Genomic DNA, 70,184 nt, shown 5'->3' on the forward strand with positions numbered 1-70,184 from the left:
TGCAATCCTATACACACTCACCTGGGACCTAATGCTATTGAACTTAAAGGGACTTACTTCTGTGTAGGCATGCATAGGATTGTGCTGAAAGGAGTGTTAACAAGCCTGTGTGGTGTAGTGGCTAAAGTGTCGAACTGGGAGTTGGGAGATGCGGGTTCTAGTCCCCACTCAGCCATGGAAACCCACTGAGTGACTTTGGGCCAGTCACAGACTCTCAGCCCAACCCACCTCACAGGATTGTTGTTGTGAGGATAGAAATGGAGAGTTGGAGGATTATGTACATCGCTTTGAGTTCCTTAGAGGAAGAAAGGTGGGATATAAATGCATAAATAAATAAATAAATAAATAAATAAATAAATAAATAAGCAAATGTATATTTTGTGGTACCACTTTGTGTTACTTAGCTTGATAGAAGTTTCAGAGAACACTTCCCATATATATTAATTCTTGATGCCCAGAACACTCAGCTGGGTTCATAAATCTATCACTGGGTGGGGTCTGTCCTTTAAAGCCGTTGTATTCTCTCTTGATCTGGTGAATCTCAGATATACCTGCTCAAGTTTGAGAAACAAGCTAAGTCACTGAGAGCGAGAAGAAATTACCCATCTCACTCCCGCACAACTGATTCTCGTTGCTTCAGCGACCGTCGGAGTGACAATTGCACTTCATGATCATGCTTAAAACATCTCTCTTCCCACATTATCTGAAACAAGAGTGTTCTCTGTGGATAGAATAGTTGCCAGCATTGTATACTCTTAGTTTCATGCTAACACTGTAGTACAGACTTTCCCAGCCTGGGGCCATCCAGGTGTGTTGGACTATAAATCCCATCACCCATGACCAATGGTCATGCTGACTGGAGATTATGGGGGTTGTAGTCCAACACATCTGGAGAGCGCCGGCTTGGCAAAGGAGTGCTGTAGAAGGATAAAGCATTGCCATTAATATCTTATCCAATGTGTTATTCCAAACCCCTGGTGAGAAATGGACTGCTAATTCAATTTTTTTGGCATTACAAATCACTAACTTAGCAGTATGAAAATAAAATCCAAAGCAGATTGATTTTTTTTTTTTTACGTGTTCCTAAGAGCCTCAAACATATTAAGATACGAGAAACACAGCAGGAACTAAGGCGAATGCTGAAGTCTGACAGTCTTTCACTAAAAATGATTAATGGTAAAAATAATGCGTCTGTGTGGGTAAATTACAGCCTGAAATGACACTAAGACATGAAGCTATTCTAAATATTTCCTCTGCTAATTAAATATTTTCATACTGCAATATAAAACTCAACATAAAGACAGACAGATTTTTTTTTTTTTAACAAATCCACCTAGGCCAGGATCCAAAAGACCATGTCGCGGAGAACTTCTGCAAGCACAAAATCATACTAGAGGCCTCCTTTTGGACTACGGTTCCCCCACCCGACTTTACAGCCTGTTCCAAAACCTTCTGGAATCTTCAGGGGTGGCCTACAGGATGTTATGAACAGCTCTAATTGGGAAAGAATTCGGGGAGGTCCTGGGACATGCACAGGAGCATTTGCACATGCCCACGGGCGTCTTTCAATCCCAGCCATTGTCAGTAGGCAAGGACGTTCAAAGAGTTCGTTTGCAAACTGAAAGTGGGAGTGTGGATCACAACCATGGGCATACATCCAAGTTTTTAGTTCGGGGCTGCAATAAGGAGGGTAGTATTCAACTGGATCACTCCCACTCTAGAGGCCTTCAAGAGGCAGCTGGACAACCATCTGTCAGGTATGCTTTAGGGTGGATTCCTGCATTGAGCATGGGGTTGGACTCAATGGCCTTATAGGCCCCTTCCAACTCTACTATTCTATGATTCTACACCCATTGCACAAGCTGGATTCAGTGCACTGGAGACTTAGCGCTTCACATAGCAGTGCACAAAACAAGCAGAAATGCTCATTGCAAGATCAGGGCAGGTTGGCAGACCTCCATTTTGTGAGCTCTGCAACCTGCCCCATTCCGGAAATGAGCATTTCTGCTCTTGTCCAGTTCCTATCTGAAGGTGCACTTGAATGGGTCCTGCTGCCGTCTCAGCAGTTTTGGATACTGCCCAAAGTCTCCACTAGGACTCTAGTTCTGCTTCTGGTTGTGAGATACTATCTATCTGTGGGCTGTAGCTGGTAATTTCATTTCTCTAGCATAAAACTGCTACCTCTTGCAGATACCCCATTTGCATCCTTGCACAAGTCTCCAATCCAGTCCTTTGTTTCTGCTTGCACAAGACAATGCACACAGTGTTGCACAACGCATTACAACTTCATTAGACTCTGGCCGTTTCTGCACCAGCCAGAAAATCTGGGCTGGTCACAGCCAATTCCCTGTGCATTCAAATGACGCACAGGGTCTCCCGGGGACAAGCAGGGATGAGCATGGCTTTTCCCAGGGATAAATAATCTCTGGGAAAATCCAATTCTTCCCGCAGTCTCGGGATTGTCCCAAGACCACAGGAGACGTGTGGGCGCCCATCCTGGCTTTGTCCCGCTTCCTCGTGAGTAAATACAAGGAGGCAGGAAACGGGCCCTGGGCACTGAGCTCTTCAGGCGCCCCATGCCCATCGGGGGGGGAGGGGGGAGCGGGAGCAGGTTTCTTTTTTAAAAAAATTACCTTTAGTTGGAGCACACGTGTGCTCATCTTCTGTTAAAAAAAAAAAAGGTGGGCGTAACATCCCTCCTTCCTCCTGAGATGTCGCGCGATCAGAATATCATGAGATCCTCCTCTCTCCCTCCCCCTACACCCATATGATGTAGGAAGGGCCTAGGTTTGGTTTGCGATACATGCTAGTTGTTCCACTACTGGTTGTGCCACTGCTAGTGGAACAGCACCAGCTCAAGTAATTTTCCTGCAAGTGTGACTTTGGATATTACCCAGTCTATCTATTTATTTATTCATTTAATTTATATACCACCTTTTCCTCCAAGGTGGTCAAGGTGATGTACATGAAGCTCTCCCCTGCCCCACCCATTTTACTCATAAAACCCTGTGAAGTGGGTTAGTCTGAAAGATAATGACTAGCCCAAAGTCACCCAGTGAGCTTGTTGGTTGAAAGGCATTGATTTAAAGCCAGGATTCCCCAGTTCTAGACCAACAGTCTAACCACTACACCACACTGGCCCTCTCAAATGTGCCTGCCAAGCCAGGACCTCAAGCAATCACTCGCCATGCAGACACGCTCGATTGCTTCTGAAACCAGAATACTTCTGGAGCAAAGAGGCTGGCTGCTGGCATCACTTTACGAACATCTTTTAACCCAAAGCCTGCCCTTTTACATTTCAATCTTATTTTGCTGCAAGTTGGGAGTCCCACAGAGCAGGACTACATTGATAAGAGCTGACTTAGTTTTCAGGGAGCCCCATTGAGTTCTGTGGGACACTATCTGTAATTTAGTACACTACTGGGTAGGAAAAAGATAACTCGATCCCAGATATTGGGACCCCCCATCCTGGGGAAATAGACAGCTTCAGTTCACACATATCTTCCCATACATCATATTGATGTTTTCTTCCCTAGTATATTCACAAGTGCGGTTCAGTCCTGAACTAGAACCCAAGAGAAGCGGGTTTTAAATTCTCACTCAACTATGAGAGAGATTCTGATTTGGACCTGAGGCAATGCGGGTACCCGCTGAATTAATCCAACCACTGAATTGGGGACTGAAATCAATCTTGTCTTCAGAGCACAACCCTAGTAGCTTGTGACACTGTAGCTTGTTTTAGCCTAAATCAACATGGCATCGCCTTTCATAGTCAGTTCCTCTTCATCAGATTATCACTTTGGTTGGATCACTGAAACTGGATCTCTGAAATGACAGACAGGGACATCAGTGCATCACATTTCATATGACAGCCAGTGTGATCCAAGGGATTGACCAGGAGGGGACATGCTCCTGGCTCAACCATCTCTACAGATGTGGACATACTAACAGAGCTACTGCAGAAGCAGACTTCTCTGTTCACTGCTAATAGCTAAGCAGGTCTGTGCGCACAGGGGAATGTGCTTCCACAGATGCTTCTGCACTAATCTGAGTGTGAGTAAGGTCTTGTGCATTCAGGGGAGGGTTGCTCAGTGGTAGAGCTCCTACTCTGCATGCAGAAAGTTCCAGGTTCGATCCCTGGCATTTCCAGGTACAGCTTGAAACTCTCCTGTCTGAAACCCTGGAGAGCTGCTGCCAGTCAGTGTTGACAGTACTGGGCTAGGTGGACCTGATCACTGTATAGCACTCTGCAAACCTTGGAGTTCTATAGGACTGATGAAAATGTATATACAAGTAGAGTCTAGTTCCTTCAATTATATCATTCATGATGTGGGGAAAAATGCTGAATGAGGTTATTCTGATTGTGGCTTTTCCCACAGGAAATCTCAACTGCTTTGCACCTCAACAGAACACACCCATACGTCCTAGTAGATTTTCCTCCATGGTGCATCTACCTGGAAGGAGCTTCTTTATAGAAGCTGAACTGTTTGTGTGCTGCTTTCTGTTTAGGTTTATATGGCTTAGAATTGCCTTGGGCCCGGAGAAACATATTTTTTGGATAGCTTTTAAAGAACACTCATGTGCTTTGAACTTTTCCTTCCACAGGCAAATCCTAAATTAATATACACCAGTAATGATAGTTTGCAGGAGCTAGTGCACTTTGTTTTGACACATACATTTCCTGAGTAGGTATATTAGTATTAATAAACAGTTTAAAGCTGTAATTCGATGCCCATTAAGTTGGGCGTAAGCTCCATTCAATACCATGGGCCTTATTTCTGAGTATACATGAATAAGCTTAAACTGTGTTAAACAAAATGAGCAAGACCACTTTTCAAGGCACGTTCAGCAGAAAATACCCCCAAGGGTAATTGCCTCACCCCATTATTTAAGACGATTCTAGAGTGGCCCAGTGTAGATGTTTGCCTTGTAAGGTGAAATATTGTGATAGATTCTGTGTTTATACTACCTAAGACAGGCCATCAATGACTAAATAATTATTTGTAGATTGCTGTTTTCATTGCAAACCATGCCCAAAGTGGTTCACAACATCAGAGTGGAACCCTGCAGAATTAAATATAACATTTCAAGATAATTTGGGGGAAAGGAATCCAAGGAGAGGTAAATGTTTACTTTTGGGAGGGGGTCATGCCAGCTACCTTGAAAATGGTGGTGGAGCACCCCTTCCTCAAGCGGCCCACCCTAGACCCAGAATTGTGTAATAACTACCACACAGTTGCATATATTCCCTTTTGGGGCATGAGAGGGTGACAGCCACTTATCTAGTTCAGGGCCTTAGCTAGTCCGGGTGAAATCCTGGGGCGAACCCTGGGATCATCCCTGTGCATCCACATGACGCACAGGGGATCCCAGGATCAGGGAGGGATGATCCCTCCCTTGCCCTGGGATCTCGCCCTCCACTTTGGGCCCACTTTTTCCGCTGTCCCGGGCTGAACGTGTGGCCCGTTGCCACGGCTTGACCCAGCTCCATGCGGTTACTTGCGCAGAGCAGGGAGCTGCACATGGAGAGCAGCGCTCCTCAGGAGTGTTGTGCCCATCGGGGGTAGGGTGGGGGGAGCAGGGAAATTAAGTTAAAATTTTAAAAACCTTACCTTTGCAAATGACCATTCATGCGCTCCATCTTATTTAAAAAATAAAAAATGGCGGGCGTGACACCTCTCCTCCTGAGGTCGTCGCGCCTTACATGTAAATGGAGGAGGGATCTCGCATTAATCACAATGCGAGATCTTCCCTCTTCCATCGTAGAATAGAAGGTAGGTCTAGCTATGGCCCAGGAGTGGGAAACTTCTGGCTTCCAGCTGTTTGGACCTACAACTCTCATGATCCCTCACCATTGGCTCTGTTGGCTAGTGCTGAGGGGAGTTACAGGCCCAAACATCTGATGGGCCACAAGTTGCCTATCCCTGATCAAGATCCACTTCAAGGTGACTTCAGGGCTATTTTTGGCATCATTTTTGGTTGCTTTGAAGCAACTGACACTGACCTACCCTGCATGGCTACTGCAATGATGATTTTGGACCCTGAAATGCTATATACATTCTTATTGTTAGTATGACATTTCTCATGCAAGTATATCCTGCTTGCAGTATCCCTGCATAATACTCCTGTTGCAAGAATACAAACATATATTTCACTTCTCATTTTTCATCTTGCCAAAGAACTCTTTTCCTGGCGGGCAGCCCCTCTTATATTTTCTCCAGGATCCATATTACAGAAGTGGTGGCTGCCCACTTTCTGCTGTAGTGGAACAAAATTCCTTCAAATGCCATCTTGGTGGAGATTTTGGCCATTTCTACACCTATCTTTTTTTCCTGGATTGCCCCAGGATAATCCCTGTGCATCTAAATGACACACAGGGGATCCAGAGAACAGACAGGGACGATCCCTACATTTTCCTGGGATAATCCTTAGGTGTAGAAAGGGCCATCGCTTTTGTCACTCAAGAACTGCAGAAAGAAAAGAAAGAAAGAAGGACTCAGTTCTAAAAACCAAGCAAAAAAGGACCAGACAACAGACCAAGGATTTGGGCAGTAGTAGGTGGAGGTAGGGATGTACAGATTGTGTCAGAATCCATTCTGACTGTGTTTCGCAGGTTGTCACTCAGGCATCTTTCATTCCGACACTTGCGCATCGATGGAATCAGATTTTTTGTATGAGGATTTCATTCATTTGCAAACATCCGTTTGCAGTATTGTGCATGTGCGTGAATGTGCATTACTGCAAATGCGCACTGGCTCAGGTGGGCATTTCTGCAAAAAAAAAAAGTTTCTTTAAAAAATGGTTTGCAACTCTCCAGAACCTGCACAACTCTGAAAAAGCCACTCTGCTTCAAATCTGCAGTTCGATTCAGAGAAATCCTGTCTCATTTGAATGTGTTGCAGATTTCTCCACATCCCTATGTGGAGGAGGAAGACTTCAGTAGACCTGGGTTGGTGGAGAGCCCTGTGTAGCTTGCTGGGATCTAGTAGCTATCAGCTGAGGGTTGCAGCTCATTGACATATGCAGATGGAAGCACATGAACAGGAGACGCCAGCTTTTGCTAACCAATGGAGTTAAGTGAATGCTAAAATAGGCCCTGAGTAACACTGCCCACATGCTGATATGAGCATCAAGATGGGAGCACATTACACCACTTTCAAATCTCTGCATTGCCTGCCAGTGAGCTAATGGGCCCAATTCAAGGTATTAATAATTCAGTACAATGCCCCAAATGGTCAGGGCACTTGAAGGTAATTGAAGGACTAACTTCCTCTGTACTGACCAGCCTAGGATTTAAAATTGTCCAGGGAGGCTTTTCTTGTGGTGCCTCTGAAGAATATGCCATTTGAAGCAGAGGTTTCCACCCCTGTGGAAACTCCCTGCCAGTAGAGATCCAGCTGCCCCCCATGCTGTTGTCATTCAGGCACCAGTTGAAGATATTTTCATTTGCACAAGCTTTTGGGGGTGAAGACAAGTTTTCTCTGTTTTGTGGTATGGTAGTGATTTTTATTGCATTTTCTTGTGCATTTGTACTTTAATGGTATTCATGCATTAAATTATTTTTATATGGGTTGTTAGCCACCCTGGGCTCCTTGAAAGGAAGGGCAGGGTATAGATATAAATAAATAAGGGCAGTTCTGGGAGAGATTACATACCACAGGAGCCCCAGATATCCAGGTAAAGAAAGAAAAGTTTCATTTTAAATTAGAATCCAAGACTATCCCACAAATCTTATTGGTTGGTGGTTCAGGACAGATAAAAGGAGGTACATCTTCACAGAGCACATTATGAAACTATGGAATTCACTTCTGCAAGATGTAGTAACGACCAGCAATTTGGATGGCTTTAAAAGAGAAATGGACAAATTCATGGGGTGGGTGGGGGATTGCTAGACCGGATGGTTCAATTTTACCTCCAGCATCAGAGGCAGTACACCTCTAAATATCACTTGCTGGGGAACATGAGTGGGAGGGTGCCGTTGCACTCCTGTCCTGTTTGTGGGCTTCTCAGAAGTAGCTGGTTAACCACCATGGAAACAGAATACTGAACTAGATAAGTGTTTGGTCTGATCCAACACAGTTTTTCTTATGGTTTTATGTACCCTGAGTAAGTGTACTCATTTCTCCTCTCCTGCCAGACAAAGGCCCTTTCTACACCTAAGGGTTATCCCAGGAAAATGGAGGGATCAAGTCTGCCTGCTCCCGGGATCCCCTGTGTGGCATTTGGATGCACAGGAATGATCCCGGGATATAGGGCTGGTGAAGACAAGCCCAAAGACACTCCCCACAATTGATGTGAAGATGGACCTTTGCTCTGGTCCAGCAGAGCCCTTGTTATGTTCTCTGTAGCTCACTGTATTCTACAATAATGGTAAAGGCCTGCCTTCTTTTACCCCTGAACTTTCCGTTAAAGTAGCTTCCCATTCAAACCAAGGCACTTTGTCTAAGGATGAACATACACTTTGGGAAGTCAAGGCAGGCTCGAATTTGTTACTTCCACGCAACGGCAAGGCAGAACTTAACCTCACCCTGCTTCCAGGTGCTGGTGCAGGCAGACTTCCATGAATACCTAACTAGCAAATAATTGTGCTCTGCAGAGAGGGTAACTGCTAAGGAACCACTCCCAGCCATTCATCATTTGCTTTTGATTTATATCCATGAAAGGAGACAAACAGTCCTGTTCTTTCTGAATATATTGCTTTTGAAAACAGTAAGAAGAACACAGCTGTTGATGAAAGGAGTATTTGTCTACCACAATTTACATTTATTTCATTCATAGAGGCCTTTCCTCCTCTTCTGTTTTGTCTTTCTTTACTTTCAGCTGCACTGCCAAGTGTGTCAGGATCTCATATTTTTATTCTATTCTTCTGTTCTGTTCTGTTCAGGTACCTTCCCTACTGTATTCAAATTTAGAAGAGAGTAAACCAGAGGAATTGTTCCTGTCTTTGTGTTTTCAATCCAGTCCAAACAACTTTTTCAGAGTCGTTTTCTCACAGGTAGGGAAGGGGTTCATTCCATTTGCTTTTTAATGCAAACTTGCCTAATATCAAAAGTCCCCAAATTTTGCAATGCAGTTTTTCAGTTTTTTTAAAAAAAGTGCATATAAAATGTGTATATTAGGAAAAAGAACAAAAGTATATTATATCTGGGCATATCACTTGCAAAAAAATGAATGCATTAGGCAAAAACGTGTACAGTAATGCATATGGCAGAATAAATATGCATGAAAATATGTATGGATTTTTCTGCAAACTTTTAGAAAACTAAATGTTCAATCTGAGGTGGAAACAAGATGAGCCAAATTGATGACAGAAAAAATGAGACATGGAGAGAAACTGAGATTGACAGATTAAACCATCCTTATTGACACACGTCCAGTGACCACTGGAGGCTTTGCACTAATGGAAAGCACTTCCATGGATGGAAAACAGGACACCAATTTTTGACCTCCCTCCTACCTACTACTACAGCACTCCTTGCTGTATCCCATAGTGCTGCAGTGGTTCTCCCAACCCTCAAGAGCAGCTTGAAAGTGGAGGGAATGGGGCTATCAGAGCAAACCAGTAAAAATCAGGTGCCCAGCATTGTGCTACGTGCTTTCTATTTCTTGCACAACCACCATTAGATACAAACCACTCTGTTTGCATAGTACAGGCTCATAAAATTGGGAGTGGCTGCAAAAGACAACTTAGGGAGCCGAAGAAGTAGAGGAAACCCCACAGAAAAAGTAGAGGAAAATGCAGCAAATTTGACTAAAGGCCTTAGCTAGACCTACCTGTTAGCATGCAACGGAGGAGGGAAGATCTCGCGATATGTTTATTACGAGATCCCTCCTCTGTTTACATGTGACGCATGGCAACCTCAGAAGGAGAAGCATCAGGCCCGCCATTTTTTCATTAAAGGGCCAGCAGCGCATGAACGCTCATGCGCAAAAGGTAAGTAATTATTTTAATTTAAATTATTTCCCCCGCTTCCCCCACCCTACGCTCGATGGCCGCAGTGCTCCTGAGGAGTGCTGCACCCCATGCGTGGCTCCCAGCTCCTCGCGAGGAATCATGAGGAGCTGGGTCAACCTGCGGCACCCAGCCAAAACTGGGGCTAAAGGGAAGGGCGAGATCCCAGGGCAAGGGAGCAAGGGAGAGATCATCCCTCCCTGATCCCGGGATCCCCTGTGTGTCATGTGGACACACAGGAACAACCCCAGAGATCACCCCAGGATTTTGCTCCATCTAACTATGGTCTAAAAGAGACATCCCTCTTGATCCGAGGAAAATTGTAATGAGCAAAACCTATCCATTGGTAAATTAGATTAGGCAAAACTTCATGCCACCAAATGTACAATCTATTTGCAGCACTTAATGATTCAAAAGTAGGGATGTGTGAGGAAATCATTCTGACAAGTTTGTTTGTTTTTACAGATTTACCCAATACGCAAATTCCTCCTGGATCCAATTTGTAGTTGAAAATCCGTAAACTTGTAATGGTTTCCACAAAGCAAAACAAAATGTGTTTGACAATATTTGGGAAATAGGCAAAGGAAAAGATGTACAATGTACACACTTTAATCAATGGGTGTTTGCATCCTAAATTGAGTACATAAAAATGTGCACAAAAATGCCTACATTATGAAAAACGTGTACAAATTTCTGTACTGATTTTTATTTTAAAATTGCAAGTTCCTGAGGAAATGGGGACAGAATTGGCCTGGCCCTCATTAAGCCAATAGTCTCAGTGGGACTGAGATTGACGGATCCACCCCTATTCAAAGGAATGGGAATGAGGTGGTGGTGCAAGTATCAATGCTTTGTGTGGATGGGAAAATATCTGTGACCCATCATGGGCCTCCACTGACACTCCACAGTAAATAATATCACAGGATCTCCTTAATGGAGATGGCTATTACAAGTGGATGAGGGGAAATAAAGAGATAAAACATGTAAGTATGGTATCAAATTGGGCCACATTTATTCAATTAGATCTGCAAAGGACTAACCGGGCAGGCAGCTAAACACAGCCAGCTAAACTCTGCCAGCAACTAGCTGGGCTGTTATCGGGCAAAAATATTCCATTCCTGTCATGTGGCATCTGCCAGATCACCACTGATAGGACTGCCTCTTTTGGGGAGAGAAGGCCTTCCCATGTCACCCCCTCCTGGGCCGTAAAACACCAGGTGGGTGAGGTAAGTTGGCCTCACAGGTAACCCTTATCCCCCCACTGGGACAATAAAACCCTCAACAGGAGGCCCTCAGGACTCACCTGTAACCGTCACGGTGCCTCAGAATGCACACCATTCCTGAATTCCCTCACTGTGCCTACTTTAACTAAAATTGCGACCAGTCGACATAACAAAACAAGAAACTTCCAAATAAACCTAGGACACTCCTGTCTTACTTAAAGTGTGGAGTCAGCGAAAAGACTCCCAGCTGGCCAATGAGACTAAGAACCAAATATTCCTACTTGGCCCCCAAAAGGACGACTAGCAGAAGCCCACACTGCATCGAGGGAGGGAGGGAGGCGGGATTCGAAGAGGCTGTGGGCAGGGCCCCAATGACTACTGTAATCCTGTGAACCCCTCCCACAGCTGGTGGCACCACTTTACCTCCACCAGTGGGGGCAAGCCAAGTGTCCCGTTCTCCCCCCCCCCAAACACAATGCCCACCCCTCTCGGCTAGGCAAACCAGGCATATGGGGTGGCACTTCTAGCCACTCATTTTGCTACTCACGTGTGGTAAATTTCTTCCTGCCACTTGGCAGAATGATACAGATGGCCAGCCTAACCCTGAGTGATAGACTAACCTAGGATGAGTTCCATCTGAGCAAATATGGATGGCCAACCATTTCACCAAGTGGTTTTGAACACACCCTATTATGTTACCACTTGGTAAATGGTGATCTGCATTTGTATTTAACCATGCAGTTAAGCTCTTTGAAAGAATAGGATTCTTCACTACCCTGTAGTCCAGCATGTCACATTTTATTAAACCAACCCCTGATTTCCAGTGAATTTAGTTTCTTCACTCCGCATGCCCATTTCTTGAATCAGTCTCTAGCCATCCTCAATCATTGTGAAATAAGAAACCGCTCTTGAACTTCCTTGTGCTTTTATAGCCTGTGGAACAAATGTTCTGGGACAGTTAACTAGTAAGCCTTTGAACTCCTGCCTGGCTAGCGGTCAGTTCACATTTGCTCAAGGATTTATTCCATCCTGCCAGTTCACCTTAAGCAAAGAGAGAATGGGGGAATTCAAAGTATTGTTTGTTTAGGTAGCAGTATCTTTGCAGAGGTCAGTATGCATTGAAACCAAAACCTGCAAATAGAAGCAGATAATAAGCAGTCTTCAGTGGGAAGGAGAAAGGTAGCAGGAGCATTACCCTGGGCATAAAGGACCACAGCAAAAGCCAGCCCAGTTGAAAAAAGAGCCAGGTCTTCAACTCTGGCAAAAGTAAAGAGCAATATCCAAGTAACATACTGAGGGGAAAAGGACAGACTCAATCCAGCTGTAATTGTATGCAATAATTAGTAGCTTTGGTTTTAGAACAGGGGTCCCCATCCTTCTTGGGCCAGTGGGTACATTTGGAATTTTGAGAAAGTATTGTGGGCACTCTCGCAAGATGGCTGCCACGGGGGGCATGCCCATTCGTAAAATAGCTGCCATGGTGGGCATGGGTGATTAAAAACCATTCATTTCATAGAAGGCAACTGGTGAGGCTAAGTGAACCTAAGTCCAAGGCGGGGAGGGGGGGGCTGCACTACAAAACACAATACTGCTCTTTTGAACCCAAATGAAGATGGCGCTGGAAGGCAGCACTTCACTTTGTAGCAGGCTGGACTCTCAATTTTAAAAAAAAACCCATTAACAAATATCAAGAAATAAAATAAAAACAGGGGGCAGAGAGCTGCACAAGTGCCAAGAGGGGTGTCCATGGACATTACATTATTATTTTTATTTTTTTATTTATTTTAGCACTTTTCTCCCACCCTTTGGCCAAAAAGGCTCTCAAGGCGGCTTGCAAAAACATTTCTTAAAACAGTCCCTGCCCAGAGGCTTACAATCTAAAAAACATGACACAAAATGAAAGAGGATTGGGAGGGCGGAGGGGGAACAAATATTAGAAATTTAAGATGTCTCCCATGTCAAAAGTTGCATGAACATCACAAAGTAAGCATGGAAGGGCATCCAGATGTACACAGCCAGCGTCCACCTTGACTGTGCGCACGGAAGTCAGGGTTTGTTTGTTTGTTTGTTTTTGTGGGCAGGGATCTTGTTTACTGAATTGGGACAGCTCTGTGAAATGATGCTCTAGACATTGCAGCATTCATAACATTAGCAATTGTGTGGATTAATTATCAAGACTAAATAGCAGCCATGAGGGGAAATCTACATGGGGACCCTGGCAGGGGCAGAAGGGCTTTGCCTCTCCCCCACTGTCACCTTGATCCAGATCAGGGGTGCCCACACCTGCTACTTGCTCTTTAAAAACCCCAAATTCACGCGGTTGCTCATTGCTCATTCCGTGAATGGAGTCGTGTCTCAGTTGGCCCTCAGTGAGAACACACTGGGAGAAGGAGCCAATAGGTCTGTAGGTCTCACGGTAACAAATTGTTGCTCACTTCTTATTTGAATTTGAAATCTAGCCTGTTTTTGTTGGATGAATTTGAACTTTGTCTCTTTTTTTCCCTTATCTGCACAAAGCATTTGTACCTGGGGCCAAAGTACTGTGATTAATTTTACATGGGGCTGCTTTGAACAGTGTCCAGAAGCTGCAGCAGGTTCTATCCAAAGCATGTAATACTGTTGTATAGGCAGTATCTAGAGCCACCTTCCCCAACCTGGAGCCCTCAGATGTGTTGGACAGCTATGTGGGTGGAGAACACTGGTGTAGATAGGATACTAGTGCTGAAGCAGGTAGATCGGTGCCTGGTTTGTGCCCAACAAGTCTTCAAGGTGCCAACTGCTAGCATAAAGCCCTAAACCAGGGGCACAGAACCTGAGGGCCCAATTCCAATTCACAGACGCTCTCAGTTAAAGCTGCAGGAACTATACTAGAGTGACCAGATACAGAAAAGGGCAGGGCTCCTGCAGCTTTAACTTTTGTGATGAAGAGAGAATTTCACCAGGTGCTGCATGCATAGAAAGGACACCTGCTGAAATGTCCTTTTCTAGACAACTGTTAAAGATACAGGAGCCCTGTCCTCCTTTCTATATGGTCACCCTAACTATGAAAGCAGTATGAAAGTGGCTTATAAAAGGCAGGAGCCACACCAAGCAGGATAGAGTGGCATGAAAGCGGTATATGGTACGTGTCAATAGGCCCAAACAGTTGTCAGTGCACTTCAGTACCACTATAAAGCAGTAGCGTGGCTCCTGCCTTTTATACACTTCTTTCATACCACTTTCATAGTGCGATATCCTGCTTGCTGAAGATTAGGCCTTATTGAGTCCTCTCTCCAGAGGCCTCAGCACTTGAGATTTTCCCAGGAGACTCTGCTCTGAGTTCACTCAGTTGGAGTGCAGGGAGGCCTTTCTCTGTTACATGGAACAGCCTAGTCTGTGCTTGCTGCTTTCAAGGGGTTTGGTGATGAAGACCAATCTCATCTGCCAAGTTTTCGGGAAGGCTTCCTAGGGTTGCCTTTCAATCGAATGTGTGTTGCCCTGTGGTCATTCGATAGTGATTTATGCTAGCATAGCCTTAAATGCCATACTGTGCAACATTTATAGAGACATACAAAATAAATAAATAGGATATAAATCTCTCTTAAGAAACCTTCCAGTGACAAGGTCAGAAGCACTTTTGGGGTGGGTCCAGATCTGCCTTCAGCGAGAGAAAGGGCTCCACTCACGGGATGTCCCACCACCCAATTTTAGGAGGATTCTTCCTCCCCCAACACACCACAGTTCACCCTATTCAGCAGGATCTACTGACTATCTGAGTAGCATTTTCAGGGGACTGGAGGGGATGCCATGGGAAGGAGGGAAGTCCACTTCCACCGGCGCGGTTGATCCATTGTAAATCTGGATCCAACCTTTGATATATGGGGGAAATCACCCCTGAAGCCAAATATATGCTAAAAATTAAGTTGTCAGTCAAAGTGACTCTATATAATGGCAGTCTCAAATATCTGGCTCACTGACTATACAGCCATCAAGCTATTGAAAGGAATGGGTTGCCACTGTATCTCTTTTGTCTTCAATGGCTGCAATAAAACTTTCAGCACTCAAGGCATGAAGATCATCATGAGAGATTTTACAAGCCTCTATACTGTTCCAGAAGAATGAAAACAGAACACCAGTGCAATTGCCTTCATAAAACGTTTAGAATTGGTGGGTCCCCCGAACCATGCCTATGTGGAAATTCCACGTTTGTAGACTTGACTCAGTTTGCAGAACATCTTTTCTGGATTGCAGCCTCCAGCATTCTCTGCAGCTTGAAAATGGAATGGGTTTTTCAAAAGCCTTCGTCTCATTCCAACAAGATGTTATACTTCCTAAGTCAAAGGCAACATTTAGAACTCAGAAGTACATCTCTTAAACTTTAAAATGCGGGAGAACCAATGTGGGATAGTGTCCAATTTGGACATTCTGGCTCAGGCAGTCACTCTTAGCCTAGGATCACTTCACAGGATTTTGTAATAAGAATGAAATCAGGATAATTATGCTAATCAGCTTCAGCTCTTTCAATACTGTAGCAAACAAATATAAATTCATTAATAGCTGGTATTAATTTCATTGCAGTTACGTATATCTCTATTTTTGTGATGGAACTAAAGAAGGCATACACAGGCCTTCACTAGACGAGGGGTTATCCCAGGCTGATACCCGGGATCGCCCCTGTGCGTCCAGATGACACACAGGAGATCCCAGGCTCAGGCAGGAATCAACCCTCCCTGGCCCCGGGATAATGGGCACCACTTTTGTCCAGGTATTTCCTGCGGTCTTATAGCCTGTTCCGCGGCTTTTCCCGGCTCCGCGCAATTATTCGCATGTAGCCGGGAGAAGCTGCACATGGGGTATTTTTTAAAAACAACAACTTATCATTCATCACAGCAGCGCTCCTGAGCTGCTGGCCCTTGGGGATGGGAAATGGCGGGCGTGACGGGTCTTTTCCTTACCTCGTCATGACTCGCGTCTAGCCTAGGGTGAGATCCCGCAATAGCTGCATCGCAGGAACTCCCCTCGTCAATCCCGAACTTTAAGGTAGGTCTAGCAAAGGCCGTAGTCTTCCCTGGCAGTCTCCCATCCAGGCACTGACTCGACCCAAACTTGCTCAGGTTTAGGAGATGGCGGCATTCATGATGCCCTCAGATCATGGCCTCCTTTCCATAATGCAAAAGGCCCTTTCCTCCCTTTACATAAAAAGACTAGTTGGGCCCAAATAAGTCACTGAAATCAGTTCAGTAGGATTTGGCTGGCAATGACAGCAACATTTAGGCAAGTACAACATCTGCCGCAAGAGTAGACAGATACAGATGAGCTCAACACACGCTGCAAAGAGTTGGGTTGACTAAGCAGCCAGCATGAAACACATTATAAACACGCCACTGAAAGCCACGGCGTTCTTCTGTTTGAGTCACCTGTTCCAAGCCCTCTCCTCTCTATTATGTATGTATCATCACTCAGCAGGGATAGTGGCTTTCCAAATGCCTTTCAAAAAGGTACTGCCAAAATGCTAACCAAGTATCTTCCCAATTAAGGACATTATAAATAAGCACCTTCAAAGCCTGTTTTTCCAGTGAGTGGCCTTTGATCAAGCAAACTGTACCTTTCACTGAACAGACTAGCCCTTTAAAAATATTTCAGGCTTTCTACGCACTCACCCTTCCATCAGTCTTGGTTTAATTGGCCCACAGACCTGGAATTTGGTTTAGGGGCAATTCCCATGCCTATTTTTAACATGATGGTTTCATGGTGAATCAACATTTCAAGGGATTTTGCCATGGCAGAACAGGCTTGTGGTTGAGCACACCGCCTGCCACATCCCTCAACATGGTTTGAGGCCCTCCACGAGATGTGTTGGGTCACTCCAAACACCTCTGCACTGTATCAAACTCCCCCAGATTGAAAATGAAACAAGTTATGTTAATCGCACCAGATCTTCAGGATTTAGTCTCATTAAACAAGAAAGAAAGAAAGAAAGAAAGAAAGAAAGAAAGAAAGAAAGAAAGAAAGAAAGATTATCTGAAGCAGAGCTTGGCCAATGGATCCAAATGTAGTTAAAGGAGCCCACTTTCACATTTACTCCAGTCTAGCACATGGAATGTGCACCTGAAAGGAGGCATATATGCACCTGCCCTGCAAGATTAGGAACTGCACAGGGCAACAGGTCCTCTGCATGCAGTTCTGCATGCAGGATGATCTCATCCCTTTTATACATATATAGCATGTACTTGAAGATCTGGAACTAGACATACAGGAGCAGTCAGGTGGTTGTTACTGTCAGCTTTGATATATTCCAAGGATGGAAGAAGAGTGAATGCAGCTTGTGCCCGAAGAGACAATTGGGATAGTCACAATCCTGTATCCAGGTTGGGGGAGCTGATCCCCCTAAATTTCCTGTGCCCCCTTTAATTTCTTTACAAAAAAAATAATTTTAAATTTAAAAGGCCGGCGAGCCAGATGAAATCCCCCCTTACTTTTTGGGTGTCCCCCTCAAAATGTTTAGGCTGGCTACGGGCCTGGACAGTCAGACATCACTAACCACATGATCTGACAGAAAGAAGATGTTTACATGGACCAGCACCTCCACGCCTCTGCTTCATGCCCAGAGCTTAGAATTAGGGGTAGCTCAGAATTAGGGGTTTTCGAACTGCATGTTGGATGGAGCTCACCTGTTTGAGAGAGGCTGGTAGAATTGCCTGGGGTTTTAGGACATTATCTTGTCATAACAACTACTTCTACTCTGGCTGTGTTGTCCGCAATTGTATTGCAAATCACACAGATGAGAAAAGGCTCTCTATGTGTTTTAAATTGAGATGTAAAAATACTTTAATTGCATCTTCAATTCTGATATATATATATATATATATATATATATATATAAAAGAAAAGGAGTGATTTAAAGAAAATATATGAGCAAATATAATAAGAAACTCCATACAGGTGGTGGGCAGGGAGGTGGGGAGCAGTAACCCTTCCCCCCCCCATATTGTATACATTAGGATACTTTCTTGACAGAACATTTGAGGGAGAAGCAGAAGGGGTTGGCTATAGGTTTACTTTTCTGTTCTTTTTAATGTTTCAGAGTAGCATGAAAAACAAAAACAAAATCAGAAGGTTAAGAAATTGTGGGGAATATTTCAGCATTAAAAATAAACTTTTGCTTTGGGGGTGGATGGGGTGGGGACACAGCCTTAAGAGCTCATAATTTTTTTAAAAAAAACTGACACTGCTTTTGGCTTTTCTTACCAGACCTTCCTAGTACATATACTTGAACATTTAAACCTTTGTTGGAGATTGTAGTCTCCATGCTATAGGGCGATTAACTAGCCTTATACTGCAAGTTGTAACTTACCATATAGAAAAGCATATTTATCTATTGGACTTATGCAAAAAGGTCAGGACAGGTAACACTATGCTGATTATTCTACTGTTTTCCAACCTTGCACCATCTCTAACACTCATCTTGCTTCCCCTTTTGAATGTTTATTTTAATTGCAATGTTAAACTTATGTATTATACCTTGTGTGGCAAGTGGCCTTCACCTTTTATTGGAAATATGGTATTGTTTGTATAATTTGATGGTTTTCTCTCCTTTTATTGTAATTGTGGCTAAAACCTACACAGGTTGTCTAATAAACATATATATATATATATACAAGTTTAGGCAGATTTCCCCAAACTGGTGCCCTCCAAATCTTTTAGACTCCAATTCCCATCAGCCCCAGAAATGGTCAGGAATGCTGGGAGTTGTACACCAAAAACATCTGGAAGGCACCAGGTTGGGGAAGGCAGGTCTTAGGCTTTAGCAATATGCCATATGATTTTATATGGGAATGTTTCCTGTTGTTATTCAGTGATCTATAGATAAAAAGTGTGCACAGATGATTTGACATGAAAACAGTCTAATTCTTTTTGGAAAGACTGCAGCTTTAAAGAAAGGATTCCAAAATTATAGACCTGCTGTTTGGGGCAGAAAGCTATAAAGAACCAACACCGATAAACTTGATTGAAATCTTAAACTCCTCTCCCTTCTGACTGTAACATAGCCATGCTTCTGCTTCCAATATATAAATTTGTTAATTTCCCTGTTATTGAAAAGAAGAATTTGAACACACTCCAGTCCCCCCAGAAATGCTGACCTACACAACTGGAGGTCAGAATTTCTGCAATAAAGAACACTGGTCAATATACAAGTGAAGAAAAACGGAACCAGATGTGAATAATCAGACCACAGAGATTGCATTTACTCAGAAGTGCTATTTTAAAGCACACTACATGTTGATCTTCTGTTTTTGTGGCATGATACATTCTTGGCACCCAAAGAGAGCTTCAGTACATTAGGCTAGCCCTTGAAAGAAAGAAAAAAACAACTAATCTATCTGATTTGCTGATGTGGCAAAGATTTCAAGAAATCAAATGGACCAAGTCACTCCTGGTATATTTAGTCTATCCCTTCTCATCCAGTAAAATCTTCCTGGCTTCTAGGTTTTCCCCAGGAAGGATCTTTTAAACTTGTCACATATTCTGCTTTCCAGGTCAGGATGTACACTACTGCTTTAGAATGGTTTTGACAACTGTTGGGACCCAGGACACATTCTATATACCGTTTTCAAACTGCTTTCAAAGTGTTATATCCTGCTTGGTGTAGATCTGGTCCAGGATACAAACACCGGTTCAAAGCTTCTCATTGCAAGTTGACCATTGTATAATATTAATTCAGGTAACTGTCCTGGTACTTTGAAATACACAAGACTGATTCATACAAGATTTCCGAATCCACAGCCCTAGGTTCACTAAATTCTTAATGCAGCATGCAAGACAGTGAATTCATTTGTTGTTGCTGTTGTGGTTTAAAGCAAATGTTGCCAAATGTGAATTCAAAGGCCAGATCTGCACCAAGCAGGATATAACACATTGAAAAGGGTTTGATACATGGGTTTGACACATTCATGGGTTTAACACATGGGTTTGACACATTCAAGGGTTTGACACATTCATGGGCCCATGAATGTGTCATGGGCCCCAACAGTTGTCAGTGCACTTCAATACCGTTATAAAGTAGTAGTGTAGATCCTGCCAAAGGATGAGCCAAAAGAAGCAAAGAGACAGTGAAAAAATTAGAAGACTATCTCATTGGCTCCCAGTATTTTCAGTGCTGCATTGTCAATTTTTGGTGCTACCTGTGGGGGAGAATAAACATTCCTCTACTTCTTGGCCAACTCAAGATGTCACAAGCCTCATTTACACCAAGCAGGATATTGCACTATGAAAGCAGTATATAAAAGGCAGGAGCCACACCAAGCACGATGTAGCGGTAGGAAAGCAGTATAAGGTATGTGTCAATGGGCCCCAACAGTTGTCAGTGCTCTTCAATACCGCTATAAAGCAGTCGTGTGGCTCCTGCCTTTTATATACTGCTTTCATAGTGCAATATCCTGCTTGGTGTAGATGAGGCCACAGTCACACACACACACACACACACACACACACACCCCTGCAGAAAGGGTCACTAACAAGTTTATGCCTTCTACTTATGCCTCCTTTGCAGGGGTGGCATCATTTCCAGCTTTGATCATAGCTCAAGAACACAATCTTATTCATATCTACTCAGAAGTAAGTCCCACTGAATTAAATAGAGCTTACTCCCAGGTGAGCATGCATAGGATTGCAGTCTTAGCCTCTTGACCATAAGACTGCTAGCCTCTCAAAGATATGGCAACTCGATTGGACCATCAAAATCAAATTAATTTGCACTCATGTCCTTCAATTAATATATGAATTTGTTTTTATGACATACCCACTGATTGGCATATTGCATATCTTCAGTATTCCAACTTCTGAAATAATTAATGAAAAATGGCGTTTGCTTCCCAACTTAGGGCTCATCTATACCTAGAGCCCTTTCGAGATGCGGGATGGATGATTGCGAAGTTTCCTGCTTCCATAATTGTCCCTCACAGGGCACACATGAGGGAAGTTTCCCGCAAGTAAAGGAGAGCCATTGCAGGAGGACGGGTGCCCCATAACAGCGGTTCCGAATGTGGATCGGGAGAAGGGGGCAAGACTAGGCAGATGGGTATGCAGCACGGAAAATATATATATATATATATATATATATATATATATATATATGTGTGTGTGTGTGTGTGTGTGTGTGTGTGTGTGTGTGTGTGTGTAATAACTCCTCCAATATGTGCACCAGCACAAATACACAGCAACATGGGGGGGGGGGGGGAGAATAGCTGCTGTGTTGAAGATGTGCTCCTGTGTATTGACGTTCGTGTGAAAAAATACACACAGTTGGCGCCAAAACACGCTGATAACCAATAAAAAAATGTGTCCAAATGGTGTATGGCCACACCTCCAAAACTACTGGACATGCCCCTCACAGCTAATTGGCTGTTTGCCGAGCTGGGACCTCACGCAAACAGCAACAGGTTTGGGAAGGTGGGGGGGCACACCAGCCATGGATGTTGGGATTGTAGTGAGAGAGCCGGTAAAGCCACTACAAATCCAGTCAGCAATATCTCTGTAAAACTGAGGGGTCATCCCCAAAACCCTGCAGGAGTAGGTGAACGTTATGTGGCCCGGTAGGGACAACCTCGGTTTTATTCAGGAATAAAAGGCTGTTGAAGACAAGGCCTTATTTGTACTTAAAGCTTAGGTCTGGTTGATTCCAGACTTAGGCCTTAGCTAGACCTAAGGTTTATCCTGGGATCATCCCGGGGTCGTCCCTGCCTGCTCCCGGGATATCCTGTGTGTCATTTACATGAACAGGGATGACCCCAGGATAAACCTTAGGTCTAGCTAAGGCCTTAGTTTTATTTAAAGTAGATCCATTGAAATCAAATCATGACTAACTTGTCCCATTGATTTCAATGTGACTACTTAAAGCATGACTAAGGGCCTTGCTAGACCTACCTGTTAATCAGGTGAGGAGAAGGAGCAAGGCCGCACTGCAGCTAGCGTGGGCCATCGCCCCTTTCTACACATGAGTTGCGATGGGGTAAGGGAAAGCCCCGTTGCGTCGGCCATTTTAAAAAAAACTTAAAGGGGCCATGTGCACAGGAGCACACCAACGATAAGGTAAGTCTCTTTAAAAAAAAAAAAAGAGTTCCCCACTCCCCCGATTTCCCCCCACACAAGGTCTAATAACCCCCGCTCGCTCACCTGCCCCCTCACTCACCTGTCCCCCCGCTCGCCCGCCCCGCTCGCCCCTCCACCCCGCACTCGCCATGTCCACCCCCGCTCGCCATGTCCACCCCCTGCTCGCCTGTCTTCCACCCCCACTCACCTGTCCACCCCCCTGCTCGCTCGCCCCGCTCGCCATGTCCGATGCCCCCTCCACCCCCCATCCGTGATCTCCCCCCCAGCCCAATAGGCACAGCGCTCCTATGGAGCACTGTGCCCAGTGCACGGCTTCTCCCAGCTACTCGCAAATAAGCGAGCAGCTGGGAAAAGCCATGGAACTAGCTAGACCTTCCGCAGCCCCAGGCTCAGCCCCGGGCTGCAGAAAAACCGGGCCACAAGCGGATCCAGTTATTCCGGGTCAAGAGAGGGGTTATCCCGGGTCAAGGGACCCAGTTATCCCGGGTCAAGGGAGGGAGCCCAGGCCTCGCACCGGGCTAAACCCTCGTCTAGGAAGGCCTTAAGTCTGGATCCAGCCTGTTATATGTATGGGCTAAAAAATAATTGAAAACAGTGGAAGTGAGCTTTCTTTTAGTTCCTCCTCACTTTTACCTCTATAGGAGCCCTCTCCTTTCCTGTTTAAAAATGCAACTTGCAAACTGAAGTGAAATCCAATACAATAAGCACAAAACAAACCTTCAAGAATCAGCTGTTCAGCAGGGTAAAGGAAGCTGAATCCAGTTCTTCCTTCCTGCTGAACAACTGATAAGTGATATTTTAGCTTTTTAAAGGAAAAGAAACGGTTGGCTCAGGGAAGGGGAAATGCAGAGGCAAAGATCTGTTTGTGCACATGGCTTCTTATACAGCTAAGGATACACAAATATGTACAGCCCCTACCTGGTCTAGGGGGAAACTGATTACTAAAAGTGAAAGTTTAGGATTCTCAGAATTGGACTAGAATTTATCAGAAGACTCAGAGTTCCATTTTTGACCTTAAGTTGATGTATCTATAAAGCATTTTCATGCTGATCTTCACTATTTTAAGAAGCAGTTTCAGTGCTACTTGTCCATTTTACTGCAACATTTTAAAAAAAAACATTGAGCATTTAAATAACAACCCAATCTAAAAGAATTTAAACTACCTCCCAATATATATAACCAACATTTTATTTTTATAGTCTATCTTCCATTATGGCATAAGCCTTTTTCGTAAAAACCAGTGAAATATACAAATCACACAAGATGAAAATATGTACATTAAATGTACAGAACAAAGATGAGGACATAGTAGATTTACATAGTATCTGAAGAACACAAGTGAAATATTTTACATTAAATAGCATTTTAATAGCTAGGAGCATTAGACTCCTCTCTGCTCAGAGACAGGAGTCACTATAAAGAATAAGTGATTCAATGTTCTTTTCTTTTTAAAAATGGGTTATGGTTTTTGTATAATAAAAACCAAAAGTGACGTATTCAATGAACTAGTGCTTTATTTTTATTTATTTTTTAAAAAAGGTTGACATTGGTTTGCAAACACCAGGAATCAGGGAAGTAAATATTTCCTTGCACAATAAATTAAGAGCAATCATCATTTTAAAAGCTGATAATCACGCTGGCATTGATGAGACAGCTCATAGGCTTGTGAAAAATTGAAGTTTCTAGTACAGAAATACGAAGTTGGAGGCTTGGCATTCCTTCCAATCCAATCTGCTTGTATTTATTGGCCACCATAAATGTGGGATGAGGTCTTGATTGGAAGCATTGAAAGGATGCGCCAAGTTTGTGGCAAGGGAAAGAGACTTTGCTTTTTACGTTAGAACTGGGCCACCATTTGTGTAAGAAATGTGTCTGTGTGCGTGTATCTCTTTCCATTATCAGCAATAATGCCCTTGCAGGAAGAGAGATTTTAAATGTGTCATAAACTCATGCATTAAGCTTTCCAGGTTTATAACCGAAGAACACAACCATCACTGGAGGGTGTGCTTGAGAAGCTTTCACTAAATTGAGCTGGAAGATACTACACTTTCTGGGAGAGTGGGGAAGAAAATTTATTAAATTGTGACTGGCTTACCCTTCAACACTCATGCATTATGACCCCACCCCCACCCCCAAAAAAGGCTAGAATCCAACCTAAATAAAAACTCTGATGTGATCTGTTAGTGTGTGTGTGTGTGTGTGTGTGTGTGTGTGTGTGTAAATTTAAGAAATCCTCAGTCTAAACAAAGAAACAGCCCTGAACAGCCTTTATATTCTTTTTTTTAAAAAAGAAGAAATCATTGGTTTGCTGTTTGTATTGACAACATACATGCACAGAAAGGGGGGTTGAGATACCAGACACCAGCAGACCATAGTTTTTTTCCCCATATATAAGTAAACTGCTCCAGTACAGTCTGAGCAGTTTGTGCATAACTGCAATATACTTTCTAAAGCATTGTGCATTAAAACAAACAAAAGAAACACAGGATGATAAAGTGGGTTTTGCTGCCACACTGCATTCTGAACCGGAGTCACCGCTTATTATTGTATCACTAACTCAATGTTTTCCTAAATTCCACAATGCTATCAGTGGACTCCCGTTTCTGAAAGGGAACCAACAACCAGCATCAGAAATAAAGAATTGGTTTCCAAATTCATTCTTTCTTCTTTTTTCATGGACTTTGCAAACTGCACGCGCACGATGGCTGCAGTTTCCAGCACAGGCGAACTAGCACACACACACTTTAAGAAATTCCACAGATCATTCTTCAATATTCTCTTTAAGTAAGGCAGTAAAGGCTTTTGAAATGTGCATATTTTACTGGATGTGGAAATGTTCCAAATTCTGCTTCGATCGACCCTGTGCAGCCCAAGTCAGATTTGCTTCCTCTTTGTCTTGCTAGTTCTTTTGAGGCTAGAATGGCTCTTAACCCATTCCAATCACAGGGTGTCTTCTCTCTGCCGAGACTCCTGACAGAATGCATTGTGTGAGTGACGCTGACAAGAGAACTCTGCCTTCCCTTCCTAAGACCCGTTCATGTGCGGTCCTTTGTTGGCATCACCCCACAATGCATATTCGCAGGTACTCCCAAGCCTAAATAGAAATCACCGTGTTAACATTCATGGGTCTTTGGATGTTACCTAGCAGCGGAGCTGTGGCTTTCATGAATTCATGCTTCCACCCAGACTTCAACGTTGCCACGCGACTGATGGTAGGAAAGGTTCACACTAACCCTCACTGATATCCCAGTCAATGTTGCATCTGTTTGGATTCTTTTGGGTCACTAGAGCTGAGAAGAACTATCACGTACAGAGATTGGTATGTCGCCAAGTCAGTATGGGTCAGGCTCTGATCCAAAGCATGTGACATGGATACCTCATCTACTGCATATGTACTATGTCCCATGACACTATATGGGGATAGGGTGGATTTCCCTTTGACCTACTCTCTCTCTCTCTCTCTCTCTCTCTCTCTCTCTCTCTCTCTCTCTCTCTCTCTCTCTCCCTCTTTTGTAAGTCTTAATTCCAATCGTGTAAAATAAATATTCTCTCAGGTTCTCCCCATTATTGCAAAAAATATAAAACTATGCACAGTCTGAGCTGGATGCAGCAAGATTTCCCATCACTTCTCTTTGCAAAAGATTTTTTTAATATATAAACAAGAAAAGCAACCCATTGGGCTCTATAAATAAGAGTGGAGATCCTCTTGGGGCCATTTGCCCGCCCCCTGCTGGTCGAGCAGAGCAGCTCCTCCCACCCATCTCCACCTATTTGCAGACGAACTGGTCCACAATCTCTGTGCACTTCTTGCATTTCACGTAGCAGCACCAATGGAACTTGCAGTGGCAGCGCTCCGTCTGCACCGTCTTGAATTGGTCATAGCCCCGGCCACAGCACATGAGTTCACAGCCGTCCATGCCTTCCGAAGTCTTGTTGCAGAGCCGGCCCTGGGTGCCCAGGGAGCCAGTGCTCTCATTGCGCACGCAATAATCGGGACTGGGGTCAATGTACACCAGATCGTGGATGGTTGGCGGATTGAAGCGGCTGTTCACTTGCACCAGCTTGCCCCGGGGGTTGAGTTTCATGGCGGCGGCGCTGTCGTATTTCTCCTTCAAAGCGTCACCGACCTTGCGAAAGTCGGCCAGCTGCAGCCAGCAGGTCTTCAAGCTGCAAGATCCAGATACGCCGTGACATTTACAGGCCACGTCTGCCAAGCTGTACACCGTCTGTAATAGTCAGAAAGTGGGAGACCGTGAGTGCAACTCTTGCAAAGCATACCCCAGCCTAGAGCGACCAAGAGGATAGCTTCAGATAAACCATTTCATTCAAGCGTTCATTCATTCCATCTCTACGCTGCCCAGTAGCCAAAGTTAAGTGTGATACACAGAGATCATGAAGAAAAGCCAATGTTTTCTGGGCAATTTGTAGAAATTCAGTAAAATTCAATTTACAGCAAGTTCTCTCTTGGCTCAGTATAGTCACTTTTCCAAGGTAAACCCATGCTCTGGCATGTTCAAAACGGTCCTTATTGTAAGGGATGATCAATATTAGACCTGTGCACAGACATGCACACCAACTTGCTTCGGAGTTTCCCAATTGGCCCTCCAGCCCGATTCAGACCCACTCCGATCCACTTCGGATCCAGATCCAAATCATAATTCAGACATCTGAATCATTCAGATTTGTATTTTCCAGGGTACCCACCAAGCAGCTGTTATTTCTGTAACATTAGAGGCATAAAGGAAGTGGCCTTTTATGGCCACCGTTGTGCGCAACATTAGATTTCTGAAAATACAGAGCCTCCATTTTCCATGAAAATGGCAGCTTGCATGGAGGAATGGGGGGGCTGCTTGGCGGGTATGGACAGCTCCAGTAAGTCCCAGGACCTCGCACAACTGGCAGGGCTTATGAATAATCCAGATAGGTCCAAAGCAATTCGGACCTTATCTAGCCTGCTTCAGATCCAGACCAATTCGGTCCGGAATTCAGATCTGGATCCGAAGCAGTGCACAGCCTGAATTAATATTGGCTTTACTTTCTTTCTTTATCTTCACGAAAGCTCCCACCTGTTCTAATGTGTCAGCTGTCGCAAAATGTGGGATGTCCTGCATACAAAAAAGGAATTTCTGACAAATTTGCCAGTCAATGGGTTATGTCTTTTTGTTTCTTTATTGTTCACCTTTCAAATAAAAATTACACAGAAGAATGAATGAGTAATAGAAGGAGAAGTTAGTCTGGCTTGTATCTTTCTGATCAGTAGGGAAACCTTCCCTGTAGGTTATCGAGTTGCTGAAAATGCATTATCTTCACCAGCCATGGGGACAATATTGAAAAGTAGCCTAGAAATTGTGAAATAAATAAATAAGCACAAATGTGATGTCTAAATTGAAACAGACTCTTTGTTTATTTTGCAATCCTCCTAATGATCTCAGCCATGGTATTGCCACCACATGGAGGCTGCTATAAATTACTCCATGGAAAGCCGTTTGCATCCAATGGCTCACCGCATGAATTGGGTAATTTTCTACACAGCTCTATAGATGTGTGTGTGTGTGTTCTTCCCCTTGGCCTTGAGAAGAGAGGGACAATAACCTAGTGGCAGACCATATGTTTTGCCTGTGAAGGGTCCCAAACGTCATCTTCAGTTAAAAGGGATCACAGGAGTTAACAGTATTGAACTACATGGATCAGTGGTCTATAGCCTTAGCTAGACCTAAGGTTTATCCTGGGATCATCCCAGGGTCGTCCCTGCCTGCTCCCGGGATCCCCTGTGTGTCATTTACATGAACAGGGATGACCCCGGGACGATCCCGGGATAAACCTTAGGTCTAGCTAAGGCCTCTGTCAACTCCTTATATCATCTCTAATTTGAAGGCCATTTGCATATAAACAGCTCACCATACACTGATGGCCACAATGTGGAATTATTAGAGCATGTTCCATGTTGTAGCTGGTAGAGCCAGCTCCAAATTTGTGGAAGCCCTGGGCTATGTGCCCTGACAGTTGCCCAAGGCTGCTGGGCATTGACAATGGCCCTGCTGAATGGAGGTGAGCCACTGATCAAACTGGTGCTCTGTAGCCTGATAGTGGTTTCTTACTCATGGACCCTCATGGCTGATGACATCTCCCAAATTCTGTAGGAGTAAAGAACCCCCTCTGAGCTCATATGCTCCCTGGTGTGCACATGGGATTCTTACCTGGTCCATGTCCACTGCTTCCTCCACTAAAATGGGTTGGCAAGGACATGCCATCAGGTAAACCCTAGAGAGCTTCGGCTATTGGGCGGTATAAAAATGTAATAAATAAATAAATAAATAAATATGCCCTGGAGCTCCTGTGCCTGTAAGACATGCTGGTGGAGAAGAACTTGCATTCTGCTAAACAGACAACGGTATCAAGAAGTGGTTTTGAAAATTCGATCGTGTATTACACCACGGGCACCTTTGGTTTACTGCATGCGGCCAGGCCTAGTTCAGATGCTTTGGTCCTTTCCACTGGCGACCCTTAAGCTGCTGAATTCCTTTCTCCTTGAGGCCAGACTGGCATGTTACCCCCCCCCTTTCCTTTGGGAGGGGAAGAGAAGCCTGTTTATTACCTTGTGCCCTTCCTGTGTTGATTCCCCAATCGATAGGTCACTGAATGATCTGCACTTTTTCTTGTTTTTATACTTGCCAGCTGTAGCTTTAAATGAACCTCGGGCACCTTAAGATAGGAAGAGCCCTGCTAGATCAGACCAAGAGTCCATTAGTCCAGCATTGTGTTCATACAGTTGCCATTTGTTACCTTAAATGCATTGCCATTTTAACTGATATTGTTTTTCACAGTTGTTCTGTTATTATTGGGAGCTTCTCTGAAGCCCACGTCATAAATAAATTAAGTAAAACAGTTTGGCCGTTGGAACATGCTTCAGGCTCACACATGCCCTCCTTGATACAACCAGTGGTGCCGCCCAATAATTTTAGACTCTAGATTTAGGACACAATCCCATGTATGTTCAGGACAGCAACGTCTATGTTCACAGGTTTAGGATGCATGGTTGATTGGAGGATGCTGGGAGCTTTGGGCCTTTATTCTGTCTAAACAGGCGTAGGATTGCAGTCTTAAGAAGGGGATCCAGGAACTGCCTTGCGGACTAATTCATGGCACAATCCTATACACGTTTAGACAGAAAAAAGCCCTACAATTCCCAGCATCCCTCAGCCAGTCATTGTTGTAAGACCTTTGTCTGTCTAAACCAATGTGGATGACTTTAAAAGGGGGTTGGATAAATTCCTGCAGGCAAAGGCTATCAATGGCTACTAGCCCTGATGCTTGTGTGCTATCTCCAGTATTCAAGGCAGTAAGCCTCTGTGCACCAGTTGCTGGGGAACATGGGCGGGAGGGTGCTGTTGCACCATGTCCTGCTTGTTCATCCCTGGCCACTGGCTGGTCGGCCACTGTGAGAACAGAGTGCTGGACTAGATGGGCCCTTGGTCTGATCCAGCATCAGGGCACTTCTGATGTTCTTATCCATAGGATTGCAGCCATAATGGTTTTCTGGAAGCTCACTTTAGACATATGTATGTGTATACTTCAGTTGTGAAGCACATAACTAACATCCCTCAAGCTCCACATTCCTCATATATATCCCCCAAAACGAAACAAAACAAAAATGCATCACCTACCCTGATTTTTAATAAAAGAAGAAAAAGAGATGTTTGTGAAAACCATAGTTTGCCCTGCTGTCCAAACTAGGCAAACTATGGTTATTGCAAAGTAAAGCTGTGTGCAAATGGCCTCTCAAATTACTCCACCATGTTTATAGATAAAGCCACTGGAGGAATAATTTCTCTGAATTTCTCCGGTGGGAGGAGAAATTCTCCCATTGACAGGCTCACCATTTGCCAAGGTTGTACCACAGCTTCTTTCTGCTTTCCTAAGAGGTTCTGGGTTTTGCACGACTGCTGAAAGTAGCAATGGCAACAACTGTGTTGGCAGCCTGGCCCCCATTTTGCTTCCTCCACAAGTCAGGGGGGTGGGGTGGGGGGCAGTGTTGTATCCAGCTCCAGAGAAGAGATGGAACTCATGCTGTGCCAAAATCTGCCCTATAATTTCCTGAAAGTTTTCTTCCCTCATTAAAGAGGCTTCCATTTTTCTGCCTCATTCTCAGGGCATTTTATAGCTTCTTTCTGAAATGATTTTGGTGGTGTTTTCGAGATTAATCACTGTCAGGTTGCCGTGTCTATATTTTTCTTCCTATTACACATCTCTCCATTCCTCTGCAGCCTCCCAGGCTTCCTGCACTTCCTGGTCTGAAAAAAGCCCCAGGGGAGGAATTAACTCATGATGTCTTCGTCTGGGCTTTAACTGAAGTGTGAGAAGCCAAGGAGGCTACAGGCTGCCAGAGAGATGATTGCACAGTGAAAGCCAGGACACTTGCGCACACTCCTCGGTCACCTCATTAAGTAAAGCGAGTACAAGAACCCTAAACCCAAACCATGATAATTTTTCCAAAATTGTAGATTCCTATACTCTGTATTAACTATAATATATCTAAACTATGTACTTATCTATCTATCTATCTATCTATCTATCTATTTATTTTTTAAGAGAAGAGAAAAACCGCCTGAAAGAAATGAGAGAAGCTTCTCAGTGATGTTGCCACGATGGCGGTCAAAGAGAACTGAGGGGAATGGGCAGGAACCCCTCTGAGCATGCACACAATGCCGTGGGGGAGGGGTCCCTGCCCCAAACACCTCAGCTCTAGAAGTTTCCAGATACTCGCTCCGCGCAGGCGCAGAGCCCATTGTGTGATGCGCAGAGACCATGAAGAAGAACCCTAAACCCAACCCATGATAATTTCTCCAAAATTTTCTTCTCCTTTGAATGTGTTTTCCATCAAATTGAACCAAAACAGTCAAAAAATGTGGGAGCAGTTTTCAGCACAGCACGACTGCAAACCATTTCTAAACCAGTGAAGTGGTTTGCTAGGAGAAACCGTGGGCTGGCAGTGGGAAAGGGCCTTCCCACTCTGACCTTTCAGCACCAGAATGCAGCAGTGATGCAGAATGCAGTGATGCAGCCAACCCCTTGCAAGCGCACTGTGGCCAAGTGGGTGGCTTATTTTTTCCAACTGGGGCAGCCAAACGTGCAAGCAGCAAGTGTGCCTTTGCAGCATGGGGCTGGCTGTGGTGTTTCCCATCTCCAGCACCACCTCCTGGGTCAGGACAGCAACACAAGAGGGCCCCTACCTCCTGTCTCACCACCCCATGAAAGGGGGCCTGCTGATGCCAACTCAGCAACCAGGATCAGAAGCCCACTTCAGAGTTAACCCCACTGAAATAAATGTTACATTCAAAAGCAAAAAAAAAGGTATGAGCCAGTCAGCTCGCGGGATTAGGGAGAAGAAGCGTGGTCTGCCTTGCGATCCTAGACATGTTTTCTCAGAAGGAAGCTCCACCGTGTTGAATGGAGCTTACTGCCTTGGAAATCAGCGTAGGACTGCAGCCTTAAAGAGAAAGCTAGGAGATATTGTGCAATTCCTCCCATTAGGGTGAAATTCTATGCATGTTTAAGGCAGGAAAAAGTCCCACAAAAGTTGTAGGACTTTTTTCTGTCTAAATATAAATAGGATTGCACCCTTACAGAGCAGTTGCAGAGGAAGAGAACACATTCCAAAAAAGGAAACCAAAAACAGCCCACATGTAACCCCCACAGTCCCAGCCAGGGTAAAATACACGACTCACATATCCAAGCTGAACTAATCTCCTGCCTTTAAAAATTGAAATAATCCATCAATAACACTTGGCCAGTCCGCTGACTGGCTTGCTGATACTAGACTTGCATCAGATTTTCTGGTTCTCTTTCTCCCACCCTCCTTCTGGAAAGATGTGCTGCTCCTACTGATTTTCCACCCTCCGTTTGGCAGCTCCTTCCCACACCAAGCTCCATGCACAGCCGAGTGACTCCATCCGCAAGAGAAAACCCCCAAACACCTCTGGGTGGGGGACAGGCCCGACACCGCAATATCCTCTTTGTAAAGCCTTGGCAACGAGACCTCGATAATTTACCCTGTATAAATAGACATGAGTCAGTGTTGACACAGCCCCAAAAATCCTGGGGTCTGACACATTAGGTGGATGCTGAATGCCACTTCCACCCAGCGTTAAATGGGGGGGGTCGGGGAGCTCAAACTCTGCCAAATGCCATTGCAGGAAGGCAGCTCAAAGGGGGTGGTAGCGAGGAACCACTCGAAGACGGCGTAGGCCACTGTGAGAAGTCATTTTTCTTCTGTCTAGCAGCAAATTGGCCTTTCCAGTGCTTTCAGATGCCTTCTTCTCACATTTAAATGCTATTAATTTTCAATTATCCTTCATCTTAATTCACCTAGAAACACAAGTGTAAAGTCTCCAGCCGACTACTTCTGGCACCATCAATTTTAGGAAAATAATGACTTTGGCTCCTTCCACTTTAGGGCAATAAAACGAAGTTTACACTCATTCATTTAAAAGATTTTAAAGATTAAAAAAGCCATAAAATCCAACTTCTACCACAGAGGAGCATGTTTTCTAATAATACAGAGGGGGTGGGAGGTTTTTTTCCTTTCTTTTTCACAACCTTACAAGGTAGAGTGAAATCAGCCCCCACGCAAAAACATTTCGCTCCAGCAAATGCGCCACTTCTTTCATCTTTTCAAAAAAGTAAAAGCAACAACCTTGGATTGGTTGGAAATATAAACTAATAAAATTCTATTCTGCAGAAAATTCACTGTGACTTGCACAATTTTACTAGAACAATCCAGTAGGGGAGGGAGGAAGGGAACCAAGCAACAGCCCTTGAATTGCCACTCAGTCTGTAAGGTCCTTCTTTTCTGCTCCTTTTCATTTAAAACAGGGGGGTGGGCGCAGCTTCCAGGTGACACTGGACTGCAACTCCCATCATCCATCATCATTGGCTAGGCGGGGGCTGACGGAAGTTGCAATCCTCCACCAACATCTGGAGGGCCACGTGTTGCCCACTCCTGATTTAAAAGTCTCTATCTCAAGAGCAGCCTTGTTCGTCTCGCAGCAGCAACAACAAAAACGAGAGATTTTTCAGAGCTCACTCAGCAGGTTTTACAAGAAACCAATTCCAAGGAAAATTCATCTTACGAAAGGCGAGCATGCACAGACTTATACATATGAATGAAAAAGGGAACTGGGGAATGGGTTTGGCATCGTGGTAAGAAAGAATGACGGAAAAAGCCCTTTTGGCCAACTTACCCTCCTCCCTGCCTCATTGTTATGGAGGTTCATCAGGATCCTAGCGCTCTCGTAAGATGCTTTCTGGTATATTCTCTCTCTCTCGCGGGCATCCACGAACTCCTTGGCAAAGCGGTAGCCATAGTCAATGTTGTCCCCACAGCCACCCCACAGCCAGTCCCGAGGTAGATCTTTCGGGCGGGCGGCCCTGCTACAGCCACAGGAAGAGAGCTCCCCCTCTCGGCAGGCACGGCTCATGGCGTTAACCACCCCAGCAGCGCTGACAGCGTACGTGAAGGCAGTCTCCCGGCTGCCTGCAAGGGGGAAAAGAACATGAAAGAGACTCGGTGTGACAGGCCAGGACATGCACATCCATATAGTTCTTCATTACGAAAGATATATTACCTTTAAATTATGAGTTTCCACACACACACGATTGATGTACTCCCAAAAAAAAGTAAACTATAGCATGTGAACTTAGTACAACATTTCACCGAGTTTGTCAGTATTAGATAAAGCTCCGATTGGAGAAATGTCACAAGAATCCTTTTGTCCGGTACACCAGTTTTTGAAAGGAGCTACTTAACATGTAATCCACCATCTTGAAGAGTCTAAGCTAATTAATCTAGAAAGAACGGATCATATCAGAGGAGAAGCTTCAGGTCTGGCCATAAGCTCTGTAAGCTGACAGAGAAAAATGGCTGGAGCCTTCTGGAGAAATGTATACAATTGCCATACATTAAAAGGTTTGAAACAGCTTTTTTTTTTAAGACGACCTTTGATGGCAGAGAAGAGAATACGTCAGCTCAAGTAAGCGAGTTACTGAATATCTTGAAGGAAAATCCATTAGTTAATGCATTACCTGGTTCCAATTTGCCCCAGAAGAATCGAGCTATACACATCTTATGCCATAGGAGCTTAATAAAATCCACAAGCTACACCCTCATATTCTCTCCAGATTTAGCCAAATCACACAATGCCCTGTAGCGATCTAAAACAGTAACTAAGGGGCTTGTCACAAAAGGTAAGGAACCCCCCCTCCTCACAATTTCAGCACTGTCATATTTTTTGCTGTGCTATGATTCTATTCCTCACACCTTCTCACAACACTATCAGATGAACAATGGAATCAGGTTAAAGCTATTTTCTAGGTGTACTCCAAAAGTTTCTAAAAGCCAAAGATTGGGGGAAGTTTTCTTTTTGTTGTTGTTGTTGCAAAAACAGAAGCCACAGAAAACCAGAGCTCTTTTAGAAACGGATCAGATGAGTGTTCATACTGAAGTACACAACTGTTTTATAGAGGAACACACCTTTCTACTTCTGAATAACCTTGTACTATATTGGTCTGTTAGGTACATTTAGAAAGCAATCATATACGTATTTAGAGAAATCCCACTGAACTCAATGGAACATATTTCTGAGTATACCTGCATAGAACAATACTGTCAGCTTTGCACCTGTGAAAACACTTAACCCAAAACAATTCTTGGTCATGTCTTAAAATTGGATTCGACTTTAATATGTATAGCACAATGTTGGAGGAACCCTGTAATTCTTTCTCTAGAGTATAATTCATAGTGACGTTCACAGGAGCTTTGCCTCTCTAATCCACGTTTGCATAGATATGGCTAACATAGATGTCTTCTATCATTTGAGGGAAATGCTGCATTTCAGTTCTGCTCCAAAGGTGTATTTTAAAAGGATCCTTTTAAGAGTGGAAAGGGGCAAAAAGGTTTAAAATGGGTGTGTTTCTAAGAGAAAAAACAGAGGGAAGCATCTTATTTGCAAGGTATGAGGAAACCTTTGGACCATGTTTATCCTCTCCTATAAAACCCATTTTGTACACTGCAGTATTACACTACTGAAGCATGTGTAAAGCAAGTCCCACCAAGTTTGACAGTACTGAAAATCTCAGTGCCGGCAAGTGTTGGTTTATCTAGGAAGTCTTCGCCCTGTGCTAGGCATAAACATGCTTTCTCTTTCTCATCAAAATCTCTTGCATTCATTTCAAAAAGAAAAGGAGGGGATCCCTTCTTACACTTTTGCAATTTGGAAGAAAGTCTTCAGAACAAATAATAAATTTTGCTCAAACTTCTCCAAGGGTAGTTTAAACTGTAATCCTGCTCACATTTTGGCTGGTTAAATTTCTTTGACTTCAGTGGGATTTTGGCTCAATTGTGAAGAGAGCAGCCTTGGTTTTCCTCAAGCTGCAGGAACTTATTCAAACATATGATAATACACAATATTACATTTACTTTGAAGAGCTTTCTCAACTTGGGGTAGAAAATCCCTAATTATAGCCAGGGCAGTAAACTTTTCCTCAATCCTAGGAGGTCCAGTGATGAATGAAGATTATTGCTTTTTAAAGTATTATTCATTGGTTTCTTGTACTTTGTTATTACTTTCTCCCTCCAGGGAAACACACACACACATATTCCATAATATTATGCATCCAACTTCCTAGGATTTTTTGAATCAAGGAAGTCATGTGTTTTATTTGAGTTAGCAATAATGCGGAGATCTGATTCACATCTGACTGAAGTTAATGCCAAAGCATGCACTGCTTTGAGGAATCAGAGTTTGAACTGTTTGGGATAATCCACCCCTAGGAGTAGATATTAGGAAAGATGCAAGACTAGATCTACACTACTGCATTGTAGTGATATTACGTTGGGGCACAATCCACAAACCGCTTTCATGGTGTTATATCCTGATTTTTATTCCACATTCATAATGTTTTGATGCAAGGTGTAGATCTGGCCTATGTTTGGGTATCCCAATGATGGATTACTTGCCATTTAAGCAGCAAAGAGGTTTATTAAAATAATTAACGTTTTGCTGTTGACTTCAATTTGGTACAGCATTAACCTGAAATGTTATATAAATTTCCAGGATTTTAGGGTGGCTACATCAAATCTGTATCACATCATAATTCCTCCAAGTGAAATCAGCAAAGAACTCTTAGAGAAACGTACAGATTCAGGGGCATGGACCAACTAGTTTATTTATTTATTATTACATTTATATCCCGCCTTTTTTCCTCTTGCGAGGAACCCAAAGCGGCTTATGTGGTCTAGTTCTATCTTTTCTCATTACAGAACTCACTGTGAGAGATTTATAGCACTGCAAGGCTGAGAGGTGTTTCAGCAAAAAGCAGGCATTTCAAGTAGAGATCTTGTCCCCCATTCAAGAGAAACAGCAGCCAATCAAATAAGTTTATTCAAGGAAACTAGGCCCAACTATGAAATGACAACACATACTTGTTCTCAATGAATACACTTTTCAGGATCTTGTAAGAGCTGGATACACACATTACACTCACTTCTATTTTCAGTTAATCTAAGTGGCCAATTACCCTGCGAAATCAAATCAAATAAATGCAGATGTGTTACGGGGAGGAAGGAGAGGCACGAAACCAATGGAGACCAGTTCAAACACTTATGGTTGCAAATTTTGCATAAAGAGTCCATGGCAATTTAGACATCAGAGAACCAGTCTTCCAGCTCTGGTCATACCTGTGCTAACATCAACTGAAGTTGATGCTTAAGGTTACTTGAGTAATTTCAGGACTTTGCTGTTCTATTTTTGTTTGCTTTTCAATAGGGGGCAGTGACAAACTAACTAGTTATTCTATGCCTCCCAGTTCCTAAAGATCTATAATGCAAGACGGCAGGAAAATGCTTCAGTCTTCAAAAGGCAAGTGTTTCCACTTAGTGCATTTAAAAAAAAGAAGGAAAAAACGTCATGGAAAAGGTTTAATCTGAGATTTTGTAAAGCTTATTTTTACATAAAATTAACTTCTAGGGTAAATGTGACTTAACAGCATCCCTTCAAGCAATGCAGAAGCCTACTCAATTCATAAATGAAGTTACCTTTAATCTAATTTTAAAGTCATTCCACTCCTTCCCTATCCCATTTCAAAAAGAGGAATTTAAAATTAGATTTAGATCTCAGCATTTTGAAATGCTACTATATGCAAGCTATGAGGGGTGGGAGGCACGGCGGCAGAGTTTTGGAGGTACAGATGTCATTACTATAATTGGGGGAAAACAGCAAGCCATCAATCAGTACAGTGATACTGCCTTTGAGCCCAATCCTGGGCTCAGAAGAATTCAGGAACCAGCCCTCTTAAAAAATTAAGTGAAGCGAGAGTTCATGCCGATGTGAGCTCTCCAGCGAGCGGGAATCATCAAAGGAAACTGGGAGAAAAGACACGCTCAGTACATAGGGACTGGTAGATCGTGATGAGATAACATGTTTAATTAACAATAATAACTGAAATGGGTACAACACCTTCATGTGTACTTCCTTTTGGTAGAAGTATACCTACTGCAAGTGCCAGCGTATTTCACTTCTAAATTGAAATCTCCTTGGAACACAGAATTATTTCGTTTAGGCTGCAGTTCCAAACCCACTCTACTGAACACAATGAGACTGACTTGGAAGTTAATATGCATAGGACTGGCCTGCGAAATAGCATATAAACATACATCTGGGGCCCTCCAGATGTTTTGGACTACAATTCCCAGCATTCCTGGAGGGCCCCAGGTTGGGGAAGACTGGTAAGGGGGAAACTAGCATATGGTTACCCTGAAGACAAACTCTGTTGTTACGCAGCTTTGGAATCCCAGACATAAAAACAACTCTGTGCGCAGCTTTTGGAATCCCAGACATAAAAACAACCCTGTGCAAGACAAACACCACTACTTATTTCCACTCTCCCTCCTTTTAAATTTAGATATGGCTTCATTTCAATCCACTCTGAGGCAAGATGAGAACTGCAATGCTACTCTTCCCTTCCCACATCACCAGCGATCCCACATGTGCTGCTGACTTCACAGAGGGGACCATCTCCGGCTAAAGGCTGTTTAACTTTCCCCCTTCTTGACAGGTTTCAATGGCGCATAAAGAACTTGGCACATTTTCCTAGCGCACAACATTACGTAAATACCACACATACAGTCTCCCAGGCACTTCCTACCTATCTGCATGACTCTGCCAAACACAGAGCTATTATCCACAGTGCTACAATTCCATCTTCTGTGGCGGAACTGATACTGGCATTCCTTTATTCCTGTCTTTGCTCCCTCGCCAATGTACTGCATGTGGTCCTGGTACAAGTGGCAGAGTTTCTTTTGTCCTTGAGAGAGCCCCGCCAGTTGGCTGCAGAGGGGCTGGGCTCCAATTATGTACACCTCTGGCATCTGAACGGGATTCATGTGGTTCATGCCCAGAGACCTGTGAAAAGACAAAAGTTACATTAACAAGGGGACAGGCTCAAACGCTGCAATGGGATGCACATTGCGCATGGATTCTGTACATGTGGAATTGAGCCCTCCAACAAATTTACTTGGAAGTAAGTCCCATTGGCGTGCTGGAAATAGCAGCCAAAATGCAGAAAGAAAAAAAGGCTTCAGCTTTGTTTAATGGTTGGAAAGCTAAAGCAAACCACATGCATGAAGTTATCGAGACAGACATCGAATTATGCAGCTATCTAAATATGATGTTTGCCCACCCTACCTCCATCCTCACAATGCCTCCCTCCCAGGCTTCAAATTTCACACTTTCCCTACAGGTTTGTTTTTTAAGAACTTGAAGGGGGGGAAACCCAAGATGATTCCCCACAACTTTTTAAAGCTAAGGGCAGACAGATGATGCTCCATATACTTTATTAAGGTTGCATCTATCGAAAGCTAGAGAATTAACCCCACCAAAATTTCATTTTGATGATCAATAAAATATAACACAGGCAAGATAATTTAGATGTGACCACACAGAACTTCCAGACAGAAAGCGCCATCATTTATAATTCACAACCATGGATGGATCTAGGTACTAAATATGATGTCTTTAAAACTCAACATGTGCCTAGGTGTGTGTGTGTGTGTGTGTGTGTATGCAAGTTTAATAATAAAGTTCTTCTTTCAACAGAGTTGTGTACACAATAAACATATTGTTCACCAAAAGTATTAAAAACACACGAGCCTAGTTTATTTTCAATGATAAAAGTTACAGCAGAGTTGTGTACACATTTACCCAGAAGCAGATCCTATTAAATTTAAAGGGGCTTACTCCCAAGCAAGTACGCATAGGATAGCACAGCTTCACTGACTTGATTCTTTCAGATGGAAACTAACAGCCTATTACTTGAAGAGATGTTCTGTGGCTCGTTTTTTTGTCATGATGTTCATGCCCTGAGATGGACATTCCCATTACAGCTTCACATTTCATTTAGCCCTAATAGAATTGTTTATTCCAAATCAGAATTCAAACAGCCAAATAAATGCAGGGGGGTGGTTGTCCAGTCCCCCAAAGAACAGGAAAAATGGGTCCACTCTGGATTCACATATCAGGGGTTCATGTTTCTAGTTTCTCCCACCCCACCTCCCATGAGCAATCTAGGCCTTGCTCATCTGGAAACGGAATAGACCCCCTCCCCCTCTTTTTTGGGCTGTAGACAATGGATCTGAATATGTCTTTTAAATGGAAGGGGGAGAAGCTTACCACCAAGAGCTGGCTTCTATCACAACTTGGATAAGCGAAGAGAAGACAGCCAGCCCCAAGAAGAGGTACTTGCAAGTCATTGCCCCCGTCCACGAAGCTCCACCTTGGACCAGCGCTCCCATGGACTTCTGGAGGGGAGGGAAGAGAGGAGAGAGAGAAAGAGAGAGAGAGAGGCTGACGGAGGGACTTTTTATGGCGTGGCGCAGACCATCTCAAAAGTTGAACAAAGCGCAGCCCGGGGCTTCTCGGCGCGGTGGGGGGGGGGGGGGAGAGGCGGCGGCGGTCCTTCTCCCCAGCGACTTCCTTGTGCGCTGGCCAAGCCGGCGTCTGCTGCTCCAAGTGGATTCCCCCGCCCAGCCGCGAATATCTCGGTAAACCCCCAAAGCAGCCTCGATCCTGAAGGGAAGCTGAGCGGCACCCAGCCCACCCGTCCTCCCCCCACCCACGCGTCAAGTTCCTCCTCCCCCCACCCACCCCCGACACACGCACACCCCAGCGAGAGCGAGAGAGCAGAACCTTCCCAGCTCCTTGGGCGCTTTCTGATCAGCCCCGCGGGGCCGGGAACAAGTGGAGCAGCCGCGGCAGTCGGTGCTCTGGGCTTCGGGGGTGACGCGGGCCGCTCCGAAAGACCACCAGGGCCTCCTTCTCTTCCCCGCCCGCCACCCCGTGTAAGTGGAGGCGATGCTTCACAGAGAACCCTCGAGACCGACCGGCCCCGGTTTGCGCTGCGCGCGACCCGCCTCCGCTCCTCAGATCCCCGAGACCTTCTCGCCGTTCCGATGGCGGGGGGTGGGGCGGTGGCAAGTAAGCCCGGCAGAGGAGGGCCGGGCTCCCGCGGCTGCCCAGCGGGAAAAGGTGGTGATGGGGAGGGCGCACGGCGACACACAGGTAACAGGTCAAGGCGAGCCAACACCTCTCTTGCTCCGGATCGCCGGAGCAGAGCTCTCCAGTGGACCGCAGACGGCGGAGGGGAATACGAGGAAGGCGGCCCCACCTGGCCCCGGGACAACGCAGCAGGGGCTGCACTCGAATCTCCAACAGTCTCGGGCAGCAGCGATCCGGCGCCAAAGGCCCCTCTCGCTTTCTCTTCCTCCGCACACGCGTAACCGGTCGCTGCTGGTCACAAGCGACGGGGAGCGAGCGGCTAACGGGATCGCGGCAGACTTTTCCTAACGGAGAGGGGGTGCGGGGGTGCTTCTTCCCTTGCTCGTCAGCGGGGAGAGGAAGGGGGTCAACACTAGAGGAAACCTACCAAACCCACCGCCCATCCCTCCCGCGCGCGCCACAAATCCTTGCTTCTCGCTTTCAATGGCGCCGTGGAAAAAATTTCGCGAGCCCGCGTGTCCCTTGAGCGGCCTTACGGCTCGGACGCCGCCGTAGCCCTCTTCCACGCGACGCGGAGCATTCAGGAGTCCGGCGACGCACCTCGAACCGCTTACTCCGAGGCGAGTTCAGGCGGGGCTTTGGGGACGGTAGCGCGCAGGAGGGCCGCTGCAGAGCCGCTGCCCGAAGCAGGCGCGCGCCCGGGAGCCTCCAGAGCCCCGCTTCAGTCTGTCCCAGGAAGCGGGCTACTCTCGAGTCAAAGCCGCGCGGGCTGAGGCTGGAAAAGACGGGCTAGTGCCCCTGCCTCTCCCAACCCCGCGGTTGCGCCTTTCCGGAGGTTTTACGCGCGGAGCCGTCATGTTTAGTACGGACTTTGACTTGGTCAGTGCGCCGCTCAAGCCGGTGTGGCAAGACACACGCGGAGCGAGCTGAAAGCCCCCCTGAAATCCGATCCGCTTTCTAGAAAAACAGCGGCGTTCCTCTATTAAGCAGCTGAAAAACCAAGTCCCATCGAGTTCAGCGCGTCAATAAGGCTTCAGCTAGTCTTATGGTTCAATACACCGTAAGCCTTCGATTCTTTTGTATGATTGACGTGTGATTTGCCCGATTTACAAGGCAGGCTGACACCCTAACAAAGAGATCCCACATTCCCCTACGTTCGCCTGAAGTTGAGTGTTTCTGCAAAGCCTTCGATTTAACCCGACTGACGACCCAATCCTAACCGTCCTGTCCAACTCGTGAGGAAGCACTTCGTCCCCAGAACAGCCTGCTTTAGGATGCCAGGCGCGCTCGGCGGAAACGAGCTGTGCGCGTCCTCCGGCTGGTTTCCCTCGACCGAAGGGCTTCGTCTCACGGATTTGCTCAAACGAGCAGGATTGGGGGTCCCGCCTCTGTAGATCGGCTCTCCCGGGTTTCCCAACACGGGGGCTTCGACGCGGGGCGCCCCCCCCCCCCACTTTGCCTTGTGCAAGGCCGCGATCGCCTTCGAAGGAAAGCGACTTTCCTTCCGGGTGGCGCCCGACCTGTCGGTGGCGGCGGATCAAAAGGGAGGCGCTAGCAAAAAAGAGAGACGAAACCGGGACGAGGTCTGATTCGAAAAAGCCGCCGGGGCTCTGTCCTGCCCTGCGGTTCAAGCTGTGAGACGCCGCGTCTGGACTTCGCCGCCTTCGCAAGAAACGTCGCGCGCTCTGGGCACCAGGGACGCGCCTAGGGCGCGCTCATCCTCACTCCCGTAGGATAGCGCTATCTCGGCTTTTAAAAAATCTTTTTTAACACCCCCGCTCCCCCTAACCGGGAGCTGATAGTCTTGCGTGCCCCACACGCGCGCGGGAAAACCAGGGCTAGTTCCGCCCCGCGGCGCGGCCTCCCCAAACCCTGCATTACACAAGGCTGCAGGAATTTGGGGGAACAGGCGGGGGTATGTGTTGCGCATCTCGTGACGGCGCCCGGTTTATTTCCCCAGCAGTCTGAAGCGCCTGGGAGGAATGCGGAGAGTTCATGCCCCATAAAGCCGTCCACGCTCCAGCAAATTTGGGGGGGGGGGAGAAAGAGAGCAGCAGAAAGTCTCCCCCACCCCTCCGCCATCAGACAAGGTGGCAAACAAGCTGGTGTGAGGCGCGAGTGTACATTCAGGCAAAGGAAAGGAAAAGATCCCACCACTACCCCTATTATGGGAGAGCCGGAACAGAGAGACGGAGGCCTTAAATCCCGGTTCTAGTTGCCCCCTCTGCCACAGGTTCCCCGTGCGGCCTTGGGAACATCCCAACCATCCTCCTTTTCCCCTCTGCCTCATGGGGTCCGAAGCGGCCTACCTAGACGTGTTAGTGCGATGGTTAAGTTGGGGGAAGCCCCCGTGAGGCGACTTGCAAGAGTTTCAAAGCGACGTCTGAACAAGGCGGCGACTCCATGGCCCCGGGTCTGAACTCCCACTTGTTCCCCTACGGCAGCGTGTCGTTAGACATGCTGCACCGGCGCAAGGCGGTGCGGGATGGGCGTGCATGAGTGCGCTTGCTGTGTGCGGTACTCAAGGATGCTGGAGCAGCAAAATGGTCCATGGAGGGGACATCCAAGGGACGGACCAGTCTTGGCCAGGCACAGATGGCGGCGGAGGTGGTCGTGGGGGGCGCCACATTTTCCATGGCCAACCATTGGATGGAATTCAAGGAAGTTTTTATTTTCTAAAGGCAATTCCCAATGGGGAGAATCATGCCAAAGCATTGACTGCTCCCAGGCACTGCCCACTACTACGCATCGCTTCAGCGGACGTTTTCTTCTAAATCCACTCTGGGCGCAGTCGAAGTTCTTCGGGAGAAGTTCCATGTAAACTCCTGTGCGAGCAGAACCAAAGCACCAGCCTAGGAGGGCCGTTCTAGGGCTTGGCTGCATCGGGGCGATCTTCTGAGAATACAAGTTTGGTTATCCTTCATCGTATACAAACTTAAGTCAACTGACTCTGAGAAGTTGGCAGGGGGGATTTGGTGTCGCTTCTTAAAACCAACTAACAAAAAATACACGCTGCCTGGTTAAGCACCGCAGCCTTTGCTTGAAGGGGAAGCCATTCCGCGTCTCCGCCAATAGGGGGCAGCCTCAGCCGCGAAAAGGAGCGCCAAGAGCAGAGTTGGAGGAGAAAAAGAGTCCATTCCTTCGTCTCTCTCTCTCTCTCTCTCTCTCTCTCTCTCTCTCTGTCTCTCTCCCGTTTTATTCATTACTTATTGGGGTTGTTCGGTTCGAGTCAGCCTGATCTAGAACGAAGAAGAGCCCACGGGGGACCGGGGGGCAAAGGAAATGCTCGGCGCCACGAGTCACTCGCTGTTATTTGAGCTCTATTTAAATGCCCAGGGACCGCTCGAACCCAGCCGCCCTGAAGTCAAATTAGGACGGAACCATTTTAAACTTCGCCGTGAGCCGGTGAAAAAGGCGGCCTCCGCCTCGAGTTTGCAGCCCTGATGAAAAGGAGCTCCTTTGCAGATCCCCCCTCCCCTCCCCATATACAGGGGGTCTGGAAAGCCTGTTAGGGCATCTGGTTTTATGGCCGCTGTTTTAATACTAGCTTTACCTTGGGTAAGTGGGCATGCAGACTGGAGCCCCCTCGGCTCTGGGGGGTTGTAAAACGCAGGAACAATTGCCGAGGCGGGCCGGCTCGACAGCTTTCGAACCAATGCCTGGCCATGAATGATCCCACCCCACCATGCCCTGGAGGAGGGCTATTTGGGGGGTGGGGGTGAAGGAGGCTAAAGAAAGGAGGCGAAGGCTTTCCCAGATTTTATGGGCTTCAATTTTCAAACAAGGAAAAAGCCACTCACACACTCAAGCACCGGGAGATGGAAGACAAAGATTGCCCCTTTCTCCCCAAATTTATATCCCAGACCTCTTGCTCAATCCTCTCCGAGCATCTCTCCCACCCCCCAAAAAAGAGAGCGATTTGTTCCTAGGTGAAACTGAACTCTAGCTGACCCCGCGACTGTAACTAATTTAGCATACAATTGACAATTAAAAACAAACACACACACACATACACCCAAACCCGCTTCAACATGGAGCCTTAAGAGCATCAAAGGCGCACCGAGGCAAGGGGGTGGGGGGAGGCGGGGAAGAGAAGAAGCCCTTTCGTTCTCTCCCTTTCCTGCACAAACGGAACCCTTTACAGATGCAAAGTGACAATATGCAGAAACGAAGAACAAAATTTCAGGAGGGTGGGGGTGGAGGAGAAGGAGAACACCATCCAGGTTTTTCACTGGCCATCAGCCAAACTCCCTTAAAGGTACAGGCCTCTCCATGGCTGCCATCCCCGGTTCTTCGAGAGCAATCGGCACGAAAGAAAAATGCAAAAAGGTGTCCTTTTAGAGGTCCACGGGTGGATTGGGCTGGGGGGGAGAGGGAGGGAGGCTGGGGAGAAGCGTACGGAGTAGGGAAACCGAACTGAAGGGACCCAGAGGCTTTCCCAGGAAATCGATCTTTGTATGTCTCACATAACGAGGAAAGTTGCAGGGGGAGGAGGGGAGAATCGAAGCGCTTTGGAGCAACAGGTTTGTCAGGCGACTGGAGCGTTTCAAAGGGGTGGGGGTGCACGCAAACGAATACCCGGGATTGAAAGAGATGAGGTCAACAGAGGAAAACCCACATTCTCTCTCTGCTTCCCTCTCACTCTCGTCAGTTTCACCTTAAACCAAATATTTTGAGAAATCCGAACCCGTCGCCCCCTTGTCTCGCCCTCCTTCTCCGATGAGCGAATTTTCAAGGTCTCTCGCTCTGGCTTTCTAGTCGATTTCACCCTGATTAAAAGTTTGGAGAGAACCCAGCCTTCGCCCCCTTTGTCGTCTCCCCCCCTCCCCGCCCCAACCTCGCTTTCCGAGCAAACGAATTTCAAGCGCCCCCCTTCCATTCTCAAGTGTTACTCACCTCCATTGTTGGGCGGGGGGGGGGGAGACGAGGGGGGGAGGTGAGAAGATAATCAGGAAACCGAGTCTAGTTGAGCAGCCAAGTAATCCAAGCGAGGCGTCCCAAGCCCGGATCTACGCGGTCTCCTCCACGGCAGAGCGCGACAGCACACGGCAAAGGGTCGCCCTGGCCGGCCGCTCCAGCGACGGAGCAGAGAAGCCTCCTTGGCAAGGTCCATCCGCGATCGCGACGAAAGGCGTGTGGCTGTCCCCGCTCGGCTCTGGGGCTCAGCCCCGGGGGTGGCAGCGCAGCCCCCGCGCGCGGGGAGCTCGGTGCGTTGCGAGCGCGCCTGCAGGCTCCCCTCGGCGCTCGGCGCGAATCTACCCGCTGCCGCGGGGCGCCCTGGGCTGTCGCACCGTGCCCAGCCTGGGTCCCTCCATTCCGAGCGAGCGAGCCACGCGAGGCGAGCTCTCCTCCGGGCTTCAGCGAGCGAGACGGCGGCTTCGGCGGCCGCCCCAATCCATGGCCAGCGGTGCCGCGTTCCCTCGAGCTCCTTCTCCTCGTCCCCCCGGTTACATGCTGTGCCGCGCGGCGCAGAGTCGCTCCCCTTCTGCTTCTCTGGCTGGCGCGGGCGCGCTTCTGCCCTCTCCGCTGCTCCGAAGTGTAAGAAAAGTTGCAGCGGCGACGGCGTCTGCAGGAGGAGGGGGGGAGCGGACGAGGGCGCCCTCGGCGAAGCGCGCATGCGCCCTGCCTCCACCTATTGCAACGCAGAGCGAGCTCCGAAGGAGCACCTCAGGCAGCAGCCGCCGGACCCAGCGCTGAGCGAGATGCTCGCCGGCGCGCTCGGCCCCTTCGCCCTGCCAGCCGCCCCGCAAGGCGGCCTTCTTGGCAGCCCCGCCTTCTGCGGGTTACTTAATCCGGAATAGCTGCTCTCTCCACCATCCTCTGCTAATTTTCTCTCAGCACCTGAAAGCCAGTGTGGTGTAGTAGTTCGAGTGGCTGGCTAGGACTGAGAAGACCCGAGTTCAAATCCCCCACTCCGCCATAAAGTTAACTGAGTGACCTTGCGCCACCCCCCAGCCCCAGCCCCCTCTCTCAGCCAAGGTTGCTGCCAGGGTAAAAACCACCGTTAGCCTTAGAGAAGAAAACTACGATCTAAATCTAAACAGTCTACCCCTAAATCAGTATTGGAGCTCAGGTTCAGGTATATGCGCAACGTACTGACTGCTTATTGCATCTGTGTTATAAAGTCCTGAATACCAGGAGGTAGAAATTACTCAACTCAAGTTGACAAATCCGTCATTACACTGGATGTTACTTCATTTGATTATTATTATTTTAAATCGTGGTATTATAAATTTTGCCCCTGAATTTTTTTTGGGGGGGGAGGGGGGTGTTTAGATTGCTTTACAACGTTTTGAGTAATAAGGATGAGATATGAAGCAGTTTGTTTATTTATTACTATTGATATTATTAATAGTAATAAATGAACAAGTCTCCGACTTGTTCAGGCTCAGGATTCACCATTGACCCCGAGTAGCAACGTGCAGACAGCTTTTGATTTTTAACGAAATCGTCAGCCTTTCTCCTCTGGGGCGGCTTCTTTAAAATAGCGATGTACACGAGATAGACATCGTAGGTCAGGGCAGAACTATACACCTGTGTAGTCAAGTGCGTTCCTGTGTGTTTACTCTGAAATGTGTCCCACTGAGTTCATCAGGGCTTATTCCTAAATATATTTGCATACGGTTACAGCCTCATGGCTTCATTTGGGTTAAACATATCGGCTCTGCTATAGATATGCGCAAGCTCATCTCTGCAATGCAGGAAGTTACAAGAGGACCACTGAGCATGAGCAGACTGGTTTCCTCTTAGGAATGAATAGCTATATACGACCGAGGGAGAGGCAGCGCCGGCTTTAGTGATATGTGCTCAGCCTTCACTAACCTGGCGCCCTTCGGGACTATAACCGCATCATCCCCCTCCATGCTGGTGGAACTGATGGGAGTTGTAGATCACAACACCAGGTTAGGGAAGGCTGGCTCAAAGCCAGTGGGGGCTAGTGGCTCCGATGTTAGTGGGGCTGTAAATCTACTCTGGGGTTCAGTCAGAACCCTTCTAAGGGACTCTAAAGGAGCTATCTAAGGTGCTGAACCCGGTTTGGGAGTAGAGTTCAGCACCTTGGATAGCTCCTCCGGAGTTCTGGCTAAAACCCTGGATGGATTCACAGCCCCACTGACATAGGAGCCACCAGCTTCCACTGCCCAAAACCTCTCCTTTGCCGTGAGCGGGAAATAATGACTATCCCCTTTTCCGCAGTGGCTCAGACGATGCTCTTGGGAAGCTCACCTGCAAGACAGGATGGCAAACGCCCTTCTCCAGCTGTTGCCTTTCAGCAAGCAACTGATGTTCAAGGGTAAAGTACCATTGGACATGAGAGTCCATCATCCAGCCGCCATCACCATGAATGGCCCTAACCCATGAATGTGTCTAATCCCTTTGTAACTGCATTGAAACGGGTCAAGAATAATCATCTGTACGAAGTGTTCTTGGATAGGCACACCAGAGGCGCAACGTACAGCGGGTGGCCATCCCATCTTGTCATAATCCAGAATCGTCACCACTCCCTTGGCGCGCAGAGAAGATCTGCCTGCCTTTGTGAGTAGATCCCGAAAAGCAGGCGGATTTCCCCCTCCTTTGGGATGGCCCCTATTCGAAGCATCGGTGTTTACGGATCCCCTAGGTTAGAAGATCAGCATGATATAACCCAACACACCTAACCATGCTCACGCAGAAGGATGCCCCCTTTGAGGTCGTAACAGTCGTTATAAACTCTTCTAGCAACGTTACTCATTGCTTAAACGATTCGGGTGCCACGATCCAATGCAGAGTTAACCGCATTTAAAGCCCAACGACTTCAATGGCGCGTTAAGGGGACTTAAGGGCGCAATGCTATGCCCGTTTCGCAGGGGGGAAAGCCCTGCAACTCCCAGCATTCCCAGCCAGCACGGCGATTACACGTGTAGTTGTGGAGGGACGCGTCCTACAACCCGTGAGAGCTGGCTAAGCCCCGGGGCAGGCGGCGGCTTTCCTGCTCTCAGCGGTATGTGTTTCCGTTGTCAAGTTGGCGGGTTGTCGACAGGCCACGGTCGGTTAAATCAGGCAGGATCTGAATGAAAGGGCTCGCCGGAGCTTTTGTCCTCGCTGCCCTTTGTAGGGCTCCGCCAGAGCAGTCACCCGGGCAGGCAGGCAGCCGCCTCGCTCCCGCCTCTCCCCCCCCCCCCGCCTCTCTCTCGCTCGGTGCTGAGGGTGGCTCAGGCCTTGAACGCGTTTCCCTGGCTTGGAGACCAGCAGCGGTTCTTCTCATGCAAGGGAGCTGCTGCAGAGATTACATGGCAAGGACGTTTGGGAAAGAGCGCGCTTGATACGGGGATAATACTACTAATAAAAACAGCACTCATATCTTCGCCTGCAGCCGGTGGTCCATTCCTGTCTCTCGCCACCCGTCCCCCGTCCTGGAGGGGGATCGTAGGGCGAATCAAACGAGGGCTAGACCCAAAGTCTGTTTATAGGGAAGTAATGGGGACTTACTGCCTAGTCGGTGTGCCTAGGATTGCAACCTTAGTTAAGGTGCAATCCTAAACATCTTTCGACAGAACCACCCCTCCCCCTGCAACTCACTGGGAGTCCTATGCTTTTGTTGTTGTTGTTGTTGTTGAAATATACGCAGGGTTGTGCCCTGAAAAACTTACACATTTATTTTGGCACAATCGTTTGTAGATTAGAGTCCACTTGATAAAATTTAAGCCGGTGGGACATACTTCCTAGTTCCCACACCACATCCTACTGACATAACCCAGCCTGCAGCTCACGTGACCAGGGTCTCCACCGTCTCCAATTCCTTTCCTCTGTTGTTTTCCTGTGTTGAATTTTAGATTGTAAGCTCCTCAGGGCGGAGGCCTGTTCTCTTATGTCAGTGTTCTCCAACCCAGATGTTTCAGATGACAACTCCCATCAGCACCAGCTAGTACAACCAATAATAATAATAATAATAATAATAATAATAATAATAATAATAATAATACATTTATTTCTAACCCGCCTCTTCATCCTGATCGAGGCGGGGAACAACAACAAGTATAAAATACCAATGGCCAGGGACTATGGGATCTGTAGTCCAAAACATCTGGATGGTGCCAGGTTGGGGGAGGATGTCTTATAAAGTGTGTAAGATAGGGCACACTGAAGGTGCTGTGTGTTGTGGCCCTCCAGTTGTTGCTGGACTGCAACTCCCATCATTCCTAGCCAGTACAGCCAATGGTGAGGAACCATGGAAGTTGCAGTCCTATGACATCTGGAGAACCATCAGTTGCCCATCCCTGTAGATGCCATATCAACCACAGCTTAATGCTGCAGTCATAAGTAGCTTTACATGGAAATGTCTGTGGGGTTCCTTGCTATCACCGCTTCTTGCTGACTTATCCCTCTGGATCCAATTGTTTGCCCCATTGCTAGGATATGAGGAAGTGGCATCACTCCCTGAACTCATGACAGGTGGGCGAGGCAGCTCGAGGCTCTGCTGGCAAGTGAGCAGACAGATATGAGGAGGAGCTGCCACCATCATCCAGAGGCAATTTCAGGGGTCTCCAGGGTATCATTATTATTATTATTATTATTATTATTATTATTTCTTACATGCCTCTCCCTTTGGATTGAGGCAGGGAACATTACTACATTACAGTATAAATCAGATACATAAAATTAATTAAAAGAGCATATAAAATCAATGCAGCATCAAAATAACAATCAACAGATCTTAAAAATTTGTGGTTTAACGTTCATCTGCGTAAGCCTGCCAGAAGACATTAGTCTTTATGGCTCTCTTTATGGCCCCCTGACAGTGCACACAATCAAGAGAATGCTTGACCACGTTGACGACCAATGCCCAGCCTGGTAGGAGTTCTTTGGGATTGCAGACTCTGGCCTCATCCATCAGCCAGCAAACCAAGTTACTGGGAGGTTGCACCACCTGCCTCCCAGGACAAACATCATGGCAAGGGGGTGATCACCCTTGGCCCAGACATCAGCCAGAGAAGGAACAGCTGTGGAGAATTTATTTCACCCTTCCCTGCCAGAAAGAACCCTTATAAGAAACTAAGAAGAAGAAGAAAAACTGGTGCCTGAGTTTTGCTTTTTTCTTCCTCCCTCCCAATCCTTTTGCCTTTTGTGTCATGACTTTTAGATTGTAAGCTTGAGAGCAAGGACTATCTTTGTTAGCTGCTTTGGAAGCCTTTTGTTTTGGCTGATGAGCAGGGTAAAAATGCTATAAATAAATAAATAAATGTTGAACAATTAAAAACTGTCACTCCTTATGGCCCCATGTTGTTCCAAAGCATTTGGCAAAATGAATGGGGGCAAATAATAAGAGTTCAGGGATTCTTTAACACCCATCAGCCACCTTCAGCTTAACCAAAGTAATTTTGGGATTTTGTGGATGCTGGAAATTTTCCCACTCTCTGGATGGCATCGTGGTTGCAATCTCATGTGGGGTAAGATATGCAGAAGAAACCTCCACAGATACATATTTCATGTATCAATGTTGCCAATCCAAGACATTTTACTGGCTGAGGCAAAGCAGCAAATGGCAACCCCTTTAAGTAAAGGTGCATAGTACCCTTGAGCATGTGCCTTTAAAGGAACATCTTGTTTTAGATCAAAAGAAAGCGCAAACATAATCCACACTGCTACGCGATCTACCTCCTCTTCCCATACAGCTAAACCTACGGGCCTCCAAACCCCAAACAATTGAGGGAGGGCCAAAGATTAATGTCCCCCTTCCACATATACGCAGGCTTTTGGCTACATTTACCCATGAGGAATTACTGATCCTATCCATGCTGGGGGAGCTCAGGAGACATGGCTGGTAGGAGGCTGCTGCCACCATCTCCCAGCATTCACTGCCTTAGGCAGCTGCCTTCATTTTGCCTAACGGTAGGGCTGGCCCTGAACGGAATGCTGTTTAGTTTACTTATATGCTGTTCTCCCTTTACAAAAGTCAGAGTGTAGCTTCTCATTAGGTGTTCTCAGAGCACTTAGTGGGCTCTATGGCAGCAAGCAAGAGCCAATGAGACTCTGAGAGGTGACATATTGGCTAGAAGGTCTTTCCAGCCACTCCTGGCTTAATGTTTCAGTAAACTGGGGAGAAAGATATCCATCTGGACAGGAGCTGCCCCATGACTGCCTAGATCAGGTAGCTTTCCATATGCTTTGGACTTCAACTCCCATAAGCCCCTGCCTGGGATTTGGGGAGCTACCTTCTATCCACCCCTGGTCTAGATAGCTGGCAGCTTCCTTACTTTTGGAAAGGGGTTTGACCTTCCCTGGCAGTGGCAACAAATGGCTTGGCTCACTTGCAGGAATCGCATGCAGCTTTTGTTTTGCATGGCCTGCCAGCACATCTGTTTTTCTGCTTATGGCACTCACTGTGTATTGCCTGAAAATTGCTGAAAGCCTATCGGGTGGATGGCCCTGACTTTGGGGTAGAGATCTGTACCTTCCAAGTCTGTGGGCTGCTTGAAATGTGATCGCAAAGATTAGCATTTCCAAGATGGGCCCCTCTCTTTTGTGTAAAGTTCAAAGGGAATGTGCCCATCTATAATACACATCCCAACAGGAACCGTGATTGGCTAAGTCTTTGGCCTGGTTCGTACAAACAGCAGATGTGGTGGGAGAAATGTTCGTGGATTGTACCTTTTTGGACTGTAGGGCTAAATCACTATGTGGGGGATTTGTTATTTGCTCAGAACACCAATGGCCAATTTAGAAATTCCTTGCTTATTCTGGATATCTATTTCATCTGCTTTTAATGTTATTAGACTCTGTAATTCCAAGCATAGGTAAGAATCACACAAGAGGTACCCCAGTTCAGGGTTGGGCAGAAAGTAGATTAGGATCTACTGGTAGATCTCTGGATGATTTGTAATAGATCGGCAAGGATTTCTGAGCAGCTTTTCCACCTAAATTAGGCTGCTGAAATCGTGGGGTATCCAGGAGTGGATATTTGTTTGAAAGGACTGTGGATATAGATGAGTTCTGATGTTGCAAACAAATTCCTAAGCTCAAGAATGTGCTCAGTGGCATCATATCCGTTGTTCATCTTTCAGGTGCCACAAGATTCTTATTTATTTTTGCTGCAACAGACTTACCAAACTGTCCATTAACTCTTTTAAGTGTTCTGTAACTCTTAGAATGTGCTCAGAGGACCCAATTCTTTCATTCTAAGTCTTCTTTTGCACTCAGCACTGTTGATAGGTGGATCTTGGGATTCAAGTACAAGAACATTTTAAAAAGTAGATCCGACAAGCCTGGAGTCTGTTCAGCCCTGCTCAAGTTTCTTAATGGCAATCCTATGCTTGTTAAGACAGCAAAGAAGTCTTACAACTCTCAGCAAAATGCTAAGAGTTAGGGGTGTGCACGGACCCCCTGCTTCGCTTCACTTCCAGATCCGCGATTTGCGGATCGGGCCGCTCCGCCCCGCCCCCGCTCCGCTCCGCTCGGAGCTCTGGATCCCCCCCATAGGCTTGCATTAAGCTAAAAAAGTATACAACTTTTTTTCTGTGAAAGTTAGAAACCTCAAGTTTGGCACCATGACACCTCATGGAGGTATACACACACATGCCAAGACTCAAAGCAATCCCATCATCCCCTGATTTTTGGGGAATTTATGAAAACCGGGCACCCCATTCACACCCCTTTCCATAGCTCCGTCAATTTGCACGTTAAAAATCTCAAACTCGCCACCATGAAAGCTTATCCAGGGGTGCACACGCATGCCAAGACTCAAGACAGTCCCATCATCCCCTGATTTTTGGGGAATTTATGAAAATCCAACACCCCATTCACACCCCTTTCCATAGCTCCGTCAATTTGCATGTTAAAAATCTCAAACTCACCACCATGACAGCTTATCCAGGGGTGCACACGCACGCCAAGACTCAAGGCAGTCCCATCATCCCCTGATTTTTGGGGAATTTATGAAAATCGGGCACCCCATTCACACCCCTTTCCATAGCTCCGTCAATTTGCACGTTAAAAATCTCAAACTCGCCACCATGATAGTTTGTCCAGGGATACATATGCATGCCAAGACTCAAGGCAGTCCCATCATCCCCTGATTTTTGGGGAATTTATGAAAACCGGGCACCCCATTCACACCCCTTTCCATAGCTCCGTCAATTTGCACTTTAGAAACCTCAAACTCGCCACCATGATAGCTTGTCCAGGGATACATACGCACGCCAAGACTCAAGGCAGTCCCAGCGGCAGAGCCCGGTAAAGGACCAAGGGAGAGGGGGACCTTACCTGCCTCCGTCTGTGGTCCGTCACCGTCTTCAATTGAGCCCGCGGTGGAACCGCGGGCTCAATTGAAGATGCCGACGGACCGCGGACGGAGGCAGGTAAGGGAGAGGAGGGCGGGGAGGGGGTTACCGGGCCCTGCCGCCGTCGCCGCATGGGCGACAGCGGCAGGGCCCGGTAAACCCCACTTACCTTTCTGGCGGAGCTCCGGATCGAGGCGAAGGATCCGCCTTCACCTCAATCCTCTTTGCCACGCTCCGCCGGCCCCCCAATCCTCTTCACCTCCGCCTTAAGGGCAGGCGAAGCCCCCCACTCCGCTCCTGCTTCTCCGGTCCGATTAGAAGCGGAGCACATCCCTACGAAGAGTTGTAGGACTTTTCTTTCCTGTCTAAACATACACAGGATTGCATGTTAGAGCCCTTTTGAGCTGGCAGATTGCTTCTCCATGGGAGGAGGGGGGAAGAACACAAAGCCTTGCCCGGGCAACCACCCTTCTAGTTTCCCATCTACAGGGAGTCTTCTTCCTCTTCCTCCTCCTCAAATGGAGAACCATACAATTCCCCACCTTCGGTCTGAAGTTGAACAGTCCATTAACAGTTTTACTGCCCCATCTGCTGGGTCTGTGAACTAGGCCCAAGTAGCACTTTCTGCCTTGCCTGCTCCATGCAAAGCAAAATAATGGCAACTTGCAAGGCAGATGCCATGGGCAACGCAGTAAGGAGGATGGGCAAATGGGGAAAGAACCGTGGTGTGTACAGAGACGAGCAGCCGCCGCAAGATAGGTATGCAGTGCCCCAAGCTCCCTCCCTCCAAATGCAGCAAGAGAGGCCTTCCTGTTTGCACTCGCCGCTTAAGTACATGATCAAACGGAGCCCGCAGAATGGGTCAAACTGCACACAGCGTCTTTATTTCTCTCTGGAGGAGGCTCCAGGGACCATAAAACCCTCCCGATTGCCCTTCCCTGCCTTAACTCTTATCTCAGCCCCAGAGCTGGCCTGTTATCGGGCATTTTATGATCCCTGATGGTAGCTGGATTCTGTTATTTAGCAACTTCCCCCCACCCCGGGGGCGGGGAGTTGTAAGAGGATGATCTTTCCCATCTCCAGGGCTGAGGTAACAACAGAGGGAGAAGCTGGTCAGTGCTCACCCCGCACCACCTCCTCACAATGGAGCTTTCGATCAGCAAGAGTGACGGTCAACAGACAACGACGTCAGCGGGCAGGCAAATAAATCAAAAGAAAAGGCGCGAGTCCTCAAGTGCTGGGCAGCGATTCAATGGAATCACGTGGGTGGCCGGCTCCATTCACGCATGCCTGTGCCTGGCTCTGGGAGGGAGGCCTGTTGTCATCCACAGAGGCATGTCGCGGATTGTTCAGGCCAAGACAAGGAGAAGCCGAGGGCACAATCCAGCCAAAATCAAGCACTTCAAAGCAGGGACCGTCCCAGACATGTTGGCACCAAGGTGGAAGATCCGAATGGCTCCTTCCTTCCACATTGGTTTTAAAAAAGGACCATTTGCTGCTTTTAAGGGCACTCAAAACCTTGCCTTGTTCTACCTAATCCTTGAGTGGCTTCTAAGGCCTGGTTCACACTTGCAGTCTTTTAGTAGCTGCAGCATCAAGAGATTACTGGCATCTGTGAATGAGCCATAGATAGAACTTACCACTTTCACCTCACCACAGAAATCACAATACTTGTCAATGGAGAGTCGCTCAGTTCACAGATATATTCAGAAATGAATTAGTGTTGGGTGATCAAGTGATGCATTCACGTATCTATGGGTAAATCAGCCAAGTCAGGGAAGGAGTCAAAGGGGTGCATTTAACTCTACCAGGAACATTAATGGAACTACTGCTTGGCCAATAAGTTGAATCTAGACCCATTCAACTTAATAGGAGTTTGCCAAGTGCTCAGTGGTAGAACATATTCTTTGTATGCATAGGTGGCCAAGTTAGAGCTGTGCACAAATGGCCTCTTGAAATTCTCCACCCTATTTGTGGGACAATTTTATCAAATGTTCCCAGGCAGAGGAGAGATTCTCCACTGTTTCTCACAGGTGCTGCCAGTGCAAGTGGCAACAGCATCAACTCTCTTAGCAGGCTGGGGGGGAGCATTTTGCATTCCCTACAATGTAGGTGTGTGGGGGCATTGTGTCTAGCTCCAACGAAGAGGTGGAGGTAGCGCTGTGCCAAAATCTGTCCTCCAATTTCCCTAAAGATTTCTTCCCCATTAAAAAGGCTTCAGTTTTTCTTATTCTTTCTCAGGGTGCTTTATTATTTATTTTGATGGTGTTATCTGTGAGGTGGACAATGATGTTGTGTGTGTGCATTTTCTTTTTATTACACACCTCTCCATTGCTTTGCAGCCCCCAGGCTGCCTGTGCTTCCTAATTTGAAAATGCCCCATGGGAAGAATTACCTCATGATGTCTTTCCCTGGGCCTTAATTGAAGTGTGGGAAGCTGAGGAAGCTACAGGCTGCTGGAGATGATTGTACCACGAAAAAATGACACTTGTGCACACCTCCTAAGTAAGGGACGCTCAAAAATCCAAAACCCAGCCCATGAGAATTACCCTGAAATTTTCTTCACCATTGAATTTATTTTCAAAAACAATTCCTTTTCTACCAAATTGAATGAGAATGGTCGGGAGGGGGGAATGTGGGAGAAATTTGTAGCACAGCACTAGAAGCCAAGTTCAGTCCCTGGCTTCTCTGATTAAAAAGGGAGCAGGTGATGGGGGGGAATTTCTGCCTTTGAGAAATAGTTTGACCTAATATAAAACAGCTTCCTATATTCCTACATCGATTTCAGTTGGATGTGGACTTTACCCAATGTGTGTGTGTGTTTGTGAAGTTGAAACAAACCCATATCAACGACCCAGTCACTTCCTTATATCTCTCCTGCACGTTATAATACACACACACACACACACACACACACAGTGCCCTCTTTACGATATTGTGCAGACTGAGCAAAGACAAGACAGCAATATCGATTGAGGGCTTAATGTCTTATAGTTTTTGTGAGTACGTATAGTCCCACTTTGAAGTGGTTACACCTTTTCCTCCTACTGTGCATGAATGAGTGACATATGCTGCAGCAGGCTGATGATTTTATTTCACCCACACTTGTGCCATTATAGTCTCGGTGACTACCTGCCATCTATCTATATCATAAAGCCAGCTAAAATGTAAATTGAGGTGAGATCCTCCCTTTGTCTCACTGCCCAAAGAGGCCGAGGGGCCGGTCACAAAAGACAGGAGCCAGAAAGGGTAGAACCTAGGGGCAACCTATTTTGTTGTCCAAAATGGGCTTCCTATAAACTCTACCTCACAAGTACTGCCCCAGGGTGAGACTTTCAGGCAAACTTGCAGGATGGGGAAGCTGTGGTTAATTTTGCCCCAACGTTAGATATAAAGCTTCATCCCACATACTTGTTTCCCTCGAATTATCCCCTACAGTGCTAAGCTGGCATTGTTGTTGTTGTTGTTGTTGTTGTTGTTGTTGTTGTTGTTGTTGCTAAATCACACCCCGGGCGGCAGTGCTCCTAAGATCCTTTGCAAAGGGTTTAAGGGGAGGAATGTAAAAAAATCATTAAAAATCAACAGATGACCCAATCTGATTCAAATTTGGTATGCTTAAAGCTCTCCTTAATATCTATTACTGTGCCAATTTTGATGTCTTTATCTTTAAAGCTTACGCAGATGTAAGCATTTGTTTAAATTTTCTTTAAACATATCAAATCCTGCTCCTGCATCCCAAAGGCCACTCGGAAAACAACAAATTATTTGCTTGAAAACTACTAGCAAAATACCTCGATTCTTTTCCCTTTATAGCACAATTAAAGCAGGATGCATGGGAGTACTTCACAGTCAAAACAGATTATAAAGTGGAAAACTTCACCTTTGCACGCAATTCACAGTGATTACACAGTATAACGCTGGTGTGATAAAGCTCTTATTCTAACAATAAAACCCCTGCAAAAATGCACCCTAGCTTCACCAATTGAAGGCTGTTTTTATACCTCATTATAAGCAGATATATTTTTTTTTATTTATTAATTTATTACATTTTTGTACCGCCCAATAGCCGAAGCTCCCTAAAACTAAAACCATTCAAAGTATAAAACAAACAGTATAAAAACATGATATAAAATACACATTAAAAACCGATTTAAAATGTACCATACATGATTAAAACATCTTTAAAACATCCTTAAAACACCATAAAAGCATTCTATAGATACTCCTGAAGAATAATTAGCTGTTACTTGAAGCATAAACCCCACCTGCACCCCCACATGCTGTTCCTGTCACATCTTCATACTCAAATATGAGAAAAAAATGAATTATAATGTGTAATATTGAGAGAGTAGAAAAACTCGTCCTCTCTCAAGGACTCTTACATTACTGAATAGACATCTTTCTCTTTGTATGTCTTACATGGTAAATCAATCCCCATATTAGAAGGAACTTTGATTCTTTCAACAGAAATCATGATCAAGAATGCAAAAATTACAGCTCTATGCAGATACTGTTCCAAGTGAGGCTAATAATAATAATAATAATAATAATAATAATAATAATAATAATAATAATAATAATAATAATATCCTTCTTTCTTTTTAAAAAAGGAAGAGCAACCCCGGTTTTATGCCTAGTAAATAATATTTTATTGCCTTTGGTTTACTGTGGCATTTCAATGATCCCCTTTAGGAGTCTGCAAACTGCGTAGGTTAAAGGTCATTTCTCAAATCACTGGAATTAGTAAAGAATAGCAGAAAACTGTAAAAGGGGGGAGGGGCAGCGCAGTAAGACCAGCCATCGCGCCTGAAATAAACCAATAAAGAGTCCCTCAAGTTGTTTGCTTGGATGTTTCTCAGGGTGTAATTGACCAATGTCGTCGGGCAAAGGAAAACACCTAAAAGCGGGCGGGCGAGGGGAGGGGGAAAGGTCATCAACAAGGAGGAAGGCAGAGAGGAGGGGCGGAGGCGCAGATCTTGACCAAATCAAAGAGAACACCGCGCTCTTTGAGGAGCGGCTCTGCGAGTTTACCAGCGTTCCCCATTTCGAAACCAATCATGAAGGGAATCGGTTTTAATTTAAACAAAATATGATTTCTAAGAAGCTGAGACGCTTTTGGAAATCATCACACACACATATACACCGAGGTGAAAGGCAGAATTTCAGGACATTCAGCGAGATTTGGAAACCTATCCCACCGACATCCAAGACCGCCAATCAATGGAGGTTGGTGGCTCCGATTTCGGTGGGGCTGTGAATCCATTGTGGGTTTCAGTCAGAAGCAGCTAGGACTCTAAAGAAACTATCCAAGGTGCTGAACCTGTTTTAGGGATAGGGTTCAACACTTTCGAGAGCTACTTTAGAGTCCTTGCTGGTTCTGACTGAAAACCAGGCAGGATCTACGCTAATCGTTAAAACGGTTTATAGCAGTAGTGGCAACTGTTGGGGACCAGGACACACTCCATAGACAGTTTTCAAACCATTTTCAAAGTGCCATATCCTGCTAGGTGTAGTTCTGGTCCCAAAATGGAGTTATAGCCCCACCAAAATCAGAATCACCAGCCTCCACTGTCCCCACGATGTCCCCTCGCTATTAAAATAGCTGGGGAGTCAAAGGGGGCGAGGGAGCAATGGTCAACAGCGCTGCAAGCCACTCCGATTCCCCCAGTTCTTGCTTCTGATAATTTTTATTAAAGTGGTGGTGGGAGGAATTGAGATCTGGAGTAACACACGACTTATTTTCCTGGTTTTAACTGCTAACGATCAAAACGGGCAGAAAGGCAACAAGTGCTGGAAGAAATATTTCCAATGGTGTGTGTGTGTGTGTGTTACGTTCTTTTTTTGTATTATTTATTTTATGAATGGAAAAGAAGGGGATCTTAGAGCGCAATCCTTTACCCACTTACTTCTGAGTAGACATGTCTAGGACTGTGCTCTATTAGCTCTTTTAAACCTGGGCTCTACTGTCTCCACATCTGATCTGCTGATCATGGTGCTTACTCTGAAGTAGATTTTCCACTCTCTGTTAGAGACATGCAAGAACGTGCTAGAAGAGGCACTTGCACAACTCCCTAAAGGGCTGTACAGACTGACCGATTGGGCCCATGCCCTAGACAAAAACTAGGCCAAGTTAAATTGCTAAGTTGACCAATGTGTTCCGTTCATACGATTTCCATATTTAGCCGTCACATTTGTATCCTTCCCTTCCTCCAAGGAGCTCTGAGCAGGTTCCATATCATTTTATCCCCACAACAGTCATGTCACGTAGGTCAAGCTTAGAGATAAGCGATGTGACGATCCAGTGAGTTTCATGGTGGAACAGGTATTATTGTGCTTTTATTTTACTAGACCGCTTTCTTGATCCATGTATCCATGGCCTCGGAGGCAGTGTTGATGAATTTCAAACATGTCAAAATGTGATCCCTTCCTGCCACAGAGATGAATATCAGTGTTTAGTCAATGACTGAAGTCACATTTCAAGAAGCACACTTTTAAAATCTTTGTGAGTCTTCCTTTTTCTTTTTTACCCTTTTTATTCCCCAAGGAATAAAGTAGTGACTATGAATAATTTGTTAGCAAGCAGAGTGCTTTCCCTTTTATTCACCAGAAATTTATTTTAATTGCCTTGGAAATTAGCTGTCCCTAATTTATTTCATAAAATCGTGTACAAACCTATGAATAATGGAACTGTTTTACCTATGGCAGCACCACAAGGGATGACTTGTACCATCATGGTCCAGCTGAAGGAGCATGCCAGTTCTGACAAACAGAAGAGCGACAGGTGCTCTGCTCTCAGCCAGTGCCTTACCCCCTGATCATGTACTGCTGAAAAACTGCTGGACCAGCAGATGAATGGACCTGAGGATGCCACAATACATTGGCAAGAGTGATTGATGTCTCCATCTTGGATGCACCTACTGCAGAGCACCAGTCATTAGCTCTGAGCTATATGTTCCAGAATTTAATTCAGATAAATATTTCCTGCACTGAAATTATACCTCAAACAGGTCGGGTTAGATCCAGGGTCTGCCTTCTTTAAGAGTGAGAGCTCCACCCATGAAAGGTCTCACACACACCCCACAGCACATCCTATTCAGCAGAGTCTCCTTACTCTTTGTGTATCATTTTCAGTGGACTGGAGGAGCTGCCATGAGAAGAAGGGGGCAGGGAAGCCAACTTCCACCAGTGCTTACTTGTGAGTGGATATGCATAGGATTGCACTGTAACAGATTTTTATTTACATCAAAACTAAAAGTACGCAGTGCAAAACTACAAAGACCTTACACACACACACACACACACACACACACACACACCTCCACTACCACTGCCACCTTTACAGTACAACTAGCTCTAGCTTAGGCAATTTATGACATGCCGAACAATAAATATATGAAAAGATACCAATATGATACAAAATTAATTCTTTTTAGACTATTTCCTCTTAGTTTTATATATGTTGTCAGACTCTTCGATTTGGCTTCACTCCATATTTTATGTCACCATCACATCCTAGAAGGTAATTTATTAGCCTTCCATTTGGCAGCAACCAATATTCTTACTGTTAAAAGTAGGATATTAATCAGCATCATATTTGACATATCCATTAATTAATTTAAATTGCCTAACCATCAGGCACCCCTGGGTCCAATGGTAAACAATACTCATCGGATCACATCTATTAACTTTTATCATTTGATATGGTTCAAGAAACCCATAGGTATGTAGCTATAAGACAATGTGATCATATACATGATACAGAAGCTGAAGAAAAAAACTCTACACTTTTTATGCTGGTAATATTAGGGAATCGTCTATGTGTATTTGTGTGTGCGCAAGCATGCATGTGTATGCATATGGCCCCCTAGCATTGCCTGATGCACCCCTCGAGGTGTAAAAGGTTGTGCTGCCCTGGTTTAAGGGAACCTTTGGCATGCTTACCTAGTTTTTTTAAATTTGCAAATATAACAATAGCAAACAAAAGTGTGTGTGGGTGAAGGGGAGGCCACGAAAAAGAAAAAAGGGGGAACGTATCATAAAATACATCCATATCGTATATGGAAAAGAAGGAAAAGAAGGACGACACTTCTATTTCAAATATATACATTGATATAAGTGGTCCATATCTTATATAAAAATACACTACTAGTGTAAGGCTTATAACTCAAGAGCTATCAGACTGATTTTGCTCATTTTTGTTTTGAACTGCAGCTTGAGCACTGTAGATGTGTAGAAAATTTTGAAAGTTCGAAGACATGCAAACTTGACCTTTAATAGCAATTAATTTTCTCTGCAGGCTGGACAGCTCCTCCTGCCAGTGTGTTGACGAACAGCCCTGCTCGGCCAGTCAGTGTGGTGCATAGGTGGGCCCCAGCTGCAACATGCGGTTAGGCTGTTACCACCAGGGGGAAGGGGACAGAGGTGGGCATGCCACATGCGAATTTCAGAGGGGAGATTCACTTTGCATGAGCCACATTTGTATTATTCATAAGCCCCTCTGTAGTGACGGGACAGAGGGGCAAAAAGCAGGAAAGGAGCAGGACTATTAGCATCCATGGCAACTTGAGTTTTCCACTAATATCTAAATAAGCATCCATATGAATTTAAGAACATATGAAGAGTCATGTTGGATCAGACCAAGGGCCATCTGGTCTACAATTCTGTTCACACAGTGCCCAACCAGTTGTTGACCAGGAACCTACAAGCAGGACATGGTGCAACAGCACCCTCCAACCCATGTTCCCCAGCAACTGGTGAATACAGGCTTACTGCCTCTGATACTGGAGGTTGTACTTAGCCATCAGGACTAGTAGCCATTGATAGCCTTCTCCTGCAGGAATTTATCTTACCTAAAGATATGTCCCACTGGTGCCGTTTGCATGACTTGACAGCCCGCCATCATATAAGGTGTAGCTGTACTACAAAGAGTGGAGAAAGGTACAGCTTTCTATCAACCTCTTTTGGTACTACTCATAAAGAATCTGGTACCACTCATATACTACTGACTTGGTACCACTTGGTTTTGCCTTTCACAACAACATGTTGTGCATGACTGTCTTAGAACAGGGGCCAGTGGGTTGACTTCCAATTCCAATTCTTCACTTTCTGGGTGAAGAAAGTTTCTTCCACTTACATAAGGCCTGTTCTACAACTCATGTTTGAGTGTTGGACACACTGATCCAAATATATTCTTCTGCTGGCACACAACCTTGCTCACAAGCTATTATGGTACTGCCCAAGCTTTATCAATAGTGAATGGGCATTATGATTTGCAGGAATGGAGGAAATGTTACAATTTTGGCAAATATTAGGAGCTATTATCTCCTACTGAAATCCACAGAGTTTAAGATAATTTTGAAATTGTAAGTCTCATTGATTTCAATAGGAACATATATTTAACTCTCATATTGAAATTATGTAAACTTTGATTAGATCATGCCCAGCTTGGTCTACAGATGAACAACAGAGAAGTATTTATATGCAAAGGGCAAAGCAATTTCTGGTTAAAGATCTTAGGTAGGGGGTATCTCACATCTCTCAGAATAAAGATTTATGGTTTGGATCCAGATTTAGTCATACTTAAGACCATTGAAATCCATGGGATTTAAGTTAGTCATGACTAACTTATGTCAATGGGTCCACTTTAAATAGGACTATCTGGATCCAGCCTATTATATACAACTATATAATTAATATGGTTAGAAATATGTGCAGGTAGGTCTTTGTGGATTTATCATTTGTGGTGGTCGTGTAGTAAAAGTACAGCTTTTTGGAAAGAGATGTTAGATATTATTACATATAGGTTTGCCTGGTTGGATCTCACCTGTCACTTCAGTTTGTCTTTTGCTCATACGGATTTAGTAAAAAATATGATCTTTGCTGCAAGATGATTACAGCCAAGAACTGGAAGTCATCACAGAAACTGGGTTAAAAAACACACACCACACGCCGTTTATTAAAACTGTGGAGCATAATGTAAATGAACAATCCTATTATACATATAGACAAGAGAGAAAAGCCAGAAAACTCAGGTCACTAGAAGACTTTGGAGAAGGCGTTCAGGATTTATTTTCCAGTGGAACAGCAAACATCAAAACCAGAGCCTGCAGTACTTTATTAACAATGTTATAACACAGAACACCAGCCAGCCAGTGTGGGGCCTGGCATGACTGGCAGAGTGTAGAGGCCTCCACATACACCTATATCAATGCACTCTGGGCAGATATGTGTTCCAAAGGCAGCCATCTGCTGCCCTGGGGCCAAACACCATGCCATAGTGGTGCGAGGTGTGTACATCCATAGCACGCAGCACATTGGTGAGTCACTGTTCGAAGCTTCCCACCTTGTAGAGAGATAATTTGTCTGGTTTAACTTGGGCTGGCCTTCACACACAGAAGACACTTCTTGCTCAGAATGTACAGAGAACCAGCAGAACCTAGGAAGTTTAGCCATCCAGGTGGACATTGTTCTTCCTCTCTTATTATACTAGAACCTGGAATGATCCCATGAACCTGAGTGGTGGGAGATTCAGGGCAGATAAAAGGAAGTATTTCTTCACACAGTAAAGCTATGGAATTTTCTACACAAGAAGTAGTGATGACTGCCAACTTGGATGGCTTTATAGGGGGATTAGACAAATGCATGGAGGAGAAGGCTGTCAATGGTGACTATTATGAGGGATCTATATTACATCCAGTATCAAAGGCAGTATGCCTCTGAACACCAGTTGCTGGGGAATATGAGCAGGAGGTGCTATTCTGCTCATGTCCTGAGTGTGCCCTTCCCATAGGTTGGCCACTTTGGGGTCAAAATGCCAAACTAAATAGGTCTTTGGTCTGATCCAATAGGATACATCTTATCTCTTGGATGAGTTGCAGTTATTGAGGTCTGAGGATACAGACAAGGTGCTTGGATAGCTTCAGTTGAACACCTGTTTACTTGATCCTCAACCATGTTGGCTCATTTCATGAGTGCCAGCAGTTTTTGATAAGCAGGGACACTGACATCACCTCCCTCCAGCCTGTCAGAATTCCCTGTTCCTTTTGAGTGTAGCAGTAATCCACATAGTTGCAGGAGGGAAATGGATTTACCCAGCAACAACGTATTGTTCCCTGTTGTCACCCAAAGTATTTTGGGGTGGCTTGGTCTTGAATGGACAATTAAAGCCCAATAGCTTTACAAAAGACGTGCCAAGACCAGAGATTTTGGTGCTACAGCTCCTAGACTGTGAAATCCCCTCCCACTGATAGTGAGCAGTTCCTGGCCATTTTGCATTTTAGGCCCCTGCTTTAAATGTGTCTCTTCACTCAGACTTTCCCTGCAGTTTGATCCAGCTATGTATATTGGTTTGATTGATTGTATGATTGTTTTATCTTTAATCTCTATTTTTATTCTTGTGGCTTTAACGGTGTACACCACTGTGGTATTTTTTATGTTCAGTGGTATATACATTTGAACTAAATAAAAAATGAATAAACAGCTTGGGTCCACTTTACCTGCCTTCTTCCATATTTACCACCACTGAAAAGGTCTTCTTCAAGGGCCCTTCTCCAGATGCCCCTGTTAAGTGAGATTCAGCAGGTCACCACCAGAGAAAGGGCCTTTTCAGTGGTGGCATCCTGATTGCAGAAAGCCCTCCTCATAGAGGCTTGCCTTTCACCTACATTGACCCTGTTCAGACAACAAACTAAGCTACGGTGGTTTAGTGTTTGGTGTGAATGGCGTTTTTCTTAAACGTGGTGGCTTAAACATGATTAAACCATAACCATGGTTTAATCATGCTCACTAACCACTTTCTGCAAAAGGGTTAGATACCCTAACTATGGCTTAGTGTGTTGTTGTTGTTGTTGTTGTTGTTGTTGTTGCATTTATATCCCGCTTTTTTTCCTGCAAGGAACCCAAGGCAGCATACATAATCCTCCTCCTCCTCTCCATTTTATCCTCACAACAACAACCCTGTGAGGTGGGTTGGGCTGAGAGTCTGGGCTGAGAGTGGCTTAGTGTGTTGTTAGATACCTTTCACCTTTGGGTGAAATGCACCTTATTGCATTTATATCCCACCTTTTTTCCTGCAAGGAACCCAAGGCAGCATACATAATCCTCCTCCTCTCCATTTTATTCTCACAACAACAACCCTGTGAGAGGGTTGGGCTGAGAGTGACCCAAAGTCACTCAGTGGGTTTCCATGGCCGAGTGGGGACTAGAACCCAGATCTCCTGACTCCTAGTCCGACACCAGATGAAGAATGCTTTATTCTCCCAGGCATTTAAAGACTTTTTAAGTGGATCTCATACAGGGTGGGGTGTCCAGCATTCCCTTAGCAATGTTTTAAAATTTACTATTCTGCAATATCTCAGGGGCTTGAAGGGGGCAGGAAAGCACAAGGTATAGTGACTGCATGCTGGTTGCAGTAGGACCCAGAAAAACTGCATGCTTTTGCATGTCACCTCTTGCTCCCCTTAAACCACCTGGGATGGAGTTTGATCAGTCATATACACCTCCATCTAGCATGGAATTTCTCCCCGTCCTCCAAGACAGTGATCGTGCAAGGGATAGTTTGTCTACACAAATATGGGAGAGATCATACTCTAGGTTTGTTTCTTAGTTCTACATCTCAATTTCAAAAGGGGAGGGGATGCTGTTAAATGGCACATACATTGCAAGCCAGAAATGTATGCACATATCTCTTTGTGTATATATACTGCTTCTCCATTAATTCCAATGGATAGATGAGATTCTTGTGCTTATTCCTCTGTGTATGGTCATTTGTTCTGTCCATTGGCATGATTGGGGGCTTCCTGGATCAGTGTGATCATAGGCTGCAATTCACACTGCACTTACATTGGAGTCTTCTTGGTGAAATTCCATTGGTCTGTCACTACTCCCTAGGTAGCTATTGCAGATTGCATTCCTAAGAAGAAAAGTGGCTAAGGGAAGGGATTAATGCCACATGGAAGAGGGTTCTTCCTTCTCACTTAAAAGAGAAAGTAGCAAGACCTTCATTCAAGAAAATTTCCTTTGACCAAGGAGATTTATATATAAGCCAATCTGAAATGTACTATTCTTTGCTATGGTGACCAAGAAGGTAGTGATGTTTCAACTCCAGATGCACCCAGATGAAACTGATTATCTGGACCCATTCAAATTGGGCTTTCAGCTTTGGGACTGAGATTGCTTTGGTCACCTTGAGAGATGATCTATGCTGGGAAATAGATATTAGTTCTCTTGGAGCTCTTGGTGACCTTCAATACCATCAGCCATAGTATCCTTCTGGACCATGGTGGGCTGGGCCTTGGGAGTGCAGACCTTTCTTTTGGGCCATATCCAGGAGGTGGTGCTGGGTGATTACTGCTTGACTCCATGGGCATTAGTCTGAGATGCCTCACCGGGTTCTATCTTGTCCCCTATACAGTTTAATATTTACATAAAAGCACCAGATAGGAGTCATTCAGAGATTTAGAGTCAGGTTCCATCAGTATGCTAATGACACCCAGCTCTATTGCTCTTTGTTACCTAATACCAAGAAAGCACTCAAAACCCCTTGAGCTTTGACTGGTTTCAGCAATCGGATGTATGAGGGTGAACATGCTGAGCTAAACCCAGACAAAAGTGTTGGTCGGTAGAAAGCCTGACTCAGGGATTGGGATTCAACCTGTTGTGGAAGGGGTTGCATAACCTCTGAAGAATCGGGCCCATAGTTCAGAAGTGCTCCTTGATCTTATGCTGTCCCTGGCTCTTCATGTGGTAGCAGTGGTGAGGAGTATGTTTGCGTAATTATGCTTGGTGCGCTGGTTGCAATCTTTCCTGAATCGGTTTGAGTTGGCAACAATTTTCCATGTCTTCATTACATCATGTTTAGGCTACTGCAATACGCTTTGTGGGGCTACCCCTGAAGAGTGTCCAAAAGATTCAATAAGTGCAAAATGCAGCAGTTAATCTGCTAACTGGTACATGGTCTCAGGACCATCTTATACCCATCGTGAAAGACCTGCACCAGGCAGTTGCCAATTGCTTTCTGGGCTCAATTCAAGGTGTTGGTTATGAGTTTTAAAGCCTTAAATGGCTTAGGGCCTGGCTATCTAAGGGACTGCTTGTCTCGTTATGAACCTGCCCAAGTATGGAGATCTTCAGGAGAGGCCATTTTGAGGCTGCCATTATCCACGGAGGCCTATTTGTCAAGGCACCCGTGGAGGGCTTTCTCCCAGACCACTGCAAAAGTGTAGAAGGCACTCTCTCAACAACTAATGTTTCTTGGCCTTTAGGAAGGTTTTTAAGATGCATCTTTTCAATGCAGCCTTTCAAAATGTGTCATTTCAATGTTTTAATGTTTTTTATCATTTGTTAATGTTGTTGGGTTTTTTGTTTTGTTTTACGGTTTTATTGTTTAAATTTTTATACATCACCTTAATGGCTTTTTAGATAAGATGGCATTTAAATTCTACTAAATAACTACAAAATAGGAAGTCAATGCTTGCATACATAGTCATTGGGAATGCCAAGAAAGCCAAGTGTGGTAGACAGAGCAGAACATGACCAAATCTTTAAATGATCACATATTTGCCTTTGAGGTAATACATCTTTAAAAAAAAAACCCTAAAAGATTAGACTACTTGAGTTGCATTAAGAAAGCAGCCAATAATCAATCATTTTCTCCTATTGCCAAAGCTACTCAAAAATGACACACAACCTGCTATGTTTTGTTGCATTTTTTTATTATTATTAAATGGACCGGAATCTAAAAGCTAGCCCAAAGTGAAATCAGATTGCTCAAAATATTGGTTAAAGCTTCTTCCTACCAATGTGGTATTCATTTAGGCTTGATCTCCTGTATTTAATCATAACTGTTAAGCTTGCCTTTGTAGTGTAATTGCAAAATTGTACTAAGAATCCATTCTGGAAAAAAACGCAAGTGTCCCTTGCATCTCAATTCCTGTGGTGCAAATAAAAATATGCATAACATCAAAACTATCTCGTCGACCACTGGCTTTCTCGTAACATATGGGTTATGTAAGCTGCTTCCAAATGTCTTGGTTATGCAGATAGGAGAAAAGTTACCAAAACATAAAGATCTGATTTATTAAAAAAAAAAAAAAAAACTTGAGAAACTTCCTAATTCTACACATGGCTGAACTGCATAAAAGCATGAGACTTTTATCATTGCATCAAGGCATCATGCTTGATTGGTTTCATCTGTTTTACCCAAATCGAATAAGCAATTATTTATCTTATTCGCTGTCTCTGTTTTCAGTGTCTTTGGCTTAGAAATAAAAGGTGCTCTTACCAGAATTAGGATGCGATCTTAAATCTGACAAGTCACTATCAGGAAGGGGGGGCGGAGAGAGCCTTTTCAAAACAGCGAGTTCCTACATAATTCCTCTTTAGGAATTTGTAGTTTAACAAACAGACGAGGTCATGTGTGTCACAGGGAGCGTTTAGAAGGAGTAAGAACCAAGAGGGGAGAATGTAATCCTCAGAACCAACTGATTAGAAAATGGAATCCTTTGAAGAATGGCTCATTCAGAATAATCTTCTTTGAATTCTGTGATGTGCTTCAATCATCTTAGACACCTTAACAAATAGAACATAATCCCTTTGTCCAGAACATCAAACGGGCATGGTACTTAGAGACCAGCCTTGGGAGCTGCTGAGTGCCCCACACTACTATTGCAGACAGTGGGAGCACAATGTGCTCACCCCAGGAAAAAAGAACGAAAAGAAAAGCCTGCAGTGATCTGAGTGGGTGTATATAAGAAAATGTTGGTGCAATAGCAAATATCAGCTTAATATAATTGTATTGCTAAGTTGATGTACCAAGAATTCCTAGATTACTGTGGCGGCGGACACTATAAATATACTTAAATTAGAGAACAACATTTCTTCTTGTGATGGCCGCCAACCTGGTCAACTTTAAAAAGGGATTCAATATATCCATGGGCAATAAGGCCACCAATTGCTACTAGTCATGATATTACCCCTAGTATCAGGGGTGGTATGCCTGTTTCTGGGAACATGAGTAGGAGGTGCTACTATGCTGATGTCCTGTTCAATCCAAAGGGACAGACAGGTAATAAATAAATAAATAAATACATTATTATTATTATTATCATTATTATTATTATTT

The 70,184-nt window shown here is 45.4% G+C and overlaps 1 protein-coding gene across 3 annotated transcripts; it reads right to left on the reverse strand.

Moving 5' to 3' along the window:
* Nucleotides 1-23,716: 23,716 nt before the first annotated feature.
* On the reverse strand, nt 23,717-45,715 carry WNT5A (Wnt family member 5A). 3 transcript variants are annotated; one of them, XM_063121284.1, is made up of 5 exons: nt 45,708-45,715; nt 39,987-40,114; nt 38,464-38,720; nt 33,504-33,796; nt 23,717-26,489 (listed from the first exon to the last, which is right to left on the reverse strand). In XM_063121284.1, exons 1-5 carry the CDS (start codon nt 45,711-45,713, stop codon nt 26,031-26,033), a joined length of 1,143 nt encoding a protein of 380 aa, XP_062977354.1. In that variant the 5' UTR covers nt 45,714-45,715; the 3' UTR covers nt 23,717-26,030. The 3 variants fall into 3 exon arrangements, with proteins under 3 accessions (XP_062977354.1, XP_062977355.1, XP_062977356.1); XM_063121285.1 differs by lacking the exon at nt 45,708-45,715 and adding an exon at nt 45,469-45,487; XM_063121286.1 differs by lacking the exon at nt 45,708-45,715 and adding an exon at nt 40,503-40,558.
* Between the last annotated feature and the right edge of the window lie 24,469 nt (nt 45,716-70,184).

Source organism: Elgaria multicarinata, chromosome 3 (genome assembly GCF_023053635.1).
Source record: "Elgaria multicarinata webbii isolate HBS135686 ecotype San Diego chromosome 3, rElgMul1.1.pri, whole genome shotgun sequence".
NCBI lineage: Eukaryota > Metazoa > Chordata > Lepidosauria > Squamata > Anguidae > Elgaria > Elgaria multicarinata.

Excerpts from the sequence above, each read along its gene's own strand:
- WNT5A (XM_063121284.1), bottom strand. Across the intron at positions 38,721-39,986 it reads ATAGAAGCCAGCTCTTGGTG|GTCTCTGGGCATGAACCACA; the intron begins GTAAGCTTCTCC and ends GTCTTTTCACAG. Across the intron at positions 26,490-33,503 it reads ACAATGAGGCAGGGAGGAGG|ACGGTGTACAGCTTGGCAGA; the intron begins GTAAGTTGGCCA and ends TGACTATTACAG.